General features: G+C 33.3%; 3 protein-coding genes and 1 pseudogene across 3 annotated transcripts in view; 2 read left to right on the top strand and 2 right to left on the bottom strand.

The window, feature by feature from the left end:
- Positions 1–608, top strand: part of LOC115993764 (thermospermine synthase ACAULIS5-like) — a 3,901-nt gene extending 3,293 nt beyond the window's left edge. Inside the window, exons 9-10 of the mRNA XM_031117737.1 lie at positions 1–124; positions 221–608. The exon at positions 1–124 is cut by the window's left edge and continues 13 nt beyond it. Of these exons, the coding sequence (XP_030973597.1) occupies positions 1–124; positions 221–308 (212 nt within the window). The 3' untranslated portion in view covers positions 309–608. The remainder of the gene's footprint in view (positions 125–220) is intronic.
- Positions 609–28,249: 27,641 nt separating this feature from the next.
- Positions 28,250–31,434, top strand: LOC115993534. The gene is made up of 8 exons (XM_031117475.1): positions 28,250–28,439; positions 28,540–28,605; positions 28,699–28,796; positions 28,913–28,950; positions 29,094–29,181; positions 29,281–29,490; positions 29,600–29,665; positions 31,045–31,434. The coding sequence occupies exons 1-8, from the start codon at positions 28,379–28,381 to the stop codon at positions 31,216–31,218; spliced, it is 801 nt and encodes a 266-aa protein (XP_030973335.1). The 5' UTR covers positions 28,250–28,378; the 3' UTR covers positions 31,219–31,434.
- A 4,618-nt stretch (positions 31,435–36,052) lies between these two features.
- On the bottom strand, positions 36,053–36,905 carry LOC115950593 (photosystem I reaction center subunit II, chloroplastic-like). Its single transcript, XM_031067797.1, has one exon. The coding sequence runs from the start codon at positions 36,770–36,772 to the stop codon at positions 36,179–36,181; it is 594 nt and encodes a 197-aa protein (XP_030923657.1). The 5' UTR covers positions 36,773–36,905; the 3' UTR covers positions 36,053–36,178.
- Positions 36,906–42,473: 5,568 nt separating this feature from the next.
- On the bottom strand, positions 42,474–51,600 carry LOC115993803 (annotated as a pseudogene).
- Between the last annotated feature and the right edge of the window lie 20,489 nt (positions 51,601–72,089).

The raw sequence follows: 72,089 nt of genomic DNA on the forward strand, positions 1-72,089 counted from the left end.
CCTTTGTGCTGAATGCTGATGAGTTAGACCTTAGGATGAAACACAAGATCAAGGGAGAGAACAGATATCTTGATGGGAAAACATTTTCATCGGCATCTACCTTGAGCAAAGCAGTTCGAAATTCGTAAGCCTGATTGTGTTCACCTTTGAATGCACTTATATGTAATTTCATTTTCTGATTATTTAAGCAGAAACTAATTTGAGAATATTTATTTGGCAGGCTGGATAACGAGACTCATGTGTACACAGAGGGAACAGCAAGGTTTATATATGGTCATGGTAGTGCCTATAAGAACAATCATGGATGAGAAATGGAATAGAAGGGAGCCCCTAGCAAAGAACACAGAAATATAAGACTGCAAGTACTGGAACACAATCTTGGGTGTATTATCTATATTTCCAATTTTCCTTTTTTTTTTTTTCTTTTTTTTGTATGCGTACTTACTTGAAAGGTATGATATAATGGTCATGGATGGTCTTTGTGTTTCTCTCTTCATAAGGGAGTAACTTGTATGTTAAAGCTGAAACTCAAGAGCCAACTACTTTATAAGACTATAGGAAGTCGCTTTGATAAACCAGTGCTTTGTTATAAATGAATGCTTAAATGACTTACTCTGGCCAAAAACAACCTTTGTTAACCTTCACTAGTTTGAAACTTTTATTTGACTAGTTTGCACAGATTATGAAAAAGAATAACCAGGATGGAGTATCATTTACAGAAAAAAGAGAATAAACTACATGCAACTAATAATAAGAGGGAATCATTAGCCACTGCTCCCAACTTTGTTCTAACTATCAAGAAAACAAATTCACTTGATTGAATGATTGAAAACTAATCACAATGGCATAAGCTCATTTTTGTATGACCACCAAAAACATAAAATAAGCACACTATATGTGGAATCAACATTAAAAGCGAAGGGCGGTTGACAGTTTTTGTGATATCGGGATCATGTGGATGGGATTTTTGTGATACCAGGATCATGTGGATTGGATTGGATAAATATGCAATAAGGGGTAATATAGAGTCTTGCATTGAGTGTTACTAAGGTTGAAATTGGGCCATATAGATAATAGTGATGAGCAAACTTGACTAATACTTTTGAAATATGGTTCAGATGTGACTAACCCTTTCGGGACAGGATATCTTCCATCCTCTACTTTGTCGGTAAATTACCTCGTAGGAAACTAATCTAATACCATGTATAATAGCAGAATTAGTATAATCTATCGAGAACACAGAGTTCCCTCCAACCCGTTGGCTCCTTGAATAAACAATATTTTCATTTTTTCATGGTGGATGGATTATATGCCTTTCCAAATGATTCCTACGTATTTGAAGTATTTAACCGAGTGGTTTGCTTACAATCATCAAAGCTCAGCTAGAGCAGCTGGTTTGGGACTTGGTCAAAACTGCTATCTTATATAACCAAAACCGGTGCTTGGTAGTCGGTACCAGAAATTCCTAGAAAATTCATCTTGACCCCTGGCCACATAATTAGAGTAGTCCCATGAAAGCAACTTGACCCTTGGCCACATAATTAGGACATGCCAACATACAGTCGACTAAGAAAATAATGACTAAAAGTTCAAAACCGCAATGGGCAAACCATTTTTTTCTTTTTTCAAGTAATGGACAAACGGAAGTTAGGCTTATAGGGTCTTTCATACTTTATAAATTCAAAATTTTAATAAATTATTCATTCTAATTCGCTAAAATCAAAACACTAAAGTACTTTTAAATTAAAGTTATATTCCACAAAAACTCTACTACCAAAGTTCTATAACTAAAAGTTCTATTTGCAATGGAGCAATGACAGAACAACTATCTTCGCATGTACAATGAGGGTTTTTTTTTTTTTTTTTTGGATTAGTGTTATAACTTTTCACTTATTACTTGAGTTTTGCACTTATTTTTCCACAAAAGTTTCACTTATGACTAAAAGTTTTGATAAGGCTAGTTTTAAAAAATAAACAACAAAATAACATTAAAATATGTTTAGTTTTTTTTTTTTTTTTTTTTTTGGATGTGATATGGGACAGTTTTTATTTTTATTTTTTTTTAGGAAACCGTGGGTGGGTTTTTTTTTAAGACGGTGGGGTAGGTTTTTTTTTTTTTTTTTTTAACAGAATTTGGGTGGTTTTTTTTTAAAAAAAAAAAAAGGTGGGATGGTTTTTTTAGGAAAAAGTGGGGATTGTGGAGAGTTTTTATTTTTCACTTTTTTGTTATTAATTTTTGTCAATTTATGGTTTTAACCCTATTTTTTATTTTTTGAGAATAAGGATAAGTTAATTAAATTAGAGGTATTTTTGTAAGTAAAAATAAAATAATTAATTTTCTAAATCCTCTTAATACATATAGATAGCCAGAAACCACCTATTAGAAAGGGATACTAACTACTATTGCCTCAAAGTTGAATACAAAGCCGTAGTAATCACGTAATAAGAGATTGGTTGACAAATGGGAGCTTACTTTTATTTTACTCGAGAGTTGAATCAACGTAAAAAAATTTTAGGCTGAATTACAAATTACGGCACTTTGATTTTTCTAAAATTTAATTCAATCTCTTAACTTCATAATTAATATTAAGCATATATAAAGTGTTTAATTTAAAAAAAAAAATTAAAAAAACAACTGAAGTGATCAACATTCAACATATTTTTCTACTAGCATGTTTCACCAACTTTGGCCAAGCTCATGAGTAAATATGGTTTGTCCCATATGGACCAGACCAAGTTGAATTCCAGTTCAACCACCACCGTCAAAGATATTCGCAGTACAATTTGATAATTTCAAATCACATTCACATTAATTAATCCAAAAAGAAATAAATAATGTATAATCTTTCTTCTTCTTCTTTTTCTAGAGAATCCGATCAAATACTTTTATTCAACTAATGATTAAATTGCCTTCAAGCACAAACTGAATGTCTAGAGGAACCGAACTGGCAAATGAAAATATTTGACTTAATAATAGCATTGGAAATCTAACACGTATCAAAGGATGATTGTATAATCTATCAATCTTTCCATTTTATTGTTTGGATTTGGAATCATACGGTCAAGCTCAATTTTTCATTCTTTTGCAATTCTTTGGCTTACACAGAATGGTTCAAAATTGATTTCAATGTTGTTTGCTATAAATAGAGGATGATTGTGCCTACACTGCAAGAAATAATTTCGAACAAAGCTGTCGGTAGTTAAATAATTAAAGGGTTTGGGTGCCCTAAGAAGTTAATGGACTACTTAAGGAATGTTTTGATATAACTTTTATAGGAAATATAAAAAATTGTCAGAAAAATTAATCATTTTTATCTTTTTTGATAAAAAGTTTCCAAAAATATTTTCTAAACCAATGTCCTTAGGGAATCATCCGTTAACTTTTTCCATAATTAAATGAAAATAAAATATAAAAATATAAAAATAAAAATAAAAAGAGATGATGAAATCTATGTATCGTGTCACATGATAAAAAAAAATTAAAAACAAATAAAAAGTATTAAGAAAGTGCTCTAAACAACTAAATATTTTGGACCAAGCCACCATCTCAATCTTTAGCAGTTTTTTTGTAACTAGTTTGTTAGCTTTATAGTTTCTCTAAAAATAAAAATTTGTTAGCTTTACATGAAAATAGAGCACAATTTATTCCAAGTCTGTAAAGAAGAGAGATATGTATAAACATATTATAAAAGGTCCAGTTCTCAGGGCATTTGTTGATAACTATTTAATGACAGTTTTGATACTACTTTCATGAGAAACATATAAAACTATCAAAAACTTAATTGTTTATTTTTTCCTTTTCAAATAAAAAGTCCTAAAAATATTTCCTAAAACAATTCCCTTAAGGCATCCATTAACGTTTCCTTATTATAAAACAAGATGGTTATCATTTATAAAATAAACATATGTTTATAAATTTATTTTATATTCATTACCAAATTCAAAAAAACTTCCTTCTAAAAATAAAAAAATAAAAAATAAAAAAATAAAATTAAAAAAAAAAACTCTTAAAACCCATATCTTAATCACCATAAAAATCATCTAATAAATTTTTTTTTTTTTTAGTTCAAATATCTCTTCTTTTCATGGTCAACAACCCTAACATTAGAGATTAACTCCGATTTTCAGCAACCAATAGCAGACAAAATTACAACCGCATCAACAGTAATTTTAACAATAGTGCCAATATTCCTAGCCTACCAAAACCAAACAAAACACATGAAGATCAACCTCGTCTATAAAGATATAAGAGTACAACTTTTAAGGTGTGATGTTCCGTTAAATTCATATAAACCGCTTTGGGAACTTCCCTTGGATTGGACACTACATCTTTAGTTATAGATGTCGTAAGGCAGATATATGAGTCCTTATCTTTAAAAAACAACAAATGACATGTTTTTAGGCCAAAAGTGTATTTTCGCCTTCCTTTTTCTCAAACATGCTAGTCCACCTCTTTAAGGTGGTAAAGAATTATCCGATCGTTCCCTTATTCTCTCTTTATTTTTCCCCTTATATTTAAATAGTTTATAGATTGAATAGAAATACAATTCCAATAAAAATAAAAAATAAAGATTCATAAAATGGAATTAGCTTCCATCATCTTAATTAAAATACATTCTATCAATGAAAACATCAAATGTTGCTTTTTTGTTTACGGTATATGTTTAGCAACATATTGAGCAATGACTTAAGATTGTTTAACAGTGTAACTATGTAAATAAAAAGTCGTAGATAACTGTGTAAATAAGAGATTGGTTAACAAATAGGAGCTTGATTTTATTTACTTGAGTCAACATGTAAATTCTTTTTAGGTTAAATTATAAATTGCATTCTTTGACTTTGCCTAAAATTCAATTCAATCTTTTGACTTCATAATTCATCTTAAACATAAAAGTGTTTAAATTTTCAAAAAAGAACAACTAAATTGATCAAGATTCAACATATTTTTCTTCAAGCATGTTTCACCAACTTTGCTCAAGCTCATGAGTGAATATGGCTTGCCCATATGGACCCAACCGGGATGAATTCCAGTTCATCACTTATATTAGAGAAAAAAAATACAAAACTTTAATAATATAAGAAAAATGTAATTATATAAATAAATATAAAAAAAATCTACCATTATTACGCTAAGAATGTGCCATACTTATTAATGAAGTTGCAATTTTTTCTATAAAAACCTCTTATCCTAAAGCATCACTAAAGTTTATCGAATGGGCAAAAGTGGATTGAATGGACTAAAATACCGAACAGATCGAAGTTGACTAAAACGTTAGAATAATGTGGTCTAATAGGAGTATAATAACAATAAATGCTACCTTTCAGATTTTAGATATTATTATATATATAAATATAGATTTTAGGACCAGATATATATGATGATGTACTTAAATAATTAAATGAAGATAAAAATTAAAAAAGGGATGATGAATCCCATGTAAGCATGATATTAAATAAAAAAATTAAAAAAAATCATAAAAAATATATGTATGAAGAAAGTACTCTTAACAAAAAATAGATATTATGAACTAAGCCAACTAAATATAGTTTTGCCTAACTGATTAAAACTCCTAATTTGTGAAGAAGAAACATATTATAAAACAAGATTTTAATCATTTATAAAGTAGACATATGTTTATAAATTTAATTTTTATTCATTACCCAATTCAAAAAGAACTCTTAAACCCATGTCCTAATCACCTTAAAAAAAATTGTCTAATATATATTTTTTTTAATTTAAGAAAGAAAGAGATAAATAGGAGAATTTTATATGAATTTAATGCTACATTAATCATAAACTTAAAAATATTTATAATAACTTATCACTACAAGAAAAAACCTATATTGCAACAAAAAGGAACTTTAGTGCCAATATGAACTAATTTACTTTGTGAACCTTTTTTTGTTGCAATAAGGAATAAAAGTATTAATTTATTGCATCAATATGTTATTTGTTGCAATAACTTGTAATAATTTTGTTGCAATAGACTAATCACTCCCTTATGAAAATTTTCCAAATCTGCATTACCCGCCGACTGTCGCTATTACAAAAAAACTCCCTTCCCCTTCAGTTTTTCATTACACATACACTTCAGATGGTTCATTGATTTGTCTCTCTTTTTGACTATATACCCCCAAATTATGTGGACCAAAATAGAAATTAGAGAAATACTAAAAAAGAAACTTGAAAGCAAGTTCATCCAAAACATGAGAGACAGAGAGAAGAAGAAGAAGAAGAAGAAGACATTTGTTGTTTTCAATGATAAAATATATTTTAAGACGATGGAGGCTAATTCCAGTTGTTGTATTTTTTTTTTTTTATCAAAGTTGTATTGTTATTCAATTTATTACAAAAGAAGTTTCATTTAATTTGTAAAACTCTTATACATAAATTTCTTATTTTGGTCACAAATGAATATCAATACAATTCTGATAAAAAAAAATACATCAAATGGATCCAGCTTCTATCATCTTAAAATTCATTCTATCATTGAAAACATCAAATGTCATGTTTGTGCAATATATGTTAAGAAAAGCATCAAATGTCATTCCATCATCTTCAAATTCATTCAATGTATGTTTAGAAACAACATATTCTGCAATATGTTGGAAACCTAAAATGCGACATTTGATGGTTTTTTAGTGGCTTGTGAGTCAGTTGTGGACGATTTTACTTCTTTTTTTTTTAAATTATATTTTAATTAGTAAAATGTTAAAATTTTCTTGTAGAGACTCAATTTATAACGATCCCAAACTTGTATTGGGTTCGAACGCTAAGGGCCCAAACAATAAATTTGTAGAGTGTGGATATAGAAGAACTAGATTAACTTCAGAAGAAAAACAATTAAACTTAACGTTTTTCAATGGATTAATACAAATATTACGATCAATTTCTCCTTGAAATAAGCTAAGTTCTTTATTTCATAAGATTTTCTTCTAAGCATTACTTGTTTAGAACTTCCGATCCTTTCTTTCAATGCATTCTTCCATGTTATCTACTGCCCTCTTGGTGTCATCTTCACCACACACGTGTAGGTTGGATTCGGAGGATCTTTTCCTATCCCATCCAACACTTCCTGGAACCTTCAACCAGCAGCTGTAAAGCTGCTTCATCACTGTTCAAGCATCACCTCCACATTAATGCGGCCAGAGAGTTGGTTGAGAGGCAATTAATGCGGAGGTATCAGTTGTTAAAGATATTTGTTTATCTTTTCTTTCTTACCCTTGGCCCCATGTCCCACCTTTAGTAGTAATGCGACTTCGAAGTGTGTTTGTGACAATATGGAGTTTAGGTCATCCTCGGACACACATTGCCAAGAAGGATTTCGTCCTCGGAAGAATACTCGACCCATCTCATATGATATCTACTCATCTTTTTCATTTGGTTCCCCTCATAACCTTATGTAGGCCTCCTTGGATAGTTTAACGTCCTCAGATGGGCCACAGGCCCAGTTAACACAGCTTTAATAATTATTAATTAACTGGCTCCCACATTTCTTTTGTAATAAGAGGGTTTTTAAAAAAAAAATAAATAAATAACTATAGTTTATAGACCAAAGGCTCAACTTGACAATAATTGTGAACCTTACAGGTGAAAATAATTATTATGAAAGTTTATAAATGAAAATGACAATTGACCCAAACTGAATTGGTGTTATTTGGATTTTTGTCCCTTTTTTTATATTTAAAATTAGAACAAAACTTAGGTACAATATCTTAAGTACTGTTCCTTAGGTTCCTCTCTTAAGATTCAGCCATGTGGCTACTTAATTAAAAAATACATTTTTATCTTATGAGAAAAAATCCACATGGCAAAATCTTAAGAGGGAAACCTAAGAAATAACACCTACGTATTGTACCTAAGTCTTGCCCATAAAATTATAGTGTACTTTTTATTGTGAATTGTTCTTTATCATCACTGCCAAGGAACCTATAAAGTCCTTTTTGTGTAGGTAAATTTTGATATAAGGTAATTTAATTATTTGACCATAAGAAACTTTATAAGTGGAGTCTCACATGGTATAATTAAGTCTTTACGATGTAATCTTCTCAATCAAAAAAAAAAAAAAAAAGGGTCTTTAGACTGTATAGAAGGGAGTTGGTCCCAGTGGGATTTGCTTTTCCTCTCAATAAATTCCTTTATTCCAAAAAACTAAAAAATAAAATCCCATTATTTGGGCCTATGCCTAAACGTTGTAAGGCTCAGGCCCATTAAAATAAAACCATGTCCTATGAAATTAGTGTTTCATTGGGCTGAACCATACTAAAGGGGCCCAATATAGATGCTATTCTTTCTCTCAACAAGCCAATAATCGACTAGAAAAGCTGAGTAGAATCTTTTATTCATACTGTTAATTTTAATAAACAGATGCTTCCAGCATCCCATAAATATTTATGAAAAGTAGTAGACCTTGCAAGACTTGAAATATGCACAGTGTCGGCGCTACAAGGCCCAAAACCCATCAACATATCCAGTAGTCGAATGGTGTCGTATCACAATTCTCAAACCTTATCATAATTAATTAAAGTATTCAATCTCACTATCTTTTCTCTCAAAAAAAGAAAAAAAAAAAAAATTTTGAAGTAATCAATCATGTTTAGCGTGGAACATGAGGAAATTACCTTGGTTAACCTTCACTAGTTTAAAAGTTTTATTTAACTATTTAGTCTAGTTTGCACAGATTATGAAAATAAATAAATAAATAACCAGGATGGAGGATCATTTTAAATAAAACAAAGGAAAAATACATGCAACTAATAATAAGAGTGAATCACTAACCACTGCATCCATCTTTGTTCTAACTAGCAAGAAAACAAATTCACGTGGTTGAATGATTTTGAAAACTAATTAAATACATTGCCATAAGTTGTCTTTGTGTGACCACGAACATAAAAATAAGCACTCGGTCTGTGTGAAGCAACATTTAAAAGCAAACTACGGTTTATTGTTTTCGTGACACGCAAGATTGTGTGGATTGGATTAAATAAATGTTTTATACGGGTATCAAATGTCCCACATTGAGTGTTGTTAAGTTTAATTGGGCTATAGGGTGTGTTTGGATGCCACTTATTTGTTGAAAACTAAAAACATATTACTGAAAATACTATAGCAAAATAATTTTTAAATATATGAATAGTACCGTAGGACCTAAAAATGCATTGGTATGCAATTTTTAAAGGTATGAATAGTGTCGTGGGACCTAAAATTACATTAGTATACGCATTTTTGGCTGAGTCATAAACAGTACCGTGAGACCCAGTCAAAAACGCAAACGCTGGATTGCACGCTAGAAACGTGCAATCCAAACACACACATATAGTTGATAACATTAAGTCTTAATTGTAACTTGACTAATAGTTTAGAAAGATAATTTTAATGTGATTTAATTCTTAGGGTCACCCTCCATCCTCAACTTTGTATGTGATTTATCTCACAGGAAACTAATTATAATCTATTGACTTCCTTTCAATATTTAACAACATAAATACCCTTGATTCCTTAAAGGATTTTTAAAAAAAAATTCTTTGCTGACCGATGTGGCCATTCCAATCATTTTATATACATGTACAAAAATACAAAAGAATGCAAACACTCCTAACACCCAACTCATTCAAACTTTTCCTTCCTCACACTGACAGATGAGGGAAATAGCTAGAGTGGTTGAATTCGATTCTGGAAAGAAATTTGAGCAAGAGTCGTAGCTTAGTGAGCTTCTTCTTTCCACGTCGTTGTTGATTTTTGGTACGTTAGGAAAGTTTCGGACTACCAAGCTTTGTTTGTTGGAGTTAGTAGTAGCATCATAATGATGATTTTTTTTTTTTTTTTTTAATAGAAACATGACGGTGATTTTTGTTGTCTTTTAGAATCTTCAGATGGAGAAGGACCGGAGGAGTTCTTTTCTTCTTCTTTTTTCTTTTTTTTTTTTTTGCCGAGTATGAGAGAAATAAAGGGAAGGGTTGCTTACCATTTACAAACAACAAAGCTCAGCTAGCAACAATTTAAACCGGTGTTCAGTACCATAAATTCCTAGAAAATTCATCTTTAGAAAGGAGAGTAATAACATGAAGCCTGTTAAATTACTGATTGTCCCAAAAACTTAAACTTTTTAGAAAATTGTGAATTTAATCACTTCACCATAAGTCTAACACTCCCCCTCACTTGTGACCCTAAACTTTCCCTTTATAAGTGGGAGCCTAACAAGTGAGAATTTAACATTTTAAATGGGACATAGAGTAAAATCAGGGATTGAATTCAGGATCTCATGCTTTGATACCATGTTAAATTACGGATTGTCCCAAAAGTTTAAGTTTTTTAGGAAATGTACTTAAGGAATCATCCCTTAACTTTTCCCATAATTAAATGAAAATAAAATATTAAAATATTAAAGAGAGAGAGAGAGAGGATGAAATCTATGTAATGTGTCACATGATCAAAAAACTTAAAAATAGATATAGGTATTAAGAAAATGACCAAGTTTAGCTACCCTACTCAATAAAATAAACATTACTACATATTTTGAAAATCTAACTGTTGAATTACATGTTCTTTACACTCTTAATACACATATCAAATTTTGTGTTAATCAGATATTATTTACTATATAATCAATAAGCTTATATTTTATGCATAACTTTTTTTTTAAGAAGATTATACATAACTTTAAACTACAAAAACTTGCAAATTAAACAATTTATTGATGATATAAGTATTGATCTTTAATTTCAAGAAATATTACAAGCATGAAGCATATAAGAAGAAAATGTATTCCAATGGAGGATTTATCAAAATTCAACTCCAATAAAAAGATATTGAGTAAAGTTATAGTCTTAGACTACAACCAATTTTGTAACTAAATTTTGTCTTTAAGAAAGTGCTCTAAACAACTAACTACTATGGACCAAGCCACCATTTCAATCCTTACTAGTTTTTCGTAACTAGTTTGTTAGCTTTACATGAAAATGGATCACAATTTATTAAAACTCCAAGTCTATAAAGATAATAGATATGTATAAACATATTGTAAAAGGTCCAATTCTCAAAGCATTTGTTGATAAACTATTTAATGAAAGTTTTGATACTACTTTCATAGAAAATATCTTTCTAAAAAAAAACTTTCATGGGAAATATATTAAGCTATCAGAAAATTAATTGTTTATTTTTCCTTTTCAAATAAAAAGTTCTAAAAATATTTCCTAAAACGATACTCTTAAGGCATCCATTAAAGTTTCCCTATTATAAAACAAAATGTTTATCATTTATAAAATAAACATATGTTTATAAATTAATTTTATATTCATTACCTAATTCAAAAAGAACTTCCTTCTCAAAAAAAGTATTATATTCCTTTTTCACTGGTCTTAAACATCTATTTCGCAACTTGTTACGAAAGAGTATTATATTCCTTTTTTTTTTTCAAACTTGCTACTCCAACACTTTATGGTGGTAAGGACTTATCTGATCATTCCCATTCTTCTTCTCTCTTTTTTTTCCCTCATATTTCAATAGTTACAAATTAAATAACAATACATCCACACACACACACATCAAATGGAATCAACTTCCATCATCTTAAAATTCATTCTATCATTGAAAACATCAAATGCTGCATTTTTGGTTTCCAACATATGTTGAGCAACATATTGCAATATGTCGCTAAACATATGTTGGAAACCAAAAATGTAGCATTTGACGATTTCAATGATAGAATGAATTTTAAAATGATGGAAAATTATTCCATTTGATTTTTTTTATTAGAGATATATTGTTATTCTTATAAATTAATTTATTCATTTTGTTATAGATTGAATAACATTACGTCTCCCATAAATAAATAAATACATCAAATGGAATCATCTTCCAACATCTTAGAATACATTCTATTGTTGATTTGTCTCTCCTTTCGACAGTATACCCCCAAATTACGCAGACCAAAATAAAAATTAGATAAAGACTAAAAAGGAAACTAAAAAGCAATCTAGTCCCAAACATGTATGTTTTGAAAGTAGAGTGTGTTCAAATGCTAGCTCACTTTTTCTTTATTCTTTTTCGTAGAAACAAGCCATAATATTAATTTCAAAAATATAAGTCCTTGGCACCTTAAAGTGGTGGACTATAGTAGGTTTAAGAGAAATATGTTGCTAAACATATGTTGGATACCAAAAAATGTGACATTTGATGTTTTTAATGATAGAGTATATTTTAAGAGGATGGAAGCTAATTCTTGTTGGGTTTTTTTTTTTTTTTTTTTAATTGGAGATGTATTGTTATTCAATTTGTAACAAAAGAAAGAAATTTATGTATAAAAGTTTTTTTCAATTTGTAACAAACTTAGACATAAATTTCTTTATCTTTTTTAATAATTGAACCACAATACATCTTCAATAATAAAAAATAGTAAGAAAAAACATTAAATGGAATCAGCTTCCAATGTCTTAGAATATATTTTATCATTGTTTTGTCTCTCCCATCAACTGTATACCTGGTGTGCTATCGCAAGCAACCAAAAATAATACCTATACTCTTAAAAATACATGTAGTGGTGTGAGTAAGGATCATTCCCACGAAGAGTGTCTAGTCTAGTTTTATGCTACGTGAACAAGGAAGGGGGGGGCAGTTTTGAGTATAACAGAAACAATTTTAAGAAAAACAACTAAGGAACAATTCAAATTAAAATATCGAAATCAATCAAAAGAACAAACCTTGGTCTAAGTCAACATCCACCATTAGAATATTATAACTGATCATCGACGCAAGCATATATCAATTTACACTTTGAATATTCACCGTTGGAATTATTTTCCTATTTCTCCTTAGTCACAGTTAATTAGAAAACAAGCACTCTAATTAACCCAAACTCCTAAACAACTCAAGACAAGTACTAAAGGTTTAATCTAGCAGTAGCCTTAAGAATTTGAGAAATCACCAAAACTAAACAACACAAGCACAAGTGGTTGCATTTAATTTAGTCGAATGTTCTTTCTAAGATCTAATAATTTCTAACGCAACAAATCATTAAATCTTGATTGCTTCACAAATTAGAGAGGTCAAACAATTACGGATTTGATATCTAACCTAGCAGTAGATTGCAATGAATAATAAACTAGTAGGCCCCCTAGTAATTAAACGAGACAATCATGAAAATAGGCACAAAAGAACATCCGATATTCAAAGCATAAATTGAAAAATGAAAACAAATTAGATCTCACAGTTTTATTGATTTCGAGACTTTAGTTTCCTTTGACCAAGTATAAAAGTTTAGCCAAGTAGGGCCATGATAAAAACTCAAAGGAGAAGTTAGAGCAGAGGGGAGAGAGAGGCGTGTGTGTCCAATCTGATTTCTCCTCCCCTCTTTACATTTTAATTCCCCCTTTCCCAAACCTACAAAATCTCCTAAAAATATTCTAAATAATAATATCCAAATCGGACTAATTAAGGAAAATATTAAAAATCTGGAAGCTTTTGAAAATAAACCGCATCAAGTATTAGTATTTTAGACAAAGGAACATTCTAGAACATCAGCAGTGCAAGTGTAGAAAATTCAAGCCCGCTTTTGACCTTGATGCAGCCAGTATTCCTCAAAACTCAAAACATGAAAGTTATAGAGCTTTCTCTTGGCATTCTTGAATCATCTCAATTGGAGCTCTGATGAGAGAGTTATGCCCAGATTATAAAGTGATGTCAAAACTGAAAGTTCAAAAACGTGTAAAAACACCTTTGAACGTTTAGACCCCCAAAATACAACTTAATCAATTCAAGCAATATGTCAAACAACTAGTGTGCGGAAACTTAACATATGCTATAATATGAAATTGATTAAATACTATCTAAGCCATAACAAATTAAAATCCACAGCAGATAATTAAAAGGCAAAGATAGAGAGGAAGGAAGATGCAAACACAAAGACAACACGCGATGTGTTATCGAAGAGGAAACCGAAGCCCTCGGCGTAAAACCTCTCCGCCGCCCTCCAAGCGGTAAGCAATCCACTAGAAAATACAGTTGGTATACAAGGACAGCAATAGACCCTCCAAGCCTAATCTACCCAGTGCACCTAAGCCCTCCAAGCTTCTTGCTCCAACGAGGTTGCGCCGAACCTTTTTCTTTTCTAGCTTCCCGGATTCCGCTACTAGACCATAGCATCAACCAATGAAGATTAGTTCCTTCCTAACTGCTTCCCAGAAATCCAAACAACTGTCTCACAGTGATGATGATGGTGAGAACCAGGTTTGGTATAATGCCTCTCAAGGATTTGACAATGGAGAGGAAGAGAGTTGAGGAATTTGAAGAGACTCTAAGGTATAGATTGTGGGTGAATCAATCTTGTTTTTCTTTAGGGTTTCTCTCTCAAAATTCTCTCTGGAAGCTCTCTTTCAATCGTGGGTAAAAGGGGTATTTATACTAGAGTGGGAGAGGAATGTGAAATGTCAGGTTTTACAAAACAGGGGTGGCTCGCGGCTTGACCTCGCGGCTTGACCAAGTCGCGAGATCCAGTCGCGAGATAACCGTATGGCCAGTTGTCCTGTTTTGTCCTGTAGTGCTCCAGCTAGCATGACTGTTCATCTTCCAGCATGCTTGGCACGTGTACTGCTTCTGGCGGCTTGCAGCAGCGAGTCACCCGCGAGTCCCAGCCGCGAGTCTCTGTTTTCTTGCACACTCTTTAGCAATCTTCACTCTATCTCACTCACTACCCTTACATCAAACCCACCTAAATACAGGGTTACTAAATGCTGAATTACAAGCAAATTTGGCACGGAATAAAGCCAATTAGATGGTTGAATAAATTCAACCTTACAAAAACTGTCCAAAATCGCCCAATTAGCAACGTTTTGCACTTAATGCCTCCATTTGCATCCTAAATCAAAATATAAGAATAATGAGTACATTTATGCACCAAATAAGTATAAAAGACTAAACATTAAGGGAGGAAAATATGACAATTTGCATTCTCATCAATACCTCCCCAATTATGCGAGATCAAATAGAAATTAAAGTGTGAAGATAGTGCAAATATTAATATACAAACTCTGCAACGAGTTTGTCCCTAACAATTGTGGTTTAAATACATTTTATAATTGATTTGTCTCTCTCTTTGATTCTATACTCCCAAATTATGTGGGCCAAAATAGAAACTAGAGAACAACTAAAAAAAACTCTAAAGCAAGTTCATCCTAAACATGAGAGAGAGACAGAGAGAGAGAGAGAGAGAGAGACAGAGAGAGGAGAAGAAGAAGAAGAAGAAGAAGAAGAAGAAGAAGAAGAATGATAATGATCAAATAAGTTCATGACACCTTAAAATGGTGGACTAGTAGGTCTAAGAAAAATATGTTGCAAAACATATGTTGGAAACCAAATACAAGACATTTGTTATTTTCAATGATAGAGTATATTTTCACATGATGTCGGCTGATTCTAGTTGGTGTATTTTTTTTTTTATCGAAGATGTATTTTTATTCAATTTGTTACAAAAGATTTGAATTTATAAAAATCTTATACATAAATTTCTTTTTTTTGTTACAAATGAATATCAATACATCTCTGATAATATTAAAAAAATACATCAAATGGAACGAACTTCCATCATCTTAAAATTCATTCTATCATTGAAAACATTAAATCTCATGTTTGTGCAATATATGTTTAGCAAAACATCAAATATCATTCTATCATTTTAAAATTCATTCAACATATGTTTAACAACAACATATTGTGCAATATGTTTTTTCTAAACATATATTGAAAACCAAAAACACAACATTTGATGGTTTATAGTGGCTTCTAAGTCATCCGTGGATGATTTTACTTTTTTTTTATTAAAAAAATTATATTTTATTTAGAAAAATGTTTATAGTTTTTTTTAATAAGATAGGTTTTTTGATAGATAACAGTAATTTATAGCTAGAAGGGTCAACTTTGGCAATAATTGTGAAACTTAGGGGTGAACATATTTAATATGAAAGTTTATAAATGAAAATTACAATTGACCTGAAATAAACCGGTGTTATTTGGATTTTAGTCCCCTTTTTTATTTATTTAGATATGGTAAGATATAAAGTCATGGTGTACTTTTTATTGTGAATTGTTTTTTATCATCATTGCCAAGGAACCTATAAATTTCTTTTGTGTAGGTAAGTTTTGATATAAGGTACTTTATTAATTTGACCATAAAAAACTTTATAATTGAAGTATATTAGAACTCACGTTCATAGTGTAATTAAGTCTTTAGAGTGTATTCTTCTCAATAAATTCCTTTATTCCCAAAAAAAAGAGTTAAATTAAAATCCCACTATTTGGGCCTATGCCTAAACTTTGCAAGGCTCGAGCCCATTAAAATAAAACCACATCCTATGACATTAATGTTTCATTGGGCTGAGCCAGACTAAAGGGCCCAAATATAGATGCCATTCTTTCTCTCACAGCCAATAATGAACTAGAAAAGCTGAGTAGAAATGTAGAATCTTTTTTTGATACTGTTCATTTTAATGCACAGATGCTATTAGCATCCCATATATATTTATGAAAAATTGAAAAGTAGTAGATCTTGCAAGACTTGCAATATGCACAGTGTCGGCGCTACAAGGCCCAAAACCCATCAACATATCCAGTAGCCAAATGGTGTTGTATAACAATTCTCAAATTGATGCCCAAAAAAAATAAATTCTCAAACCTTGTCATAATTAATTAAAGTAATCAACCTCACTATCTTTTCCCTCAAAAAGAAAAAAAAAAAAAAAAATGAAGTAATCAATCATGTTTGGCATGGAACAGGAGGAAATTAATTACCCTGGTTTTGGTCATATAAGGATAAGAGTGTCCAAATTACCTTATGAAGGAAAAGATCAAGAATTCAAAAGATAAAGGGTTGGTTGCTACCTGGAGTGATACTGAGAATGACTCTTCTGATGAGTATGTGGATGAATGTGGTCACCTTATGGCTTTTGCTGCCTCAACCGATAAGATGATTGTGGAGAGTGCTAGTGACAGTGAGGATTCTTCTGATGATGAAGTACCCAAGAAGATGACCCTTCAGGAAGCCTATGATAAGCTATGCACTGAATTTATAAAATCTGAAAAGACATCTCATCTTTATAGAAAAGAGCTTAATGAGGTAAAAAATGAAAAAGTTGATCTATTAGTCAAACTAGATGAGACTATAAGGTTAGTTGAGACTCTTGTTGTGGAGAACGCCTCATTAGAAGAGAATGTTAAGAATCTTGAGGTAGAGCTTAGTCAAGCTAGAACTCAAATAGAAAGGATGTTTAGTGCAAAACTTGATGAGGTATTGAGTGCTTAGAAGCCTAGTTCTGATAAGACTGGCTTAGGATATGCTGTTTCCTTCTGCCCCTCCTCTTCCACGGCTTCTAGATCAAAGACTGTCTTTGTGCTCCAATCTGAGAAAGGTAATAAAGGTATGAAATCTAAAACTGATTTGGCTAATTCTAAATTTTTTGTTAGACCTCATGTTTGTCACCATTGTGGTGTTTCTGGACACATTCGTCCTAATTGCTTTAAGTTATATCCTCAAAAGCAATTGTTCAAACGGTTACAAGTTTCCTCTCAAAGACCTACACCTTTATTTGGAAAGTTATTAAAAGCTTTGAGCTTTTTAACTCAATTTCAGGAAAATTTTAATTCTTCTATGTCCTTTAGTAGACATACTAGGACACGTGCATTTTCATCTTCATGGCCAAAGACTCATACCGTGTGGGTAAGAAAGGAGCCTAAGACTTAATTGTCTTTTCTGTTTGTCCTCTACTTTAATTCTTTCTATCTAAAGTAGGACTCTCTTTACTTAATTTCTTATCTGCTTTTGGAATCATGCTTTCATGCATCTGCATCTTTCTATCATGCCTTCATGCATCTGCATCTTTTTTTCATGCTTTCATGTTGTTTGTCTGTTTTTGTTTGGTTTTTTAATCTTTATTTTGTTTGTTTTTCAAAATAAAAAGAGAAAAATTAAAAAAATACAAAAACAGTATGTATTTGTGTACATTTGTATTTGTGTAACAAGTGAATATGAGTTAAGTGATTTATAACTTCTCTCATATCTCATTTGTTTGTTGTGGTTTTGTCACAGATTACCAAAAGGGGAGATTATTAGGACATATGTAATTCACTTGTTAAGAACATTTGCCACTATTTTATGTAATTGGCTAATCCTTTGACAAAACGCATTTTACTTGTATTTGAGTAGATCTAGGATGTATTTAATACTTCAGGAAACTGTGTTTCAAGATCAAGTGTTGAAGATATGCAAGTCTGTCCAAGAAACAAGCTGAAGAAGTGTCTGTCACTAAAACTCAACAGCTAACTATCCATCGAGCTTAAAAAGCTATTCCACCCCCGTTGCTCGACAACTACTCGACAACATCTCAACAGACAAGTATCTGTTGAGCTTTATGAAAAACAGAATTTCAATTCTGTTTTGACTCCAATCCGGTTTTATGTGTTTGAGTTTTCTTTTCTCACAACCCTATACATATAAAATGATTATTTTAAGGGTCGTCAAAGTGTTCACAAGTTGCACAAGTGTTGAGCAAAATTTGTTCAAGCAAATTGTGACCGGAGACAAAATTTGCTCTAGTTCATCGTTCTTGAAGAAGTTGTTGTGTTTATGCACCGTAAGGTTTTGTGACCAAGCATCTTCTTGATCTTCATCGTTGGGATGAACTGAAGAACTTTGCAGCCAATAACTTTCTCTAGTTGGTGATTAAGTCGCGTATTAGGATTCGTGCAATTGGTTAGTCATGTACTGGGTTCGTGCATCAAAGGGTGGCGTTCATATATTGAAGAGTTCAGAGGTTCTGAAATGGTAGAAGGTTTCTGTTGTGAGTTCATCTACGGGGATTGTAGAGTCTAGGGACAAAGGTTTTGTACTAGATCTGAAATTTCTCTTTACTATAGTGGATTACTTTTCGGGAAGGTTTCCCCTCAGGTTTTTTACTGTGAAACTAGTTTGTTTCATTGATTTTCCTAGATCATCATATCTTGTCTTATTTACTTTTCCGCTGCATTCATTATTGACATGATATTGAAGTTTGTTTGTTTTAACAAGTTTTATTCATAATAAATCTAATTAACAATTTAGATTTAAAACTTGTTAATTATATCAATCGGGGTCTAAATTTCCTAACATTTTTTTCCTTTATAAGTAATTCTAATATCACATAAAAAGTCTATCATCACGTATCTTTGGCATTATAGTCACTCCACAAAATGATGCAGATTGGTTAAGGAAGAATAAAATATTTTAATATTTTATGTTGTTTTCTTTTTCCTTGTTGAATTAGGATTTTAATTGTTTTTCTTTTCCTAGTTAAATTGTTTTTCCTTTCTCAAGTAGTAGTAGGTTTATTTTTTTTTTTTCCTAAAAGGAGTAGGAGAAATTATATTCCTATAAATACTCTTTATAGAAGGGTTGATTATTGTTGTTATGAGTTGATTAATAAAAGTTTGTTAGAGATGTTTTCTCTATTATTTTGCCTACTAGCCTAGTGTTCTTGTGGAACTTAGGTTTCGTGGAAGAGTTGTAGTAATTGTGTGTTACAGATTCTGCTTCTACACGCCTACGCTGCATCAGTTGGTATCAGAGCCAGGTTAGATTCCTACCATGGCACAAAGAGGAGCATGTGGGGGAAGACCTGTTGCCATAGATGACGTGTATGAATGCGATGAGGTTGCACGCGACGCGGAATTAAAGGCATTCTTTCAACGAATAGAGGCGTGGTTTGATGCACTTTCAAAGCAGCTCATCGCCTTAGCAGTTGGAAGTCAACCTCAAAACTACCATCCAAATCCATGTTTCGTGGTGGAGGAGGAGGATCTTGATATCGAGCAGGAGGACTGCGATATCAAAGAGGATGATGAATGTATTGAAAGAGTTTGTCTAGTAGATTGGGATTCTCCACCAATTTATGATGACTATCCTGAAGATTTTAGTCAAGGAGAAAAGATTGAGCTTGATAAAAATAAAGTAATATACATACGAGATGAGTCCATAACTCACATCGTTGATGAGACTTTCGACATTCAAAAACAAAAGCTTATTGATCCCTTTTGGGAGGATTTTATTGAACAAGAATTGATAGAGGTCAACAAGAGGCGTGAACGAGTGATTCTAAGTAATCTTTGTCAAGAAGGAAATATGAAGTTTATGGATATGTGCATGGATTCTTTTTTAGTATCTACTTCTTATATCCTACCGTGGCAAAAGAGGTCAAGAATAAAAATTCGTACATCAAGATTTATTATGAGTGAGAAAAGATTGATAAGTAGCGTATTGATTCGTCTTGTCTTGCACAGACGAATAGGATGGAGAGGATTATTCGGGGTTCCAATTGATCGTGGAAAACTGCCACAAAACTCGAGGACGAGTTTTCCCCAACCCTGAGAGAATGATGCAGATTGGTTAAGGAAGAATAAAATATTTTAATATTTTATGTTGTTTTCTTTTTCCTTGTTGAATTAGGATTTTAATTGTTTTTCTTTTCCTAGTTAAATTGTTTTTCCTTTCTCAAGTAGTAGTAGGTTTATTATTTCTTTTCCTAAAAGGAGTAGAAGAAATTTTATTCCTATAAATACTCTTTATAGAAGGGTTGATTATTGTTGTTATGAGTTGATTAATAAAAGTTTGTTAGAGATGTTTTATCTATTATTTTGCCTACTAGCCTAGTGTTCTTGTGGAACTTAGGTTTCGTGGAAGAGTTATAGTAATTGTGTGTTACAGATTCTGCTTTTACTCGCCTACGCTGCATCATAAGTGCTTGTGAGATGTGAGGAACAAAGGTTGGGATTTAAATTTCGAAAAAACTTCACACACATATACACTTTTTTTTTTTAGAATGGACACATATACACTTAAATTAGATTAGAGTAGAATTTTTATATATCTTGTATTAAAAAAATGTATCACATAAAAAATCATAATTATTACCACAACTATCTTATATAATAGATTGTTATTAGATACTTGTCACTTTTACATGAATTTATCATTTTTTTTTACTACTCATAATTTTTCACATGGATAATTATACCTAAACTTGTGGGGTTTTTATTTTTTGTCCTAAACTCCTAGAATTTTTGCATGAAAATTTAAGGGACGTTTTGTGAAAGAGTCCTGGAATCTTACATTAATTAGTTTTTTTTTATATAAATACATTAATTAGTGTTGACTGGTGACCAAGGACAACTTAGCCCTTAGCCTCTCATTTACCTTAATTATATATATGTCCGTGCTTTGGTAAATGATATATATTTTTTTTAAAACTACCACGCCTTTCACATGCCATAAAACTCTCGTTGTTTCTAAGCTACTCGGAGCTTTTGCCACGTTTTCGCATTCTGTTCTATTTTACTCAAATGTGATTCAATGCCTTTTTTTTTTTTTTAATGAGCTAACACCACCCCGCAAAAGGAAATCGATTGGCCCCCACTTGTTCATGTCCCCTTCAAGCCTCAAATTTCTTTTCAAAACACGTTAGCCAGTAGCAAATCAACACTTCTTCCTTTTTATTTTATATCTATATATATATATATATATATTTTTTTTTTTTACTACCTTCTTTTTCATTCAACTTTCTAGTAATTTCCATTTCCCAGCACTCAACTACTGAGTACTCTACATTCCAGGCATGAACTACTCAATAGTCTTGGTGCAATAGTCTCACTTTAATATATATATATATATATATATATATACTAGCCTCTAAGCACACGCTCACGCGCGTGCTTAGAGGCTCTTCTACTTTTTGGATAAGAATTAATTTAGAGCATTTATTATAATTTAGGATTATTATATTTTTCAATCACAAAATACTTAGAGGTGTGATGAAACTTAGAGGCTATTATGACTTTGTGTAGATAGATTTTTGAATTCAAAATCTAATATTTATCAATGATAAAATTTATGAAATCAAAAGCTCAAGATATAAATAAGCACCATCATAAGGTTTTTTTTTTTTTTTTTGGAGTCACTATCCTTTGGTTTAATGGTATTTGAAAAAACAAAAATAAAAAGTACAAAAATACCTTTTTCGATTATGTATTTTACTTTATTACTATCCAAATCCTCAGAATTATAGATATAAGAAAGAAAGAAAAATAATAATAATCCTCTTTCTATTATTTATTTATTTTTTTTGATTGGTTGGATGAAAATTTAAATTACAACATTTTATCCAACTAATAAAGGGCTAAGATAGCCTTCTTTTCGTGTTCCTCAACTTGAGATACAATCATACACATACACACACTACCAAAAAAAAAAAAAAAAAAAGAGTTAATAAAACAAAGACATTAAAGTTATTTTTTATGATGTTTATCTGAAGTGCAAGATAATGGGTAACGAAATCAAACTCACTCTCAATCATCACTCTCCAATAAATAGTTATCTAATTCCTTTATGCGGTTTTCCTAATTTTTCCTTGAGATCTGTAATTGTTTCATGTTTGACTCTTCCACAATTTTTACAGGCTCTCCAAGAACCATAATATCTTCAAGTGCAACCATTGCCTAACACCCCAAGTACTAAGACCTGAAAACAATTGTATTAGTTCATGGGCAGAAATATTCATCTAATCCGATTACCTGAGATTAAGTAAGCAACCATTGCCTAACACCCCAAGTACTAAGACCTGAAAACAATGGGCAGAAATATTCATCTAACCCGATTACCTGAGATTAAGTAAAATAATTAAATAAAAAAATGGTTGAGAATCACATCGATCAAGACGCAATACATCAGTAATTAACCCGGATTATTTTTGCAAAAAAACAATTGTCATTAGAAACATAAATACCCAAAAGGAAAAAAAAAAAAAAAAATGAAATTGGAGAAATAAGTAGAGTATCCCTCTTACCTAGTAGTGAAATTCCGTAGAACCACAAAAACAGATTTAAGAGTTGTAAAAGGCAAAATCATCGTGGTTTTAAGTCTGGAATATGGAGTGAAACCGCTGGTTAGTGGATAAGATTTGAGTTCAGGTAACTGCTTGGGAATGTATTTGAATTTAGAAGTGCGATGTGGTTTTTTTTTTTTTTTTTAATAGTTAGTGATCCTAACTATTATATATATATAATTTTTATTTTGAAAATCTAATTTATAAGTGGATAAAGTAATTTGAAAATGAATAGGAAAGTTGTCCTATTTTTTAGGCAATGTTTTAGTGGGAGTTAGAGTTGCATTTTTACCAGATTGTCCTGTAGTTTTATCTCTATTTAAACATATAGGTATAGAGGCATTTTTGAACTAAAAAATAAGGAATCCAAACAGGGGAAACCCCTTAAATAGTAGTATAGATATATGACTATAATATATATATATATATATAATGTCTATTTACATTGGCAGACAGCTTCATAACTTATATATGATGAAAATAAAAGTTAATTTCACCATGAAATAGTAGATTAGATAAAAGTTGATAATTTTGTATCTAATACATTTATGAAGTATGACTAACTAATTTATCTGTACCATATAACTTGGCTCCTTAAGCAAAAATTCTTAGTTCTGCCTTTGGTTCTTTGGTTTTATGTATCGTAAAAAATTAACTTTCATCAATTATCTAAACAATCTTCTCAATAAATAATTACAATTCATATAATATACTTGAGCTACATTCAAAATTTCCAAATCTGTCTAAACAATTCTCAAAATACGGCAAACTAAAACAAATAAAATAATGGTAAAATCTAAATTCATTTACATGGTGATTAGGATGGGACAGGTGGGTTGAAAAAACTACCAACCCAAACCTAACCTGACCAAAGATTCAAAATAAGATTTCAACCCAACTCAATCCACGAAAATCAATATGAGAATTAGAGTTGGATCTATTTCGATAGGTTGGTAAGTTTGATGTACACCTCTACACCTTATAATGAATCTGTTCATTCATTTAGAAAGATAAATGTGTGTGTTTTTTTTTTAAATATAATAATTTTCACAAAAACAAATCATTTTTATTGGTTTTTTAAAAGTAAAAACACAAAATAATCTAAAATAGAATTTCTACATACCATTTTTTTTTCTTTTTAGATAAACAAGGATATGATTAAGAGTATATTACAAAGTCATAGATCAAAGGTATTTACAAAAGTGGGGCAATTTCTATCAATGCCCCAGCCCATATTATCTAGCAACAACGCTTGTTGCATCATGCATGTACAAAAGAAGGGCACAAAGTATATTCTCTTATTCTTTCTATATGGGTCTTTTCCACTCTTAGAGCATTAGCATTAGTATTTGTAAAGTCTTGCAAAATAGAAAAAGTTGACCATTTTACACATTTTGAGAAATAAAAACACCAACATCAGTGGGTGTAAAATTTTGCATTTATGCACAATTGCTACAATAATTGTGCATATATGCACGGTTACTATAACTCTTCTATCTATTATTTTATATTTTTTTCTCTCTGCTCTCCCTTGCCTTGTTAGATTCTCTCTCACCCACTCTTCAATGCCAAGAAGAAGAAGAAGCTGACCATCACAACTAACCAATCACCGCCACCACCACCATAACCAACCCATTACAACATCAATTTAATCCAAACACAATCAACCTAAAATTAATGAAAATCATCACAAACCCAACTTAAAATCAACTCAAAACAAAACACAACAGAAAACCCATTTGGCAAAATACAAATCAACCCAAAACCCAAGCTTGCTACCGCCATGAGAGAGAGAGTGTGAGTGTATTAAGCCATGGAAGCTTGGTAGAGAGATTTTTTCAAATTTGAAGAGAGCACTGATTTGATAGAGAAAGAAAGGGGGAGAAAGAGAAAGAAATTTTTTTAGGAATGAAGAAGAAGAAGAAGAAGAAGAAAGAAAGAATAGCAAAAGAAAAAGAAGAAGAAGAAAGAAAGAAAGAAGATGCCAAATAAGAAAAACGTAGAAGAAGAAAGAAGTAAGTAGAAAGAAGAAGGAGAAAAAGAAAGAGCAAGAGTGTTTCAGAGAAGTGAGGTAAGATGGTGGGGCCATGTATGGGTAAGGGAAATAAAAAAAAAAAAAGTGAAAAAGTATTATTTTAATAAAAAGAGTGTATTATAGATACTTTGATGCGAATTTTTTTGCAAATTGATCGTGTAAAATAAAAAAATAAATTTTTATTGTAAAATAGAAGGAAACTTTTGCACTCACATCAACTCTTCTAAAATACAAAAAGTGCACAATTTTACACATTTTACCTTAAAAATCATCCGTATCACCTCTTCTAAAATTGTGCAAAATTTCCAAAAAGTTAAAGTAACCATATAAAGATACACGATTAATGTTCACTTGTGCATCAATATTTAATTAATTTCTCTCTCTTTCTTTCTATTCCATTTTGTTACTTGCTTCCTTCTTTTTCTTTTCTCTCCGTCTATGGCTATTCTGTTTCTCTTTTTCTTTTCTTTCTTTATTTCTTCTCCTTAATTTACAGTCCTTGCTCATCACCTATTAGCCGCCACCACCACTCCAATTGGTGGCTCTTCTTTGTTTCCTACCCATTATCTTCTCTCTCAACTGAAAACTCATAATAGATTAGCTCATTTTCCTCTTTGGTGCTCTTCTATTTTCTGCTACCATGCCCACCAAGATTCAGAACTTTGCCAAAAGTGTGAGTGACTGGGTTTGCTCGGTGGTTTGCTAATTTTGGTGGATTGATTTTGCCGATTTATTGATTTTGGTAGTGGTTTGCTTAGTGGTATCTTGGCTTGAATTTGTTGTAATTTGTGTCTGTAGAGGTTTGTCGTGCGTTTGATTTGGGTTAGATTGTGTTTGTTTGGTGAGAAAACAAAGGGAAAAAAAAGGACAGAAATAATAGTAAAAAAATAAAGGAAGAATTAATATTATATTAAAAGAAAGTGTAAAATATATAATTTGATGTTGGTATTTTTGCAATGTGACTGTGTAAAATAGAAAAAGTAGATTTTAAGGCCAAAATAGACGAAAATTTTTAGATGGACTGATGCGGTTGCTCTTAGCCAAAATTAATTAATATCAAGGCATCCATTTGCTTCATAGTATATGTGTTGTAGCCAGACCAATTTTCTCTATATGCCCCAACCCATACCAATTTTCTATTTACATCATATAAGAGAAATATGAAAGGAAATTTTATTATAAAAAATAAAAAATTCCATCTGTGTATAAAATTATACTTAAGAAGTTATTTTTTTTTTTTTATGAACATTAAGAAGTTATTTATTTGAAGTCATGACTTAACCCTTAAACACCAAGTGATTATTCAATACTTCTATAGCATTGTTCTCTCTTTTCACATTATGGGGACCTCACTAAATGAATTTATAGTGACACCTACTATTTTCATGTATTCTTTATTCCTCCCACCGAATTATTGAATAATTTTCCCTAAAACATCAATAACATTAAAGTAAGCTTTATAAAACATTAATCATGGTAAACATTATTATAATGTTATAGTTAAGATCAAGGTTTTTAAATCCGAACCGGATCGTATGGTCTGACCGGATTAATTGTGAACCTCTCACAAACACGGTTCTTTTAGTCTCAAGAACCGGTCTATGCCAAAAAAGCAGGAAACCATTCAAACCATGGTCCAACTACACGATTTCGAGAACCGTGATCAGATCGCTTCTCACGGTTCCCTACTTCCCTTTGAATCTGAACCTTTAAAAAAAAAAAAAAAAAACACAGAAAAACAAGTTTTAAATTCTACTTCCTTCAGAGTACATCACGCAGCTCCCTTTAGAGTATTTACACGCTTACAACCATTGTTGAAGGCTGAAGCTTCAACCACCGTGAGATGCTATCAGACTTGAGATCACACCGCCATCTTCCTATTCTTCTTCTCTGTTTCACTCGCACTCTCTCTCTCTCTCTCTCTCTCTCTCAGTGTTTTTCACAATGTTGTTTCTTCATTTCTCCTTCCGAAGTCTTCTTCTGTTTTTGGTAAATGAAGTCCTCTTTTTAGCTGTTGCTTTACTGCCTGTTGCTTTACTGTCAACCACCAACATTTGCTTTACTGTCAACCACTTCTTCTTTTTAACAAGTGAAACAACTGTCAAAAACTTCTAGTTCTAGGCTCTAGTTTTCGTATTTATCCTATAGTTTTTTTTTTTCTTTTTCTTAATTCATAAATGGTGGACTATTCTAATGGGCTTGGGCATAAAAAAAAAATTGTTTGGGTTGTCAAATGGGCTTAGCCATGGGCAGACATTAATTTATCTCTTTATCATTTTATTAGGTCTCATAAAATAAAAATAAAAATTATGGGGTACTCAAATGAGCTTTGTCATAACCTAAGAGTTCTAACAAAATTTTTAAATATATATATAAATATATATATATGTATATAATTATTTCTCTTTATTTTTAGATAAATTTTCAATTTTTACTAATTTAATATATTTATTTATATTTTAAATAATTATTAAATTAATTATGACATCATCACGGTTCGACCTCGGTTCAACCTCAAAAACCTTGAACATCTTCTTTTATGGTTCATTGAATGGTCCGGGTTTCAAAATCTTTGTTAAGATTAAAAATTACCCAATTGTTTTTTTTGTTATGGATAAGATAAGAATTAAATATACTAGGTTCATTTCATAATAATTATTTTTTTATTATTAAATTAAAAATATTAATTAATTACAGCGTATACAAGATTCAAATGATTTGTGAAAGAGTTTATAAAAATGAGTTATGGTAACGGACACTGTAAAATTCAAGTGGGTTGTGATAACATTATTACTATTGAACATTAGATTCAACGCTAACACACAAAAAAATAAAAAAAATAAAAAATAAATAAAAAAAAACATAAACATTAGATTCAACGCCATAATTAGCTCGGTTCCACCAAGCTTTGTTACTGTTACCCAAGTGCCAAGTGGTTCACTCATGCTCGTTTCTCACGTTGTATGATCAGTATTTTCCAAATTTTACGGTACGTGTAACAAAATTGATTCTTATGTCACTTCCTCAATCTTGTAAAATCCCAACTCCGAAGCTCCAACAAGATTGGATAAAAGTGGAACACCTGTCCCAATAATTAGACCAGGCAGGGGTATTATCGTCCAATAAAAAAAAAGGATTTCGCAATTTCGCACCTGTTTTCGTCTCTGGAGCGTGGGGCCCACATCCTACTCGGTTCCCAATCCAAACACAAACGTCTGAGTCAGCACATCTCTATCCAACCGTCCACGTGTAAACCTTTTCCTCATGTCGAAGCGTGTGCACCTATCCCTATAAATATAGTCCCACCCTTCTCAAATCAAAAGCACAAGCACCCCTCTGTTGTTGTTGTCGCTCTTTTGCTCGATATAATTTTTGCTTTGCGCTGCTCTGCTTTGCTTTTAAGCTCTCAATTTTGCTTTCATTTCCAATTCCGATTTCAGCTTAGCCATGGATTCCTGCAGCAAATCCCTTCTTGATTCTGTTTCTCCTTTTAACTGCCTTATCTTTGGTAACTTATTTCATCTCCCTCTTTACTTTTTTGTCTCTCATATTTTTTTTCCCTCTTTGAAATGGGCTCTGATTGTGTTGGCTTTGTTTGTTGAACACAGATTTGGATGACACTTTGTACTCTACCAAAGTTGGAATTTCCGAATCACTCAGGAAAAACATCGATGGTGTGTGAAAGAAACTGAAATTTTTTACCAAATTAAGTAATTAACACTATTAAAAGTCAAATTTTTATATATATCTTTGGTTGCTTCTTGCAGATTTTCTTGTTGAGAAATGTGGATTCCCAGAAAGCAGGGCCTCAACTATCCGTGTTGAGCTTTTCAAAAAATACGGCAGCTCCCTTGCTGGTTTGAGGGTATGAATTCATTCTTTATCAAACTCTCCAAAAACATGAACATTTTGTAATTAAAAATAATAATTAACATGAAGACCCAACTAATTAATTTCTGTATTTGACTAAATTTGTCACAGGCATTAGGCTATGACATCGATGCCGATGATTATCACAGGTGAGAGCAGAGCATTATCCCCCTAATTTTCCCTTTTTAAAACACACTAATACTATACCATCAAATCAAATGCTTCCCTTAATTAAAATAGAAACTTTCTAATTAAATTTTGTTCATTTTCGTTTGTTTCTTTTTCATCACAGTTTCGTACACGGAAGATTACCGTACGATTTGATCAAGCCAGATTCTCAGCTACGCAACCTCTTGCGTAGCATTACTCAAAGAAAAATCGTGAGCCCAAAACCTTGACTACAATTGTCTCGAAGTCCCAAATAAAATGTTTGACCGAATCATATTACTAGTACTAAGTTATGTTTGAATTTGCTTCAGATTTTCACGAATTCGGACAGGACCCACGCGATTAAGGTGTTGGATCGGCTTGGTTTAAAGGATTGCTTTGAGCAAATACTATGTTTCGAGACCATGAACCCGAACCTGCCAAATTCGACCCGACCCGATGAGTTCCCCGTGCTTCTCAAGCCGTCGATGGACGCCATGAAAATCGCGCTTGACGTTGCAGACGTTGATCCTCGTAGAACGGTATGCCCGCGAAACAGATTATAATTTCTCATATAGGTGTTTTCATTTTCGTTTAGAAATTGTTTATTAAAAAATGAAAACGCGTCGTTTTCTTTGTTTTTCTGTGCAGTTGTTTCTCGATGACAACGTGAAGAACGTCGCTGCTGGGAAAGCTTTGGGTCTCCGAACTGTTCTGGTAGTTTCTTATCTTTGTTGATTAGTGTTCGTTTAACATTAACTTAAAAATTCAAAATTTTTTTTTATTTAATTTATTTTTATTACTATTTATAAATCTTATTACATTTTTTTATATTATTTATAAATTCTACTATATTATTTTAATTATTTTTTAGTTTTATTTACAATAATTTCAAAACAAAGTTAAATAAGTACTTCCAAACTGACAGCAGGTTGTTAGCATGCGCTGACACACTCTAGCGTGTCTCACATATTGTCTTCTTTGTAAAGTCCAAGAAAATTGTTAAGTTGAATGACACACACATTACCTATTTTGATTAAGAATTTTCAGACAGTACTTATCAACAATAATGCGTATAATCAAAGTGATTTCATGAGCTAATACTGATGTGACTCCAATCAAATTTATTAAACTTAGATTGAAACTTGACTGGCGTAGGTTTGATAGAGCTCAATGTCATCTTATGATAAAATTTCAATGATAAAATTTGTAAGGGAGTGTTTAGTAGATGTGTTTGAAAATATATGTGGAAATACGTGTAGATGAAAAAGTATATAAAAATACGTGTAATGTTATTTAAAAACTGAAAATATGTATTTAAATAGGTATACCAAACATCTCCTAAATCATCATAGCAATATATTTATGGAGTTAATATTCTAAAATGGAGAATTATACCTACATGATGAATTATAAAAGAAAATTAAGTTTAATAAAAATAGAAGTATAAATAATTCGTTTATAGCAAAATGTTATAAAATTTTGTCGTGTTTATACTTTATAGATTTTCTCTTTACAATTTTCTTCATAATCATTTTTATAACACACACAGTTTTAAAGAAGATTTTCAAGTTAAATGGATTACAAAGAACTTATCAAATTTGATTGGATCTGATCAGGTCATATGCTTAACCAATCTCATTAAAGACTTGAACACCTATTAGTATCATGTCATTGATTCACCATACCAATTAGTCGGATTAGTTCTAATTAATTGGAAGTTATCACCTAAATAAATTGTTAAAAATTATGTGAATGAAAAGTTGTTTCCCATTATTGCTTTGCCAAACGACAAAAATTATCGTTGGCCTATCAAGAAAAAGCAAAGTTTTACACCTAAATATAGGGGTTTTTTTATAAAAGAATTTTATTTTGGGAAGAACTATATAGGGTAGTTTAAATGGTGGTGACTAGGAAGTCTACTCCTTGAAAATTTACAAATAATATAAAGATTTCGTTAATCTATGTGTATCCCACAACGTGAACACAATGATGACACGTCATAACCCATATAATCTATTACAATAATCTTTGTATACTATAGAAAATGCAATTCTCATTATTGTACATTTTTTTTTTTTTTATATTTGGTTTAGGTCGGGAAGACAGTGAAAAGCAAAGAAGCCGATTATGCATTGGAGAATGTCAACAACCTGGCTCAAGTAATTCCGGAAATATGGGTCCACGGAATGGATGGTGGTGATCAAAGGATCAGCCGTTCCAAAAGCGAAATCGAGTCCATTCTGGCGATCACAGCCGTTGTTGCTTAATTGAATCTCGATCAAGACCTCTGGCTGGGCTCCATTGTGTACAATTGTACATTGTCATCTAAATCATGTAGTACATAAATGTGCATGTGTTCGTATGTATGAAAATGGGTTTGTCCATATAATGAACTATATTAACCCAACCCAAGTATATGGTTGTAATTCTACAATAAAGCTTTCTACTTACCATTATTATTATTATTATTATTTTGTGAAAGTGCCAACAATGCTAAGTGCGTAACCGAAAGAAAAATGAACAATTTTTTATTTGAATCTCCAAAAACGAATGGCGTTTAGTTAGTTTCGTGCAGCTTTATGAACAATTACTTTTTTTTAACCAAAAATAAAAATTAATTTAATAGTTAGGAGAGAACAGATTTGAATCTCTAACGTTTTTGTTGTCCTATTTTTTTATGAAATAATTATAATGAGTTTTTTTTTTTTTTTTGGTAAACTAATTATAATGAGTTAACTCTGCAGTTTAGCTGACCAAAAAAAAAACTCTGCAGTTTAAATACTTTCTCTTCTAGACTTTTAAATATTTTTACTTTGTGCAAGAGTTAGTGCCCCTTCAGTTATCTTAAAAGTAGCAACTAGGGTACTTATCAAAAAAAAAAAAAAAAGAAGTAGCAATTAGGGTACAAAACTCTTAATATATTTTTAATTTTTATTATATTCATAAAGGCATTGGCTTAGCTTGACGTGTTAATAAACAATATTTTGGCATCCTTATCTTTGATGTTGCCCAAAAGGGTATCAGAAAAAGATGTGCACCAACAACTTTGTCATCTAATAAATTTAAAATTCAGTTTGAAGAAATGCATTATTGCCTTGATAAGATTGCTGGATGTGATACACGTTATAATTTATTCATTTTGTAATTAACGGTGGTTGTGGAACGGTGGAAACATTAATATTCCTTTCGATATCTAAATTAATATCTTAGTTTCGATTAGTTCAATTGATAAAAATTTTTATAGTTGAAGAAAAGATTTGAGATTTAATTTTCGCCTACACCAAAAATTAATTGATGTTTTAGTTTGATGATAAAGAACTATCATCAAGAGTAGACGTCATACGTTGAAACACCAAAAAAAACTAAATTAATATTATTTTAATCACTCAAAAATTACTATCTTATTCATAGTTAACTTTTGTTTGATTAATTAAGGAATTGGACAGTCACATCCTTAAGTATCATTAGTCAAAATAATTGATATGTTTAACTTTACCTTTGTATCAATATATGCAGTGATAAGGTCATGAACTTTGTCGTTTTTTAAATTATTTTAAGAGATAGTATTAGGAAGGCTTAGGTAGGATTAGTGTTTTTTTAATAGAATATTATAGAGATACTAAAATCCTATCTATTCATTATAAAATGGGTTTTACTAACGCATGCCCTTAGGGTATATGTTAGTAAGTCATTTCAAAAAAAATTATTGGAAATTAAAAAAGCTGTCAAAAAAGTTTGACAGTTTTTTCGATTTTCGATGAAAATTTTCTTAAAATAGATTGTTATTATATGCCCTAAGGACATACATTAACCGAACTCTTAAAAAATAACTTACATCATGACAATCAAATGAATCAATACTTGTTTAACTACTAATAATTTCAATTCACTTATTTCAAAATTGGTGAATAAGATTTTGGAAATTTCATGAGGTAGTTGTCGTGATTATCAAAATCATATTGGAGAATGACCCAGCTAAAAGATTAGTTCACTAATTCATTTGTTCAACAAGTGGTCTAATGGTTAGATTATAGGTTTATTAATAATTAATTAAGTATATTTAATTACAAAAATGAACTAAAATAAAGTAAAATTAGCTAATAAAAATTTTATTTTCATTGTTAAATCCAAGATTATACCAAAATAGATAAAAATATCATTGTTTAGTAGGAAATGCAGTGACAATTCACTTCTGCACAGGGAGGGACTACGTGTAAAGACTAAGCTAGTAGTTAGGTTTGAGCAATAAACCAAAAACGCCCCCAAAAAGTGGCTTTATCTGTATCAGAAGTTTGATAGTTTTTGTCACCAAGTTGATTTTCCATTTCAAGTTGAGGTCAGACAAATTATAACTTGGTCTTTATAGTTTTCTATGGGTCGATATGATGGACTATATAACTGGTAAAACACTTCATATCATTTAGTCTAATGTAAGAGAACACATTTATTTTGTGGGTTCTAATTAACTCAATTGGTAAAGTCTTTTATGGTTAAATAAAAGATCTGGAGTTCAATCCCGGCTTACATCAAAAACTAATTGGTGTCTTAGTCTGGTGATAAAAAACGACCATCAGAAGCGGATGTCATTGGTTGAAAACTCTCTAAAAAAAACACTGTTATTTTAGTTTAATCGGTGGTCTGGTACGGAATTAATAACACTGGTAGTTATTATAAGAACTTTAGAAAGATCCTAAATGGTTTGGTATAAAAATATGTATTTTCTTTTTCTTTTTCTTTTTTCATTGAAAACAATATGCTTTTTTTGCAAAGATTGTGGGATTCCAGAAAATTTGAAACCTAAATCATGGGATAAGACTCATCATAAAAGCCAAACAAAAAATGTATCTTATTTATTAATAGTCAATTTAAGTAGGATGACAATTTGTGAGTTTCAGTTAGCTCAACTGGTAAAGTCTCTGATGGTTGAATAAGAGATCTAAGGTTCAATCCTCACCTACACCAAAAATCAATTGGTGTCTTGATCGATGATAAAGAACTATCATCAGAAACATACATCATAAGTTAAAACTTTCTTAAGAAAAAGTAGAATAATAATCCAGTTAGATTCGCTTGAAAAAATAGGATGACAATCTCGAAACTCTCTCTAAAAAAAAAAACGGGTGAAATTTAGTTAGATTTGCTTGAAAAAGTAGGATGACAATCTAGTTAGATTCACTTGGGTTTTCCTTGACTTGAAGGAATGGTAGGATAGGGGCGACGAGAAACATTTTCCCCAACACCTGTTACCTTCTATTAGTTTTTTTTTTTTTTTTTCCTATATGTCTAACGGAACAATAATGTCTTTTTTTTTTTTAATGACATGGCAACTATTTTTAGTACTAAAAAATTACGTGTCAGCAAACACACCACTCACCTCATGTCAAGTTCTCTCCTCAAGACTGCCACAGCCTCAAGTCCGCCATAGTCTCCAGTGCCACTACTAGATCCGGCCAATACTTTGGTCTCCCTCATCCTTGGCTCCTCACCCCAACTTGTCCTCCTTGTCACCTACACTAGCAGCGTTTGAACCCAATCCTCACAACCGCAATTTTGCTTACAGCACATTTCTTGTTTGGCCCCAAAAATAAAAGCCACACACCCAATCATATCCTATTCCTTCTGATCTTGTTCTATAATGTCTATTAATATTGCTATTTTTCAATATGCTAAACTCACCACCATCAATTAGGAGCAAGACCAAGTCAGCCCAAAAAGAAAAAATTAGAACAAGACCCACCTCTTGGTTTTGTGGTTTCATGAGCTTAAATGTGTTCTCTAACAGTCCCACCTCTTGGTTTCCACCATCTATTTTGTTGTAGTTGGGGTTATTGAAAATGGGTTTTGTAATTCAAGCTTAGATCTTGGGCAAATTTTCGTCTAATATTGATTTGAGATTGGAATCTGGGGTACCATTTGAAGAAATGATTGAGTTTGTTTGATGAGACTTAGAGATAATCATATGAGGTTGCAAGAGGTGACCACAACGAGGAGGAGCGCATGGGGAGGTGAGCCGAGGAGGGGGACCAAGTGCTAGCTTGAGCCAGAGGTGGCGTCGGAGACAATGGCTAACCTGAGAGTGGTGTATTTGCTTACAAGTAATTTTTTAATACTAAAAACAGTTGCCATGTCATTAAAAAGAGATATATCATTGTTTCAGTATAGACAAATAGGCAAAAAAGAGACCAATAATACTCATTTTTTAAATTTTAAAGATCAATGGTACTCGATAGGTAAACTTTAGAAATTTACTATGTAGTTTTGCCTAATATCAAAATACCCTTTCCATTTTTATCTCATTTACCCACAACCGTCGCCCCCTGTCTCAATCTCTCCATCTACAGCTGACGACAACCCCACCAAGAGATCTTCCACATCCTTTTCCAGTACTTGCTCAGCCTACAGCCCCTCCTCCCCCTCAACCATCATCTTAAACATGGTTATTGACAACAAAATTGATAAAATTATAATGCCATGAAAATTAGCCACTATAATTCATGATTGTCCTAATATTTTATATTTCGTACGATATAAGTGAAAAAATGCAGGTAAAATAGAATAATGAAACGAATCAAGTAACATTACTTGATTTTGTGGCTCTGTAGAGATTATCGTTCATTTGTACTAAGCTCTAGAGTTTAAATTTTCCTCAATATTTTTGGCGCATATCAACAGAGGAGGAGGAGGAGGAGACTTGAAATCAAGATCTCTACATGAAGAAAACTCAGCAATGTCATAAATTACAAGATTCTGGGTAATTTTTTATTATTTTGTTTTATGCTTGATCTTATTAAGTTATTTGTGATAAATCCAAGACTTTGTCTAACCCCTCCCAAAAAAGAAAGAAAAAAGAAAAGTAAAGAACTTCGTTGGGACAGAGTAGTGATCCATACATAGTTCAGCCCTTATATCTTCTTCTTCTTCTTATTTTATTTTATTTCTTAAAATTTTTATTTTTGGCATTCTAAACTAAAGTGGACAATTTGAGCTTATATTAATAATATTGTTGTCAGAAAATCTCATTATGTTCTATTTACAATCATCTCCATCCTTATGTCACGTTCTTACGGTTAAAATCTAGTGTTGGTATATTAGGCTTAGACAAACAACAATTCAATATATATTTGTCTTTGATGTAGCAAACTGAAAAACAAAATAAACGTACAAACATCAACAATAGTCACATAGAAACATAAATACATCACAAAAACATCAAAATAAAGCTACACCTCACAAGTCATACACTTGCTTGCCAGTGAACTTGACCTCAATTGGGTTCACGTTCTTACCAATTGACCTTAAGTTCAGCCCAACTCCTTGGCGACCTGGGTTCACCTTTTCAGGGTAGACTCCATCCTTGGGGTGCAAATATTGGACCTCTCCATTAGGGAACACCCTGTAAAACTGGTAGTTGATCTTGTACTTAGACCTCAACCTTGACCCAAGAGCCAAGCACTGCTCTTTCCTAGCCAATTTGAGCAAGTTAGGACCTTGCCTCATTATGGCTGCACCACCTGTTGGCATCTCAAAAACTTGTTCCTTTCCAGATTCCCATGTGATCACATAGAATTCTTCGACTTGGGCTTTACGTAACAACCCTCCAGTGCTGCCTCCAAAGATTGGTGATGGGGTGCTTGGGTCCAATTGTGGTGGTGTGAACCCCACTGGTGCCTCTTTCTTTGTGGGTGCATCTGTACTTGCCTTAATTGTTGTGCGCTTTGGGGCTGAGAATTTGAGCGTCTTAGGAGTAGTGAAGGACAAGGTTGATGATTTTGAGGCAGAGAAAGGTGGGGTGAAGAGGGAAGCTTGAGTTGCCATAGCCATGGAGGGTTTAGAGATAGGAAATTTGGTTGGTCTTACTCTTAGCTTTGTAATGGCTTATGGTCTTGTGGGATATTCAATGAGGTTGAGAATGTAATAGTTTGGAGAGTTTGTAGGATTTTGGATGAGTGGTGGATATGTGAGTGTGGATAAGGGGATATGGCTTGGACCAATTAGGATGTGTGATTTTGATTCGTATTCAAAATTTCTTACTCACTCACCCCTCAGCTTCTTTTAATTTGTTTTTGCTTTGGTCAATGTCTTTTGCCTAGCAGAAGACAAAAAGGGGACCATTTCAACTGGATCCAAATTCTAGCCCATTCGGAAATTCATGGCTTAATTATTTAGCCGAGCCCGGCCCTAAAGATAATTCTCAAGCCCGGTTTAAATCATACTCAGCCCGACTTGCTCTTTGTCTTTACTTTTATGTTATCCCATATTTTTGTTAGATAGCTAAAACTTAAAAATCCTAAACTCCAAGCTGATCCTGCTATGGGTAGGCAAAAGGATTAAGAGACTCTCTAAGCTCGTTTATAACGCTAATTATAACCATATTGAGACATGTCTTTCTTAGAGTTATAAACGAGCTGAACTTTGTCAAGTAGTGAATGTTCAAATTTGTCTCAACAATGAAAATAAAATGTTCAAGCTTGGCTTGAGTTTGAACTAAGCCAACAACCAATGTTTGAACTCGAGCTTATCAAAACATTCAAAAGTAATTTGTTAGTCTAGCTAAGCTGCAACTCAATTTTAAGCTCAAACTAGAGCTCAATATCAAGCTTTTAATCAAGATCCAACAAAGGTACATTATCAAGCATATTAATCATATTATGAAGCTCATTTGGTTTACACAAGTGGTACCAAATCCTAATTAATTAAAGAATTAGTAAGACATAAGTTTATTTTTTAAGCTAATATCAAGCTTATTACCAATCCCATAAATGAGTTTATGCTTGACTTGTTTTTTATCGAGCCCTTTTTTATGAGCTTGTTCAATTTTTTTTTTTTTTGGGCCCCGGGGGGGGGGGGGGGGGGGCCTTGAATCAGTTACTAAACAAGCCTAAAACTAAGGCACAAACTCGACTTGTTCATAAACAAACAAACATGAATAAGATTTTTATCAAGTTAAGTTCGAGTCATTTATGAACAGCTTGGTTCAATTATAGGCATAATCTATTTCTAGGGAAATTAGTAATGTGTCAACAAATTAAGATTCGAACTGCATATGCATGCAGTTAAGGATGGACCCAAGTGGGGACCCAAGGGGGCCTGGGCCCCCTCTGGGTCCAAAATATATATATTTTTAGTCATTTTATATTTCATTTTTGTAGTTAGGCTTCCTTCTCCCCAATCAGTCTAGCTAGCCTAACTCAAATAGCAATTATCCAACCCAAAAATTCAATAAAAACAATAAAAATATTCACAATGGTGATTGTATTTTAGCAACAACAACAACAAAAAAAAAAAAAAAAAAAAAAAAAAAAAACTTTTTTACCACCAAAGAATAAAAATATCTTGTATTATTAAAGAAGTTAAAGCTAAAATATTTTGCAATTACAATAAACTCATACAAATACCAGTTGATTGTAGTAAGTCATTAAAAATAAAATACAATATTTTATTAAGATTATATCTCTTCCTTCAATTAGAAAACTCAAATTCTCTCTCTTCCTTATTATTTTAATGAGTTTTTTTATATATTATTTTAAATGAAGTGATTAAAAAAAAAATAGAACATTTGATATTGAGTGTATTGTAAAGTGAAGTGGTAAAATAGATAAAGTAGATTTTTGAGGTACTGCAAGTTAAAATTTTTAACATCACCACTATGAATGCTCTAACTTCAACCAAAAAAAAATCCTAATCAGCCTAGTATTAAAAAAAAAAAACATTATTTTATTTTTATTTTTGTCTTTGTTGGTAAATAATTGCATTTTAATGTATTTAGAAATAATGATTTTATATATTCATAATTTTTTAATACTATATGAATGTCTATTTGAAGTTTTTTTTTTCTTTATACTTTGGCTCCCGCTAGCTTAAAATTCTGAGTCCGTCTCTGCGTACAATTCTTTTGAAGGATCAAGATTAATCCTTGAATAATTTTCTAAAAATAAAAATAATAAAAGTAAAGTTTTTTTTTTTTTAAAAAAAGTAAGAGAGAAAGTTAAAAAATGAAAAATTAGTAGAATAAAATAAAATTGTGAGATTTCTCAAATCTCAATCCCCATAAGCGCTTTGAAGAACTGTCCTTTACAAATGTCATTGTCACATGCATCGAATGAGAAAAGCGACAGAGCCACATGCAGGGGCGAAGCTATGGCCCCCCCCCCCCCCCCCCAAATTGAAAATTTTTAAATTATATATATAATTATTTTAATATTTTCAAAGTTTAGTCTATAAAAATAAGAGTTGGCCCCCCCAAATATTTGAATTAGTCTAATGATGCTCTTAAAAAAAAAATTAGTTTAATAGTTATAGAAATATAACTTTATTTTTCACAATTCTATTTTTTATTGTAAAATATGTTTTTACATCTGTTAAATATTTGATAAAGTTTGGCATCAAACATGTTTTCACTATGAAAATGGAAAAGATGAATTTTATTTTATAAGGATCGTCATCAAACATAACTTTGATCGAAAATACTAAATTCTTTTTTTTTTTTTTTTGGTTGGGTGAGTGTATATATATAACTTATCAAATAAAAAAGCATGTATATATGTGTGTATATAATAAAAAAATGTGTCTGTATATATATATATATATATATATATGTATATGAGGGTTGTATTGATAAATATATTAATGTCGTAACTTGGCTCCCCAAACAAAAATTTCTAGCTCCGCCCCTGACCACATAGAGATGTTTATTGTTTAGAGAAGTCCTCCCACTCCCCTAATTTGTCTGAGAGAGCTTTCAACTAGTGTTCGTGATATTATGAATGTGATCGGTCGCCCTTGCCACGAGTGCTTCAACGGTTTCCATGCCTCCAAATCAAATCTCATTGCAAAAAAGGTAAAGTATTCCATTTTTGTATTGAACCTCTCTCTCTCTCTGAATATTGAATTATGAACCTACGTCTGCTTTATTCTGTTCTGTGAAAAACGTTTCAAATATTAGATCTATATTCTGTACTGTTGTTTTTTTTTTTTTTTTTTATGAACTATTCTGTACTGTTGTTAGTTTTGAATAGGTTATGCCATTACATGCAACAGAACAATACAACTCCTGTTGATAAAATAATTTAGAGAGAGAGAGAGATGTATGGGAGAATAATCTCTATATTCTTCTAACGTCTTTTTTCATACGGGCATGTATGTGTAGAGTACAAAGCAATAGGAGTGTAGGGCAAAGAATATATAGAATGAAGTAATATAGGACACTAGGCCGCCTAAGCCCGTTGGGCTAGACAACAATATACATATTAACAACTGTATTTTAGATAATAATAATATCCCAAATTATTTGAAGAAATTGTGTGATTGTTAGAGCATTCATACCAAAGGTATTAAAAATATTAAAAAGTTATTTTGACACCAAAAACACTAAAATTCCCACAACGTCAAATGTGTTAAACTTTAAAGTTTTTAACACTCAACTATAGTGAACTGCCATCTTTGGCAACTTTTTTTTTTTTGGTTAACAGGAAATATTATTAAACAACTAAGCCAAAATGGCTAAATTAGAGGTAACAAGCCTACATACAGTTTCCCCAATAGTATCAAAATACACAAAAGCTAAAATTACATCAGATGGGGGATTATCCCAAAATATAAAATGGTCTTGCATCACTCCACCTAACTTAGCCATAGCATCAGCAACTCTATTCGCTTCCCTGAATGCGTGCTGCACCCTGTAGTGCTGAAACTTGCCCAGAAATGACCTACAATCAGCCAACAAGGAGGAATAAAAAGCATTAGAGGGAGAGTAAGACTACACTAGCTCAACAACCACCTTAGCATCTAATTCAATCACAAGATTCTGCACTCCATCTGATCAGCCTGCAATAAACCGTCCCTTAAAGCCCAAAACTTTGTTGTAATGCTGGTTGTGAAGCCGATAGACCTACAAATATAATGATATTTTATTTGATTATTTTATTTGTCTCTCTCTTTCTCGTGCCCCTCTTCTCTCTTCCGCCTCCTCAATCTCTCTTCTCTCTCTCTTTTCTTTTGTGCTCCATCTCTCTCACCCTCTTCTCCATCTCTCTCTCTATTCCACCTCTCACCATCACCTCGCCCACTTAAGGGCATTTTTTTTTTCTGCTCCAGATCAGCACCAGTGTGTCATATACCTTTGATGTTTGATTCAGGAAAGGCTTCGTAAGAGGAGAATTGTTAGATTGTGAATGTAATGGAATGCCAAGAAAAAGTAAAAGTTGCATTCTTGTAGGATTGCAAGAAGCACATAGAAATATTTATTTTATCTAATTTTGGAATTCGAATGTATTTTTATTGTTTTATATATTGCATTTTATTTTAGGTTTTAGTAGTTAACTAGGTTAGCATTTTCTTAATTTCTCTCTTGCTTAGTGTTGATTTCAAGCAAGTCTAGGTGCTAACTCCTAAGTTATCTATCCATGTTCTTCAATTCTGTTGTTGCATCCGTTTTGGTTATGTACCATGCAACATAAGCAAGAAAGTAAACGAGAAGTTTGTGATAAAACTATTTTCTTGTGTGGCTTACCAAAAACAATAGTCTAGGGCTCTAGGCACTACTTTTGTACCCAAAAATCAAAAACTTGTGATACAAGTGAAGGTTCTATAGCAGAAGCATTTAGTTTTCAGCACTGTTATTTTTGAAGTTTCATGGAGGAAGTTTTGGGGTTGACACATAGGCCAGAGCCACCGAACATATCGTGCTTAATGCTGAAGTTGTTCTAACTTCTAATATGGTGTGTGTATCATAAGACTTTGATTTATAAGTGTTTTAGTATACAAAAATTGTGTTTATAACATATTGGCTGGTTATCTTTAGTTGCTTAATGACACAGATCCTAAGACAAGAAGATTTAGTCGAGCTGTGCTGCGCAATGGAGATTGTATCAAGTTTTCAATTGCAATAGTAGGTCTTTTGCATCTCCACCATCCAATCCTCTTAGGTTTTAGACTTTTGGTAGGCATCTCTATTATATAATTTGATCTCATTGGTATGGTCTCTGTAGATGGTGTATTGTCTTAACTTTTGCTTGCTTGTGTGTAATGGTTGGACCTCTCCTCGCGTTAAAACTAATCTATAATGGTGAAGCAATTTTACCCTACGAATTTAAGCGCAACAATTATTATGGTACAATATGTAGATAATTGGGGATAATTTCTGCACATTTACACAAATTTCTAACAATTTTTTATAATTAATAAATTTTATTAAAACCAAAAGACTCACCCAAGTATACAGAATGAATACAAATGGGGACAAAATTGCCAAGAAGCTAATAGATCAACAACCATTCTGCATTACCTGGTAAACTTCAAACAACCCCAACACCATGTAGTTCGGTAGCAATAGAACAATGTAGAAGATGGTCCGCTGATTTTCCATTACATCTGCACATACAACGCCACTCCAAAACACATATATTCCACTTGACTAGATTATTAGTCGTAAAATATTTCTCCAAATTTCAATACCAGATAGGATACAAAAACCACTCTCACAATCTTTTACTTCAACACAACTTTAAAATAAAAAATAAAAATAAAAAATTGCTGCTACCAAACCAAAAAATTCAGATGGAGACACTGTTGGGGATACCCTTGCCAGTGAGCTCGACCTCTCTAGAATAATCGGAGGTGATAGGATAGAGCAAGGTATAAGGCACCTTGACTGGGCCAACCCTGTTCCTCCATCTGTGGTCACTGTTCATTTCGTTAATTCTGTTTCCAATTTCTTCCAGCTTATTTCCAAATCTCTTAAATGCTGCTTCTTGTTCAGCATCTGAAGTCCACTCAGGATCTCTTTGCCCAGGATAAATCTCATCAGTTGAATGCCGGGACAAAATTTCTATCAGTGATACACCAAGGAGGGTTTGACACTGCTGTTATAGTTTTCAGGTAGGCTAATTCAGGGTTTGACTCAAGTTCAGCATACTCAGGGGTGCCTGGCTCAAGCATGAAGCGGCGGCTTACAGTTTGGCGATTAGGAAGATAGCCAGCATAAGGGTATTGCCCAAAATTCACAGCTGCATGAAGGGCAGAAGCCACCCATATGATAATGGTGCATGCTTGGATAAGCTCAGTTCGTGTCTTCATCTCAGGCCACCATGGCTCATCTTTCTTGTCACCATGCCCCTTATTGCGGATCTCCATCCACCATGATTGGAGTTCAGGATCATTTTGGACCACATCATCAGTTGGATAGTAGAAAGAACAATATTCATTAACCCATTCCTCAATTGCTGACCAGATCTCTAGCCCATCAACAGCATAGGGATAATCCTGAATCAGAAGTCTGAGGCCATGCCGGCAGGATGAGTCTTCAACTGCGATTCCTCTAAAATGAGGCAAAAAGTGGATCAAAATTCGTTCTGATAAAAATTAAAACTATAGAGATCATTATTTGACAAAGCTTTGCACACCTTTTGAGCAGATCTTTAGGTAATGCCTGTTCTGTGAATACCCAATTCTTATATACAAAAGAAGACAATTCCATGGCGTATTTTGCTGGGAAGACTGTTCTCTCAAGCACCCCACCAGCATTGATGAGGATCTGCCGAGCCAAGGCATTTATATGCATTGTGTCCCGGAAATGGGGATGCAAAAGCTTATGTACTAGGTGAAGCACACTCAGTTGTCTATTTGTTGCAATCACAAACGGCTCTATTACAGCATGGGTGTTCAACCTGCAAATAGTCAGCAGAGTTTATGTATTATTACTAGATCACAGTCAAGTTTCTTGCTTTTTCTATCACGCAGTATTTTTCTAAGGCCTCATACCAGTGGCTAATAAGCTGGTGGTAGCCAGAATCATTAATAGCAGCATAAGCTTTGGCCAGCTGCCACACCAAACCATCAACACCTTCTTCTGCTGGAGTGAAAACTTTACTGACGGCACCATGACGTTCCCCTTGTGGATGAGGCGAGCTTAACTCAATTGCCAATGGCTTCAATGTCCCATTATCTTGCAGTAAAAGGAGCGTTCTGGTGGCATAAGTCTTTGTGGTAGTCGAGTTTATTCTCTTCAGGTATGGCATTAATATATCATGATGATCTAAAATAAACAACCTGTTGTTTCTAATTGCCTAGAACAAGAAAATAGAGATTGGTTATCGTCTTATAAATGTAGAAAAAAGTATAGTAAGATATTTTGGATGTCATATTGGTTGTATAATGTAGATATTGTCAGAAACGTGAAGAATGATCAATACTTCATCCACAGGCAGCCCATTCAGATTCTTCTCTATGTGTTCTTCTGTTATTGTACTGTTTTGATTCCCATATTCTCCAGGGTCTAGATTGCTGGTTGGAGGGAATTCCTGCAGACACCATTCCAGTAAAATGTTGAAGCAAAAAAACCATTTACATTATTTATCATCACTAACAAATTATATTTTACTTGGAGGCGACGGATGACAACAGGGTTGACTCCAGCAAGCATTTCTCGTCCAAACTCTTCATCAGTCCTCCAAGCAGACTTGTCCCCTACAATTATACCATTAAAAGCTTTATATTTGTAGTTAAATAGTTTAAAAATTACAATAAAGTTTTGGATATTGAAGATTTTGAAGCATCTAATGTCAAGTGAAACACAACTTGAGGAATACCATTAAATACCTTTGATCACATCAGGCACTGGGAACTTGAGGAATCGCTCACCATCATTACGAATGAGTTCCCTCAACAGCTCACAAGGAATGTGTTCCCTAATTTTACTGGTTGTTTCTTCATTTGGTAACTTAATCCCACCTTCATAGAGCTTAAGTACGTCTTGGAAGCTGTCAAACTAGTTAAAGTTTTTGTCACATAAAGATGTAAGCTTTGGGAGCAATATTTGTACTAGGGACTTCAGAGCATAGGCAAGAAAATCTGAGAACTTCAAGAGGCCAAACTGCTCATCTCTTGGAACATAAATGTCTAGACTTAAAAGTGGCAATCTGCTCTCACTACAGGGATCTGTTACAACCAGAATATTAAGTTGCTGACTAAAAATTATCAAAATCAATTTTTCTAGGATACCCAAAAATCATTCTATGTTACTCAAAATTCTTAGTAATTGAAGGAGCTCAAACCGCCTCTGTTTACTAGTCACAGAAGTTGGAATTTGAAACTGAAAAATCGAATAGAATTTAGAATGCTGACCTTCTTTTGTTGGTTTTCGTCCAGTTCTCCCTCTTCGGGGATATGGGTACTCCTTTGTTCCACCAAGAACAGGGCGTGCATGATCTTTACCTTTATCTGGACTACCCAAATCATTGTAGTAAGCATAGTCATAGACTCTGTCCCACTCCTTAAGCTCCCCCGATTCATCTCCACGCAGCTTTTCCAGTTCTTTTTCCCTATACTTGTGTAACAGCTCAGGTGTTTGACATGGAAGGTAGGTCTAGCACATAATAAAAAGTTTGTTACTTCATTGAAAAATGATCATAGTCCTGTTCTAGAAATGAAAACTAATGTTACATCCTTCCAAAGCTGATTTCCCTATTTATTTGGTTCACCATGTCGGTCAAGCAGCCAGTAACCATTTTGTATGAAATTAACTTTCAAGTCCTGTTTATCTTTATAATTTAACATAGCTAAATTACCAAAACTCATAATGTGCACAACAGAACCTGAACCCTACGCATTAACAAGGTCTGAAGAAACCAGCGGATCTAGATGGAGAAAGTGACAACTGACAAACAGTGGAATAGTAATTTTGGCAAATCAAAGTGAAAGCAGAATGATAAGCTTCCATTTTTATAGGTAAAAACAATCATGATAGAAAGCATTTCCTAGGTTTAAGCATCATTTTTGAGAAGAATGAATGATTGTATTTGTAGTGAAAGTGATACAATTATTGACATGGTTTGTTGTGATTAAAATAATACGAATACCACTTTCACTTAGGTCTACTTTTAACATCACTTTTATTATACATCAATCATGACAAAAATGTTGCGTACCTAGACTAATTGAATTAAGAAATCAAATTCATATTACCTTGTTTGAGAAGAATACACGATTGTATCTGTAATGATGAGCAGGGTAAACCCAAGAATTACAAACGAAATGCACACGACCATGCCAAGGAACATCTTCTAAGGTGACTGTCTTAAGGTAAAACTGGCTGTGATGATGGTTTCTTACAATGAAGGCCTCAGGAACACCCATGGACTCATCCCAGACATATGAAATAGTGAATACAGTTTCTACTGCTGCTAATGGAGTGATTCTCCATTTCTCCAAATGCGCCACCTCTCCAAGCTTCCCTTGCAATACATTTTCTAAACACACATGCAACAAAATTTTTAGTTTCTTAGCTCTATTAATCTTCACAACTGTTTTATCATTGCAATCTTATATACTTATCAAGATCAAAGAGACAACGCTAGGAAGTTGTTCAAAAGTTACTTGATTGAAATTTAGCTATGCTAAACTTCGCTTTGATCCCAATTAATTGAACTGAGTTTACTTACAACTAGACTGAGCTTTGAACCCAAATGATTGTACTGGACTAAATGACTCGTTTTAATTAATAAAATGGTTTATTTTAGTTATTATTATCTTTGTTGGCCTTTAGTCCTGTGTAAAACTATATATATAACCAAAGTTCAGAGAATATTCAATTAGGTTTTATTTGAATTCTCAATTTTGCGGCGCCACATGTCCCATTGAATTTTAAATTTTGTGTCAAGTGAATTATAGAGTGTAAAAATGGAAGAGTCCAAAATCCAATTAGATTCTAAATTGAATTTCAATTGAAGTCCAATTTTTCACCATGTGTCCATTTATTTTTTTTAATTTCCGTGACAAGTAAATTATTTGATGAAAAAATCGAAGAGTCTAAATCAGATTAAATTCTACATCATATATATATATATATATATATATATATATATAATATGAGAAACCATTACATATTTTAGAAATGTATTGCTTAAAAAATGTGTAAGCTAATACTATGTATAATTTGAATCGCTTCTATAAAAAATGTATAATTGTAATTGTTTTTAATTGTACCCATGCATATGCACAAGGCTACACACTAGTGTGTGTATTCAAAGTTGAAAGAAAACCTAATTACATTTCTAAATTAGATTTCAATTGAGCTCTAATTTTGTGACATGTGTCAATTGAAAGTATTTACTACTCATTTCAAAACTCGTGAAGTTAGTTAATTTTTATATTAAATGTAATACCATGTTAAAGAGAATTTTTAAAAAAAATATAATAATTTTATAGGAATTTCTTAATTTTGGTGAAGGTATTTGGTATTTACTACTCATTGCAATAATTGAGAAGTCTTTTAACTTTTTTATTAAAATAATAGCACAACCAATGAGAATTATTTCGTAGATATTCTTACAATTTTTTTTTTTAAGAGTTATCAAAATATAAGAATGATCATCAATTATATTTAACTTATGTAGGAATCAAACTATATATCTTTAAAAAAAAAACACTATGTATCTAAGTATATATTTTTAAATGTGGCCATGCATATATATAGGATTATAAGCTAGCTAGTATATATAGTATTTAAAGTTAAAACTCAGAGAAAATTTCATTAAATTCGAAAATTGGAAGTCTAATTATATATCATGTGTCAAATCAATTTCTTAATTTTGGTGCAAGTATTTATCACTAATTGCAGTAGTTTAAGATTTTTTTAGTTTTATATTAAATGTGACACTAGTTTCAATAATAATTTTAGTTTTAGAATTTATTTATTTTAATAAAACTAGAAATTTTTCTTTTCTTTTTTAAAGAATCTTATCCTTTGGAATAGGGATTATTAATTTGAATCTAAACTGAGGAAGATAATTCAATAATAAAATATTAAAATAAAAAAACTAAATAGTAATACTAGTAAATTACTACCGCATATTATATCTAGAGCTAGAGCTATGTGATTTCAAATTTGAGATGTCAACAAGTAATTTGATTCCAAGTGTCTCTATATTTTAAATGAGCATCAATTTGTGCTAGGTGTCATTCCATCTCATTAGTAAAATTTTGAATGTATAATATTTCCAACCTATTTAAAACTATTTTAACTCCATTTAAGATTACCTAATCTAAAACTACTTCTAGCTCATTCTATTTAAGTCCCATTTGAAATTACTTCCAATCTATTTAAAACCTAGATTTTCTTACAAAAACTTATATATTATTAGTTCAAAAAATAAATTTCATTGAAAAATTATATTATGTTCTAGAAGTTAATTGTTCACTTCTTATTTAAAAAATGCACACGTGAAATAAAATTATTTCATCACGATAACAAAAATTGAGTTAAGAAGTAAAATAACATTTTTAAAAAAAAATAAAATACACAATCAAACATGAACAAATTGCATTTTCTACTAAAAAAATATTCTTCCAATCCTTTTTTAAGAGTTAACAAAATATAATAATGACCATATTTAGCTTTTGTAGGAATTATAAAATGCATCTAATTGCATATTTGAAAATGTATTAATGCACTGCATGAAGTTACAAGTTAGCATATGATAATTGAAGCGTTGCAATAAATTTTGCACAGCTCATGATTTAACATGTCATTTTAAAGGCAAAATTACAATAAAGGGGATACAAGGTGAAATTTTATTTTAAATGTTAGGAAAACTCTACTTTTCTCTTTTTCTTTCCAACTATCATGATTGAAAAAACTTAATCCCATTATATTGTATCACTGAAAAATTGGCTCATGATAAGAGTATAAAAATTTTAAAAAAAATTAAAAAAAGAAAGTAAAAAAGATATAGTAGTTTTTTATTTATAGAGAGACCAAAATTTTCATTATTTTACAAAGAAAACAATATAACATTACTTATCTTAATAAACATTTATAGATTAGAGCTATTTTAAATTAGTAGTTTAATACACCTAAAATTTTGATGTTTGATTTGAAAGTAGTTGAAAGTTCAAAAACGTGTAAAAACACCTTTGAACTAGACATGGCAAAACGGGTCAGAATTTTCTGACCCGACCCGACCCGACCCGAACCCGATTTTTTTGACCCGAAGCAAAAACGGGTTGACCCGTGACCCGACCCGTGTTTTGTGCGGGTCAACCCGACCCGACCCGCGACCCGACCCGAACCCGAACCATTTTTTTAAAACTTTTTTTTTTTGGTAAAAAAAAAGTGAAATTAAGACAATATTGGTTTAATTGTTTATTGTGAGTTTTAAGGAAACAATTGATGCATTTACATAACTGCATGCAAATTAATTGAAAAATAAATGGTTGAGCATTCTGTAATGAGTAAAGATTTTTAGATATCAAATAGCAAAGTACATGCCAAGATAATCTGGTTACAGTAAAGTTAAAAACAGATTTAAAATTGTAGATATGTGTGAGACACATTCACGAGTGTGAAAATAGTAAAGCCAAAGTATCAAATTAGCATAAATTATGAATGTTTAGATCTATTTTTTAACAATTTATGTTCAAAATAAACGGCTTTTCAAAATAAATTATGATATTTCCTAGAGTGTGTGCTTCTTAACAATGATATGATCTTCATAAAAGAGACTAGGTATAAATAAGTAAGCAATCAAACTTTAATGTATATCTCAAATTGAAATAGAGTGTCAACCACAATTGATAATAGATTATAAAATTAATTTTTAAAATTGTACTTTCTTATATGTTTTTATCTTTATCAAATGAGTTATCCAATAAGTCATTTGTAATTTTTTTTTTTTTGGAATGTTGATATTATGTAAAAATAAAACTTGTATATTTGTTTTACTTATCTTGTGTTGTTTTGTTTTAGATAGCAATGTTAGGATTTTATAATTTAAAATTATTGAATAAATATTAAAAGTTTAACTGAGTTTATTTGATATAAGTAGTGAATGCAAATAATGCATTTTACATTAAGTAATAAGTTGCATAACTATCCAAATGGCAAATACATATTGTTTTCTTTATAAAAAAAAAAAAATAAAAAAAATAAATATAAAAAATTTCATCTGAAAAATACGGGTCACCCGACCCAACCGACCCGACCCGCAACCCGATTGACCCGAACCCGATTTCAACCCGCTTAAAATGACCCGTTTTTGACCCGTGACCCGTTTGACCCGTGACCCGATTGACCCGACCCGAACCCGACCCGACCCGCCCGTTTTGCCATGTCTACTTTGAACGTTTAGGCCCCCAAATTACAACTTAACCAATTCAAGCAATATGTCAAACAACTAGTGTGCGGAAACTTAACATATGCTATAATATGAAATTGATTAAATACTATCTAAACCATAACAAATTAAAATCCACAGCAGATAATAAAAAGGCAAAGATAGAGAGGAAGGAAGATGCAAACACAAAGACAACACGCGATGTGTTATCGAAGAGGAAACCGAAGCTCTCGGCGTAAAACCTCTCCGCCGCCCTCCAAGTGGTAAACAATCCACTAGAAAATACAGTTGGGATACAAGGACAGCAATAGACCCTCCAAGCCTAATCTACCCAGTGAACCTAAGCCCTCCAAGCTTCTTGCTCCAACGAGGTTGCGCCGAACCTTTTTCTTTTCTAGCTTCCCGGATTCCGCTACTAGACCATAGCATCAACCAATGAAGACTGGTTCCTTCCTAACTGCTTCCCAGAAATCCAAACAACTGTCTCACAGTGATGATGATGGTGAGAACCAGGTTTGGTATAATGCCTCTCAAGGATTTGACAATGGAGAGGAAGAGAGTTGAGGAATTTGAAGAGACTCTAAGGTATAGATTGTGGGTGAAACAATCTTGTTTTTCTTTAGGGTTTCTCTCTCAAAATTCTCTCTGGAAGCTTCTCTTTCCAATCGTGGGGTAAAGGGGTATTTATACTGGAGTGGAGAGGAAATGTGAAACGTCGGTTTAACAAAATAGGGGTGGCTCGCGCTTGACCAAGTCGCGAGATCCAGTCGCGAGTTAACCGTATGGCCAGTTGTCCTGTTTTGTCCTGTAGTGCTCTAGCTAGCATGACTGTTCATCTTCCAGCATGCTTGGCACGTGTGCTGCGTCTGGCGGCTTGCAGCCGCGAGTCACCCGCGAGTCCCAGCCACGAGTCTCTGTTTTCTTGCACACTCTTGAGCAATCTTCACTCTATCTCACTCACTACCCTTACATCAAACCCACCTAAATACAGGGTTACTAAATGCTAAATTACAAGCAAATTTGGCACGGAATAAAGCCAATTAGATGGTTGAATAAATTCAACCTTACAGTAGTGATTTTGGCTTCATCTAAGGACTAACGAACGTTTCTCAACCAAAAAAAAAAAAAAAAAGTACTAACGTACGTACATGACAGAGTCCACTGATATAACTCAAGCAAGATATAGAAATAGTTATTAGAGAAAGAGAGTAACCTGGATCAGGATGAACAGAACTGATGAGTTGCATGGACACACGTTTGCCCAACAACTCATAAATCCGATCAATAAACGAGGCTATGATATTCTTGCAGCACAACACGTAGTTCTTCTTCATTAAAACAACACTCCCTTTTACTTTCCTGCTCTCAGTCCCTTTTACTTTCTTGCTCTCAGTCTCACCCATCTTCTCAATCTGCGAATTCTCTTCGGTCTTGCCAGTGGACATTTTCCTTTCAATATGCGAGTTCTCTTCAGTCTTGCCATTGGACATTTCCCTCTCAATCTACTAATTCCCTTCGGCCTTGCCATTGGTGTTGGGTCATGGATGCACTGCACCATGGGTCGACCAGTCCACTTGTGATACACGTGCTCATTTAATGAGCTTGCCTTTCATGTCTCTGAACTTTTCTTCGTCACGTACAAAAGTTGCATGAGTTATTAGGTTAGTTGGCTTTGGATTTATTGGGGTTGGTTGGCTTGGGCGTGTTGGACACGCTGAGGAGAAAAAAGAGAAGATGAAGGGGCTGATGCATTAAGGCTATTCGGAATTAGAGTGTGTTTATTTGAAGGTAAAATAGGGTGGGTGAAAAAGTTTGAGGTAAAAATGGGAAGAAAAACTATTTTAGAGTATATTTGGTTAGGTGAAGAGAAAGGAAAATAAATGGTAAGGTTTGGGTGTTTTTTCTCTCTGGACCCACTAAAAAGTTTTCTCTTCAAAATGAAGAGAAAACTAAAGAGAGAAAATAGAGCTGTTTAATAGATGAAAATACCCATATGCATTTGCACATTGGCTCTCCCAATTTTCTTTTCTTTTTTTTTTCTTTTCTTTTTTTCTTTTCCGCGTGTATAAAAGCTTTTTTATTTATTCTTTTTTAATATCATAAATTTCCATTTGCCAATTACTGAAATAGTTAACAGTGTGATGAGACCCAATACTCTAAAAAAAAAAAAAAAAGAGAGAACTGGAGACTAAAATATAGCGTTGAAGTCATTGCTTTGTACATGTAAGTGTGATTATTTTTTTATTAATAACACTTTAAAGATTTCAATTATACATATCCAAGGCAACACCCATGTCCAGGGCAGTTTTTGATATGTGCTTACAATTTACTGAATGATGACGAGCTACATAGTCACGACCACGATATAGGCTTTGATTTGGGGTTTATTCATTTAGGGATTTGGATAGTACGGGGGGAGAGAGAGAGAGAGAGAGAGAGAGAGAGAGAGAGAGAGAGAGAGAGAGAGATTATGAACACTAGGGTATATTTGCTAAATGGTTTTTGCTCTTATTTTCTATTTTCAAAAACAATTTTCTATTTTTTGTGACTAAAAAACTTGTTTAGCAACTCAAAATAGGTAGAAAACAAAATTTGTTTTCAAAACTCAATTTGTAAAGGAAACTAAAAACATGCAAAAGGCTGTTTTCAGTTTCTAATTTTCAAAAATCAATAAAAACACGTATTTAATTAGCTGAAACAAAGTCAAGGCAAGTATGTTGCATATTTTGTGAATTGATGTCAAGAGTGTGAAAGGAAGAAAACAAGGAAAAGATGAAGAAATAAATTAAAGGAGAGGCCATTCAGCCCATGAGCAAGTGGAGAAGTCCCAAAGAATGAGATTAAGGACAGTGTAGTCTTTTTTATAATATTGATTGTGTAACAAAAAGTAATGTACACAATCAATATCATAAAAAAGAATTACAGTTACTATTCACAAACACTTGGGGGCTATTTAGTTGTGTATTTTAAATAATATTTTTTACTGTTTAAACAATATTACACGTATTTTCACACACTTTTTCACTTACACGTATTTCAAAAAAATACAAAAAACGTTACTAGAACAACATTACCAAATGGGCCTTACTCTTTATTTTAGAGTCGAAAATACTGGTAATAAAGGTGTGCAAAATTTAAGTCGGGGTGGGTAAAAAAATATTTTTAAGAATAAATTAAAGTATTAAACTAGCAAAAAAAAATTTATATACATACTTCTTCTTCTTCTTTTTTTGAAGTCAAGGGGTTTCATTTGAACCCCCTAAATATGCTATAGCGCCGCCCCTGATTATAAGAATATAATACTAGCCGGTAGCCTCATTCCATGTGTATAAAAGCTTTTTTATTTATTCTTTTTTAATATCATAAATTTCCATTTGCCAATTGCTGAAATAATTAATAGTGTGATGGGACCCAATACTCTAAAAAAAAGAAATAAAAAGAGAGAGAGAGAGAGAGAGAGAGAGAGAGAGAGAGAGAGAGAGAGAGAGAGAGAAGTGAAGACTGAAATATAGCATTGAAGTCATTACTTTGTACATGTGAGTGTGATTATTTTTTTATTAATAGCACTTTAAAGATTTCAATTATACATATCCATGGAAACACCCATGTCCAGGGCAGTTTTTGATATGTGCTTACAATTTACTGAATGATGACGAGCTACATAGTCACGACCACGATGTAGGCTTTGATTTGGGGTTTATTCATTTAGGGATTTGGATAGTATGGAGAGAGAGAGATTATGAACACTAGGGTATATTTGGTAACTGGTTTCTGCTCTTATTTTCTGTTTTCAAAAACAATTTTCTATTTTTGTGACTAAAAAACTTGTTTGGCAACTCAAAATAGGTAGAAAACAAAAACTGTTCTCAAAACTCATTTTGTAAAGGAAACTGAAAACATGCAAAGTACTATTTTCAGTTTCTAATTTTCAAAAATCAATGAAAACACATATTTAATTAACTGAAACAAAGTTAAGGCAAGTAGGTTGCATTTATTGTGAATTGATGTCAAGAGTGTGAAAGGAATAAAACAAGGAAAAGATGAAGAAATAAATTAAAGGAGAGGCCATTCGGCCAATGAGCAAGTGGAGAAGTCCCAGAGAATGAGATTAAGGACAATGCAGTCTTTTTTTATAATATTGATTGTGTAACAAAAAGTAATGTACACAATCAATATCATAAAAAAGAGTTACAATTACAATTCACAAACACTTAGGGGTTGTTTAGTAGTATATTTTAAATAATATTTTTTTAATGTTTTAAATAACATTACACGTATTTCTACACACTTTTTCATTTACACGTGTTTCCAAAAAATACAAACACGTTACTAGAACAACATTACCAAACGGGTCTTACTCTTTATTTTAGAGTCGAAAATACTGGTAATAAGGTGTGCAAAATTTAAGTTAAGGTGGGTAAAAAAATATTTTTAAGAATAAATTAAAATATTAAACTAACAAAAGAAATATATTTTATATATATAACTCTTCTTCTCTTTTTTTTTTTTTTTTTTTTTTTTTTTTTTTTTTTTTTTTTTTTTTTTTTTTTTTTTGAAGTCAGGGGGTTCATTTGAACCCCTGAATAAGCTTTAGCACCATCCTTGATTATAAGAATATAATACTAGCCGGTAGCCTCATTCCACATGTATAAAAGCTTTTATATTTATTCTTTTTTAATATCAAAAATTTCCATTTATCAATTACTAAAATAGTTAACAGTGCGATGAGACCCAATACTCTAAAAAAATGAAAAGAAAAAAAAAAAAAAAAAAAAGAGAGAGAAGTGAAGACTGAAATATAGCGTTGAAGTCATTACTTTTGTACATGTGAGTGTGATTTTTTTTTTTTTTTTTATTAATAACACTTTAAAGATCTCAATTATACATATCCAAGGCAACACCCATGTCCAGGGCAGTTTTTGATATGTGTTTACAATTTACTGAATGATGACGAGCTACATAGTCACGACCACAATGTAGGCTTTGATTTGGGGTTTATTCATTTAGGGATTTGGATAGTATGGAGAGAGAGAGAGAGATTATGAACACTAGGGTATATTTGGTGTGGGTCCGGGAAGTTTACAATCCGGCCCAAACTCTATCTGGGCCCAGGGCCCGTGCTGAGGAGGTCTCTTGCTGAGGACGAATGATCGATGGCCGGGGTGTTAAGGGGAACGGCTGAGAAGCTACCCTGTCATCGACACTCCAGAACTTCGATGGGAAAATCAACGTCTTAGTGAAGGCTATCCCCAAACAGCCCCCTGAAGGGGATGTGAGTGGAATGGGGCCCACAGGGAAGCAGGGTGTAAAATTGGATCAAGGAAAATGCGTCCCCTCCTCAGTAAATGCACCTGCCAATGCCCAGAGCCGATTAATCAGAAAAGACGTTTGGACGGTGTAAACTTCGATCCTAGCAACTAATAGAAAGTAAGAGGGGACGGGTGATGGGATGGACACAGAAATAAGCACCTGCCTAACCAACAAGTGGAGGGCTAGGATTAACCAAGACGGACTATATAATAAAAAGGTAGGTGCACCAATCAAAGGGCTGGGAAAAATGGCCAAAAACCAGAGCCTCCCAGCCCACCTCCAGGAGTAAGATTCCAGGGGTGAAGAAAACTTAACCATGTATGAACACCACGGAAAACCCACCGCCTGGTGACCAAGGCCTAACCTTTCAAACCCACGCTCTACAAATGATATTGTTTGGGCCTTTTTATGTGCGAACCTAACACTGTTACGGTTCGTTACGAATCGTGTCCTTACAATTGGCGCTGTCTGTGGGAAAGGCTTGTGTGTTGGCATAGACGGTAGGTTGAGAGAGTTCCTTTACCATTTTTAACAACTGGTTATAGAGTTTTAGTGTAAAGATCTGCTAGGGGCTATGATTCTTAACTAGGGGCTACGTTTGTTAGCGTCAATCGCTTAGATAACTCTAGGGGCTTGGCTGAGGAAATAACTCCCCTAAAGCCAAGCTAACTCCCCTAAAGCCAAGGTCCCACGCCAAAAAACTAGGTTTTGGACAGAACCAAGGCATTGCATGGTCCTCGGACTCAAGCCTATGGAGAAACCAACTACTTGGATGAGGAAAACTAGGTTTTGGACAGAACCAAGGCATTGCATGGTCCTCGGACTCAAGCCTATGGGGAAACCAACTACTTGGATGAGGAAAACTAGGTTTTGGACAGAACCAAGGCATTGCATGGTCCTCAGACTCAAGCCTATGGGGAAACCAACTACTTGGATGAGGAAAACTAGGTTTTGGACAGAACCAAGGCATTGCATGGTCCTCGGACCCAAGCCTATGGGGAAACCAACTACTTGGATGAGGAAAACTAGGTTTTGGACAGAATCAAGGCATTGCATGGTCCTCAGACTCAAACCTATGGGGAAACCAACTACTACTTGGATGAGAAAATTGGGCACTAAGTAAGACCTAGCTACTATGCGTGACATTGAAAATGGTGCCTATACCTTCGTTAAACGAGGGTTAGAAATGAGTCTAAAGCCTCTGCGGGTGCAAGTAAATTAGGGATTGGGGAACATGATGATGAATGTATTGCATGCATAGATATTCGTACATGTTAAAATGAATCAGCGCAGAATTCATAAACAATATTGCGTATCAACGACGGCAGATAATGATGTAACCAGAAGGAAAAAGGAAAAACAAGATTTCATATATACATGTTCAAATGCTTGCAAATAACCAATAAATTAGGAAGTTTTTGAAATAAAAAGAAACGAGTTAATCGTTAAAATAGAAACGAATACAAAAGCCTAGCCAGGACCTCTACTTTTCTGCTTTTTCGTCCGTCACGTCCTAAGAGGAAGGAACGGGATCAGCTTCGATGCCCGGAAGGATGGTCCCTGCTGGGGAAGGTTGAACAGGGTCAGCACTGGTACTCTGAAGGATCACAGCAAAGGGAATGGCCTGTGGCGGCTGGGCAGGTGTGGCTGGCTCTTCTGTACTAGACACCTGAATGCTAACCACAGGCTCAGTAACCTCTTTAGGTGCCTCAGGGTCCGTATGCTGGGATATCACTATCACATCCTAAAGTGCTCCCTCTTTGGGCGCCTTGCTAGAGGAACCGCTGGCCTGTAAGTCCTCCAACGGAGTGACCTCTTCCTCGGGTTGATCATCCGTAGCCGCGGAGTTGGTAGAAGTGGCCTCGCGGATGGCCGCCAGGTAGAATATGCTCTCCACCTTCCACAAATCAGATGAAGCATCCACCCCAGCTTGCTTCAATGCTTCTTCCCAAACCTGGGAGCAATAAAACCTGCACACTCCAGGAATCTGCGCCTTAAGGGTGGCCTGGGTTTCGGCTACTCCCATGTTGTAACCGTCATCCTCGGCCGTATTCTTGGCAGCCTCTGCCTCATTCCTGGCAAACTCGGCTTCCTGCTTTGCCCTTACGGCTTCATCACGGGCATATTCTGCCACTCCTTTTTCATGCACAGCCACGGCCAGCTGCTTATTTAAATCCTCGATCAGGTTTTTGGCTATTCGCAACTAGTCCTCGGCTTCAAGTGCACGCTTGGTTTGGTCCTTGGCCTGTTTTTGGGCGCTAGCTAGGCCCGTCGAGACGTTATCCCTCTCGCGGGTAGTTATTGTTAAGTCAGCCTTGACTTTGGCAAGTTCATCCTCAGAAACTTCGAGAGTCTTCGAGGTCGTTATGCGCTTCTTGCGTTCGTTCTCGGCCGCCTTACTCCTGTCATGCACTTCTTCCTCCATCCTATAGGTTGCCTGGAGACCCTGTCAAGAAAGATGAGCGTGTAGTCAGTGACAAACCAGTGGCAAGAGTTAATAAAGTGTTAGGTTTCAAGAAATCTTACCATGCTCAAGTACCTCTTAATGCTGAGAAAAACCTCCTGCATCCTCATTCTCCTCAGTTCATCCATGTCATTAGGGAGTAACATGGTTCTCCCTAATGCATCCGCCACGTAGCCAACCTCACCGTCTCCAAGGTCCCTCAAAGAGGCCGTCTCCAGTAGTGGACCCCCGTGAAGCATTGGGGCAGGAAGCCAGGCACTCAATAGGGACTGGGACTCAATCCCCTTTCCCTTGCCTTGAGAAGGTTGGACTTCAGTTTCTTTGCCCTTGCCTTGGTGTCCAATCTTCAGTTGTTTTGTGCGCGGAGCCTCAACCTTCTCCTTAGAAGGTTGGGATTTTCCCTCGTCCATGACGTCCTTGCCCTTGGGGCTCCTCTTTCTCTTGGAATCAGCGCCTTCAGGTCGAGGAGGCCGAGCTGGTTGGGAGGAAGTGGGAACTTCAGGGCGGGTGGATTGTGGCTGAGACTTGGTGGAGGATGACCTGGTTTGGATAGTAAGGGGCCGAGGTGGTGGAGGAGGAGCATCGGGTTGTGGTGTTTCCTGTGTATCCTTCCCGGGTTGGCCCTCGAGGAGTTAGAGAAGGGGGGTCAAAGGTATTCTCTTGAGTCCCATCTCGGCTTGAGAAAAGGTGCCTACTGACGACAATTCCGCCTCGGACAAGGCTGGGTCACCTATGTCACCAGGAGGGTCCTCGGATTGGTAGGCTAGGTCAAATACCCCGAACCCTTCCTCAGGTTGATCTGGCTCACCTTCGTCCTCTGCTGCTTGATGAGACGAAGAGGAACCCACCTGCGGGATGTTCTCGGGGATAGTTGGCTCCTGGGAGATTAAAAATCCCGTCTCAACTACGGTAATTTTTGGAAGCCAAGGATGGCGGGCACTGATCACGTGCCTTGCGTCCCCAAATGACTTCTGAACAGGAGGGTACCCTAGTATTTTGTGAGCTACTCGGACTTGGCCATCTCTGTCATTCACAAAAACCGCCGCTTGTAAAACGGTCTCCAAGTCCGCCCGATTGACTAAGTAAAAATGTCGTGTGTAGGCGTGTTCATCTACAAAAAAAAAACAAACACATATGCATGGTTAGTTATCAAACAACATTAGATTAGAATGGCGTAAAGGGTTATCCCCCTTCCATTCCCAGTACCCCACCTAGTTCTCCTTCTACTACGGGGCATGGATCGCCATCGTGCCATTCCCCAGAGACGATAAGGAAATCCTTGTTCAGTCCCTTGTTGGAGTCAGGGAGGCACTGAATCAACCGAACCCTTTCGTCCCTCGACCTCATACAGTAGGTTTTCTCTTTCAATTTTTGAAGGTTATAGCACCAATTCACGTCATGATGGGTCAGTCTTAACCCCATCTTCTCATTTAAAACGTCCACGCACCCCAGAATCCTAAAAACATTGCCGGCACATTGGGTGGGGGCTAAACGGAAATGTCTGAGATAACCCCTCGTCACTGGCCCCATAGGGATTCTCATACCTCCCTCAACAAAGGCAAGGACGGGAATTACCACCGCACTCGTTCCCCTCTTATAGTGCCATTCCCCCATCTTACAGTGCTCCAGACTTACGTTAGGGGGAATCCTATAATCAACGATGAACTTATTCATCGCCTCTTCAGTATCGACTAACTTCCTTAATCTCAATTTAGTCATCTTTGTGATTTACTAAAACAAACCTGACCCGCGACGGGAAGGAAAGGGAGCCAAAGAGAAATAAACTCAGAAAAGAAAAAGCACGAGTTAATGGAGGTAGGGAACTTACATAAGAGAAGAATTACGCTTTGGATAGGCTTTATGTGCTTGAGATAGACTTGAATTTGGGCGGAAGTTCAGATGAACCCAGGATACACGCACTAAAACTCTTAAATGCAGAACTGAAGAGACGGATCCATCTCCAAAAAATCTTTTATACTTTCTAGGGTAATTGTACACCTTTTCCCGCCCAAAGAGGCCAGGAGATCACCACCGTTCGATTTCCATCACACCGTTGAACGTGGGAAGCACAAAGCCGCCCGTATTTAATGAGGCCACGTTTCGCCTTCCAGGGGCTCTAGGAACGTGCCTTGGGCAGGTGAAAAGCCTCGGGAACCGATAGGTGACAATGATTGACAGGTATTGGCGGATCTCTGATGTCATCAAAACCCTCTTATCCGTCCGAAAAGACGGATAGCAGGATTTTGAGGGGCTATTGTGGGTCCGGGAAGTTTACAATCCGGCCCAAACTCTATCTGGGCCCAGGGCCCGTGCCAAGGAGGTCTCTTGCCGAGGACGAATGATCGATGGCCGGGGTGTTAAGGGGAACGGCTGAGAAGCTACCCTGTCCTCGGCACTCCAGAACTTCGATGGGAAAATCAACGTCTTAGTGAAGGCTATCCCCAAACAGCCCCCTGAAGGGGATGTGAGTGGAATGGGGCCCACAAGGAAGCAAGGTGTAAAATTGGATCAAGGAAAATGCGTCCCCTCCTCAGTAAATGCACCTGCCAATGCCCAGAGCCGATTAATGAGAAAAGACGTTTGGACGGTGTAAACTTCGATCCTAGCAACTAATAGAAAGTAAGAGGGGACGGGTGATGGGATGGACACAGAAATAAGCACCTGCCTGACCAACAAATGGAGGGTTAGGATCAACCAAGACGGACTATATAATAAAAAAGTAGGTGCACCAATCAAGGGGCTGGGAAAAATGGCCAAAAACCAGAGCCTCCCAGCTCACCTCCAGGAGTAAGATTCCAGGGGTGAAGAAAACTTAACCATGTATGAACACCACGGAAAACCCACCGCCTGGTGACCAAGACCTAGCCTTTCAAACCCACGCTCTACAAATGATATTGTTTGGGCCTTTTTATGTGCGAACCCAACACTGTTACGGTTCGTTACGAATCGTGTCCTTACATTTGGTAATTGACTTTTGCTCTTATTTTCTGTTTTCAAAAACAATTTTCTGTTTTTGTGACTAAAAAACTTGTTTGGCAACTTAAAATAGGTAGAAAACAAAAACTGTCATCAAAACTCAATTTGTGAAGGAAACTTAAAACATACAAAAAGCTGTTTTTAGTTTCTAATTTTCAAAAATCAATAAAAATGCGTATTTAATTTAATGAATTAGTTTCATTTAATGAGTTAGCATTAAAGTTCAAATCCTAGTAACAATATATTTTTGTATTTTCTATTTTTTTTCTTCAAAAAACTATCTTTTTAATTTCAATTAACCAAACATATTTTTGATTTCAAAAATACAAGAAAATTTTTTTTTCTTTATAATCTCAAAAAAAAGTTTTTAAAAATAGAAAACAAAAATTGTTACCAAACATAACCTAATATTTTCATTGATTTTTTTTTTTTTTCAATTAGGGTATTTCTAATTTTTCATTTCACGAATGAGTAGTTTTGACACTTCTATACGTAAAAGGGCCTATTGTGTCGTTTTTTGTTAGGCTAAAAGGGCCTATTGTGTCGTTTTTTGTTAGGCTAACTAGGCGTCAGGCAATCCAAAGAAAATTGGGTTTTAAGTAGGATAATGTAAAATTGTAAAATCTTACGGTTTGATCGTACACGTGATCCTAGAACCCAAATGATCTTGCACCAATCCTGATCAGTTTGGGTAAGTGGGATTGTAAGATTGTACAAGTCTGCAATTTAAATTGTGATTTTGACAACTTTGTCACCTTCTCATGGTAAAGATCTAGTAGTGATATATTAAAAGGCTTAGTTTAATAGAAAAACAACAATTCAATATATTTATGTTTGATGTAGCATATATATATATACTATAAAGGGGGAAGGACACCAAGATGGAGCGAAAGCACAGTATAATATAGTGAAAATAATGTAAATAAATCAGTTAGAACAATAATAAGGCTGTAGAACCAGCCAAGCAGTATATAACAAAATACTTCAAAGTAAATGAAAGTAATTTAAAACCGTCCATTATGGCGGTAATCCGTCCAAGGTGGCGGTAGCAACAAGTAGAATAATGAACAGAAAACTGAAAATACTTGTTATTGAAAGTAGAATAAACACTTACAGTAATAGTGAATACAGGATCTCAACAGTACAAGTTAACAATTACAAAACTTAAACTAGTCCTAGTTACAAGGTTTTGTCAGGAAATGGTGATAGTAGGAACAACGTAATAGGAGCAAGGAACTTTCTCTCCAAGAAGGCTTCTAAGGGAAGAAATTCTAAGAGAAGAAAATTTTGTACTATGAATAGTAAAAGTGAACAATGAACAGTAAAAGTTTCGGGAAACATGGAGAATCTTCTTTTCAAACATCATCATTAGAGGTGGAAAACAATAGTGAAAGTGACCAAAAGTTTCGGGAAACATGGAGAATCTTCTTTTCAGAACATCATCATCAAAGGTGGAAAACAATAGTGGAGTTTTACCCATAAGTAAACAATGTAGCATTTTGGCCGTTGTGCAGGCTAGACAAATAGGGGAATCAACCATCAATCAATCTTTTGCTAAATCATCAGCGTCTTCTTTATCATGACCAAACCACTCCTGATTATAGGGGTAATAAGGGTCTTTTGTAACAGAGGCTGCAGAGGACCGTTCATCTTCTGAATCAGCAGCTTCTTTTTCTTTTGCAATCATCTGAATGAGGGCATATAAAGCATCAGGGTCCTTACGGATTTCATCCAAAGGAGAACTCTTCTTCCTGGGCTTAACAGGTGGTTTAACATTTTTAGCAGAGGAGGAAGCAGGTGCATCAGCCAGTTCAGCCTTTTGCACTAGGGTAGTGATTCTTGATGTTGGGGAAGCACTTGGGGACGGGAAATCTCTGGTAACATTATTAATGATGGATTGGGTGTGGGGAAACTTATCCCACCACTTAACAAACCAGCATCGAGTGAGAACATCACCTTCCTTAGCATACTGCCATTTTAGAATCCAAGGAACCTTATATTTCTTAATAAAATGGAGCAGGGGAGTGAACTTAGCTCCATGAGCATCAATTCTAAACCTTAGTGTAAAATTTTGGAAAGAATCCTTCAAGGGTGCAGGGAATATTTCAACACTTGAACCAAACTGGGACCACCAGCAGATGAACCATAGGGGGAATTCAGAATTGAAATCTTTATCAAAATTAACAAACCATGAATGAGACATATTTTCATTTTGGTGGAGCATGAATCTGAACCAGACAGTAATATAATCATGATATGAATAGGGAATAGGAGATTTTGGTAGTCTTCTTGTGGCAGCAAGGTTGGGGCCCCACATTGCTTCAGAAATAAAATGATTCAGAAAAACACTATGATAGATTATCTTAGTAGTGTTGGTCTTATCAGTTATGGCTTTAATAGTGATTGAATTTTCATGGCGTAAGATATCAGAATAATATTGCATAGTTTTCTCACCATGCTCAGGGATCCAATGAAATTGTGGGGGAAAGTAGCTAGTAGCAAGTGAAAAGGGATCAGTAATGGAAGCCCTATTAGGCTCAATGGAAAACAGGTTTTGAACAGATTGTTTTTTAAAATACTGTGAAGCATTGGAAGCTTTGGGGTAAATAGTTTTAATAGGTTGGTTAACAATGGTCATAGCATAAGGATCATAAGGTGTGGCTAAGACAGAAGAATAATTAGGTCTGGGGATAGTACCTAGAGGGGTGTATCAGTTAGCAATCTCCAAAGGAGAAACAGGTTATTTTTTAACAATTTGACCTGTAGTGGTAGGTGTCTTATCTTTCGACCTTCTACTTGCCATTATGACACTGCAGAAATTCACGGATAAGGAAATCAGGGATGGAATTTTGAGATCCTTTAATATAGTCAATATTAAAATCGAAAACACTTAAAATAGCTTGCCATCTAGCAAAAATATGTTTTGAAGCAATATTTTCAACATTTTTTTCAATAACATATTTAGCACTTTTGCAATCAATACGTAACAAAAACCTTTGATTTAACAAATCACTTTGAAATTTTGAAATACATAGTATTATAAATAAAATCTCTTTTTTAATAGTACTATAGTTTAACTGTGCATTATTCCAAATCCTAGAATAGAAACGAACAATTTGTTCAGGTGACCCAGGAGAAACTCTTTGTTTCAGAATACCACCATAACCAATGTTAGAGGTATCGGTTTCAACAATTTTGAAAGCACCAACAATAGGAATACCAAGACAAGGCAATGTCTTAACATGGGATTTGATTTGTTTAACAAGGGAAGTTTGAATATCAGACCAAGGAGGGGGATTACTTTTTAATCGGTCAAACAAGGGTTTACATTGTTTTCTCATATCCTTGTAGAAATCAGCAACATAATTTAATGACCCAAGAAATTTTTGGAGCTTAGTTTTATTAGTGATAACATCAGGAAACTTTTCAGCAAATTGAATGGCTCTATCAATGGGACGAATTTGTCCTTTAGAGATGTCATAGCCAAGGAAACGAACTTTTGTTTGAAACAATTTGATTTTCTTAGCAGAGACAACAAGACCATTTCTTTTGATAGTATCCAGAAATGAATGCAAATGTTTCCAGTGTTCATCAATAGAACTAGAGTAAATAAGAACATCATCAATATAAACAATGGTGAAATGACTAAAGGAGTTAAAAATATCATTCATGATGTTTTGAAACTCACTTGGGGCATTCTTAAGATCAAATGGCATAACATTCCACTCATAATGTCCAAAAGGAGTGGTAAAAGTTGTTTTGTATCTATCATTCTCACTAATCTAGATTTGCCAGAACCCAGATTTCATGTCAAACTTGGAAAACACTACAGCTTCACTCAACCTATAAACAAGGTCATTTTTATTGGAAATAGGATATCTAATCCACTCCAAAACCTTATTTAAGGGTTTGTAGTTAATTACCAATCGAGGGGTTCCTCTTTCAATCTCAGCATTTTTCTGGACATAAAAAGCAGAACAAGACCAAGGAGACTTACTATTCCTAATCAACTTTTTCTCTAACAGATCATGGATTTCTTTCTTGCAAAATTCAACAGTTTCAGCATTCATCTGAATAGGATGAGCTTTAGTGGGGATGTTTTTCTCATCAAAATCTTTAACATAAGGCAAGTCAACAATACGCTTCTTCCTATGCCAAAAAGCATTAGGAACATCAGAGCAAACATCATCAATCAACATTTTCTGAAAATTATCAATTTTGGATTGCAACAATTTATTAGAAATTTGTTCAGCAATTTTCTTGTATTTTACCTCTTGCTAAAGGAAATTGAGATATTTGATTTTAGCATGAATCATAGTTAAAGCATCAGCATCAATTTCAAACTTTGAAGCAAATTTGAATTTTACTTTCTGACCAAAAGGATTAGTAGCAATTCCATCATGTTCAACAAGAAAAGGATACAAAGCATTTATAAATGGCAGACTAAGAATTACTTTATCAGTCATGTTTTTAACAAGAACAGAAGGAATCTTGAAACAGGCATTATCATGACAAACATGAGCATTATTCAATTCATATTTTATCTTCATTTGGGAACCATTAGCAGAAACCAATCTTTCAATTGATTTTTCAAAATATTTTGAAGGAATAAATCCTTTTTGGATACAGTTCATATCTGCACCAGAATTAATTATAGCAATAACAGTGAAATGATAATCATGAGAAACAACAATTTTAACTTTTGTAAACCATTTTAGAGGAAGCAATTTATTAACAAGACTAAGTTGAGAATTATCAACAATACCTTTATTAGAAAGAAGAGCCTGTTGACTAGATTCATCTCCATCTTTGTGCTCATCTTGTTTATCTTGTTCATTGTCAGATTTATTAAGATTTTTATCAATTTTTAACATTATTAATTCTTGCTTGAGATTATTGTTATCACTTTTATTGCTTTTAAATTCATGTTTTAATTCATTTATCTCTTGTTTAACAATATTAATTTCATGTTAGAGATCATTAACAGTTAATTCTTTGGATTTCTTTTTATTAAATCTCTCCAAGGTTTCTTCAAAGCTTATAGTTGATTTTAGTTTTTTACCAGTTCATCTTTTATCAAATTTTTTCTTAAACTTATCCGAATATTCTTTTTGTAATTCAGGATTTTGAATTTGATTTATCAGTTGAATTATTAATTTTTCATCTTCTTCACTCTTAGTGAGAGTATTAACAGTTTTAACAACATTGCAACAAGAATCTCTACAACCAATTTTAATATTAGGAGAATCAGAAGAATCATCAGCAGATTTATAGCAAGAATCAAATGAAGAAGAAAAATCATCTTACAAAGAATCAGACGAGTTGTTTGATTCAAGAACTCTGAATAATTCTTCTTGCTCTTTATCATCAATATTTAACATTTTGAACTTGTTTTTCCACTTACCAGGTTTTTCCTTACAGTCTTTACTAAAGTGTCCAGGTTTACCATAGTTAAAACATTTACCTTTACCAAATTTTTGTTTATCATATCTTTTAGGAACATTTTTCTTCTTAGCATAGAAATCATTAGGTTTAACAAAGTTGTTCCTGTATTTTTTATATTTTTTTTATGGCTTTTATCATGTTTTTTACTTTTTTTTCCTAAAAGGAGCAATAGGAGGCAAACCATTTTGTTCACAGAAATTAACCATTTCATATTTAGCTTTTCTTTTGTTCTTTAATTGGTGTTTTATCAATTTTTCATCATTACACATATTGATACCAAGTTTTTTAATAGTACTAAAAATATCACCATAGGTTAAATTATCATAATCAATAAAATCATTTTTGCCCATTAACTCTTGTTTTACCTTATGAGCAAAGATAGGAGGCAAACCGTCAATAAACTTTTCTTTCCATTAAGGCTTATGGCAATCTTTCCGGAGCATTACTCTGGAAGTAAAAACATCTTGATACCATCTGTAATCAGACATAGTAGGACAACTCAAATTATTTAAATAATCAAAAATATGAGACGAAATATTGGATGGAGTACCAACAAAATGTTTGAGAATAGTATAGATCAGGGTATTAACACCATCAGGAATACAATGACCAATACTTTCATCAAAAATAGGCAAACCTTCATCATTCTTTTTAATAGCATGTTTAATAGACTCTCTGGATTCTTCAGTGATGTATGAATCCCACCATCCACGAAGAGTACCAGAAAAACCAGTAACAAGTAAATTAACAATTTCAGGTTGATCAAGATCATGGTTATTTTGATAAGCTATACCAACCATAGACATATGACTCATTTTATTGATGATTTCTTGTTCAGACAATCCATCAATATTCCATTCATAAAGCTTATCAGCAGAAACAGAAAACTGTGTTTGAAAAGATCTTTCTTCAAACTGCATATCAGGAGGAGTGGGTTTTGAATACCAGTTTTTTGTAAAAGACATGGGTTTGGAGTTTCCAACAAATCTTTTAATTTCTGGTAAATCATCATCAAAAATCTTTTTTGCAAAAACAGTAGATACAGTATCAGAATCTGTATCAGAAACAATTTCATTTTTTGAAATAGTCCGAGCAGCCAAAGTACTTGTAGAAGTACCCTCAGTTTTAACTTTTAAATCAGAAAGCATTTTTTCAACAATTTCAAGAGTCTTGGACTGAGAAGTTTTAAACATAACTTTTTTCTTTGACTAGGTAAATCAATCAAAGGTTTCTTAATTTTAACAGAAACAGATTTTTCAAAAGAAACAGTTTTTTCAACAATTTTTTCTTCAATACGGTCAAGCTGTTGACCAATAATATGCAAAGATTCATTAGTAAAATTGTTTTGTTCAATAAGACTAACAATGGGAGTTTAATCATCAGCAATTTTGAAAGGAGAGGCCTTGACTTCATCCTTCTTAGTAGTTATCAAAATTGTTTCAAGAGGAGGATGAGTAGACTTGACAATGGTTTTATTTGCTTTAATTTAATTTGATTTTCTTATCACATTTAAATGTTATATTGAAACTTCATCTTTTGAAACATAATGGTTTTCAAGAAAATCAAAAAACAAAATATGTTTTTTCAATTGATTCATCTTTTCTAACAATTTTCTCTTAACACGATCTTTTTCAAATTGAGCAAAATTATTTTGGAAATATTTTCTTTTGTTTCTGTTTTTTGCAAGCATAAATTCATCATACAAAGAAACCAAATCAACTTCAAAGCTTTCATCCAAAATAGTCAAAACTCTTAATTGATTTTGGTAAACAGGATTGTCACTAGGAGGAAAATCAGAATCAGATGGACAAACAGATTTAGTGTCATCTTCTTCTTCATTAGCAGTTCTACTAAATGGAAAGGAAGTTTCAGGTTTAGTAGAATAGTAAACATAGCTAATTTGAGATTTATCACTTGAAATACCTTTTAGCTTTAAATCAGAGGGTTTTTTCCAAATTCTTTTTCAAAAAATCATTAATCTCTTGATCTCTTTTTGAAATACTTTCAGATCTAGCAAAAGAATGTCTTCCTTCGTTGATCCTTAAAGGTGGATTGTTTTGAAAACTTATTTTAACAGTACCATCAAGATATTGTTGAATATGAGTGAGATCTAGCTCATCAAAAACAGGTTTAGCAGGAGGGGATTCTTGTTCCAATAACCAATCATTAGGAAGCTTAACATCTTGCCATTGAATCATTTTTGGGACTTGAACTTTAGCATCAGGGGTTGAACATTGAATTAACATGGTTTTACCCGAAGGGTCTCTAGGAATCTTAGCACCAGGATTTATTTGAATACCCAACAGTCTATAATAAATGTGATAAATTAAAGCAAAAGGCTTACTACCTTCTTCCATATGATAACCAGATGAAGCAATATTCAATGTTAAAGTTTTAACAATATTAGAATCATCCAAAGTAAGAGTAAGATCAGGATAAGAGTTAAAATAAACAGGACCATCATACATAGAAGCAGTAATCATACCAAGAATGCTATCTTTGAAGATCTTAAATCTAGTATCTCTTAAACACATAAGAACAGAAGCATTAATATCCTTTCGGGTGAGTGGTTTAATAGCAACTTGAACCATACCAATATGCAAATAGCTGAATTTTTTAGCAGTAAGGAATTCATTAATATCTCTTTTAGAAAACAAGAAGCATTTTTCATGAACTTTTGAAATAGAGTATATTTGTTCAACAGTTCTAGCTTTGTAAGCAGAATAAAAAAGCACTCTCAACAAAACTAGTTTTATAAACAGTTTTAGTATCAACTTTAGGAATATTCCAATTACGAAAATCAGGGATCAACTCATTATCATCAATAGTGTGATCTTCTTCATTTACAATATCAGGAGGACAACTAGTCATGGAGCTGACAGAAGAGTTGGATCTCCACAACCTATCCATACTATCCTAAATTCAACACTCAGTTATCATGTTTTTTCTCACAACCGTTGCATTTCGTAACACATACCCTTACCAACCTTATACCTCTCATGCCCTACACGCCCTCTCTGGCTCAAATGGGTCTTACAGTTTGGTTCTAGGAATTCCTTTACGACTAGGGTGGCGCTAACAACGGTAAGAAGGGAACACAACTATTGGTTTACGTATTCTTTACGCTCATGTAAAATAAACAATACTTCATATTTTGAAAATAAACATTGAATTACAATACTACATATTTTGAAAATCTAACCATTAAATTACATATTATTTACGTTCTTAATACATATGTCAAATTTTGTGTTAATCGAAATTTTACAAGTATTGAGGATATAAGAAAAATATGTAATCCAATAGTGGATTTGTTAAAATTCACTTCTAATAAAAAGATATTAATTAAGGTTGTAATTTTAGGCTGCAACTAATTTTGTAACTAAATATTATAAAGAGAACACACCACACCTCACTAGTCATACACTTGCTTAGCAGTGAAGTTGACCTTAAACGGGTTCGCGTGCTCTCCAGTTGACCTTGAAGTTGTATCCAACATCTTGGCATCCTTTGGGTTTAGGGTGCAAATATTGGGCAGTAATCTGGGCCCACTTGGAATGGACCCAAATTTCAGCCCATCATGAAGGTCCCGGCCGAATTAGCCAACCCTTTTTTTTTTTTTTTTTAGAGAGACTAAATTAGCCAACTTGACTTAAAAGATAAATTTACTTTTATGAATCATATTAACAGATGCTTTAAAACAAGGACAGAGATTACTTACAAAATTAATTGTAGTTTTAGACTATAAATTTACTTAATATCTTTTCATTGGACATGAATTTTGACAAATCCATCATTGAATTACATCTTCTTCTTATATCTTCTATGCTTGCAAAATTTCAAGAAAACTAAAGATCGATAGTTATGTCATCAATAAATTTTTTAAATTAAGAGTTTTTATAATTTAAAATTATGCACAAAATATAAACTTATATATCATATAGTAAATGATATTCGATCGACACAAAATTTAACATATGTATTAAGGGCGTAAAGAACATGTAATTCAACGATTAGATTTTCAAAATCTGTTGTAATATTTGTTTTATTAAGTGAGTTTGTAGTCTTAAACTACAACCAATTTTGTAGCTAAATTTTGTCCTTACAATTGTTAGTAAACTATTTTTAAAATATTTTACACCACTTTAAAAAAAAAAAAAAACTAAAAAAAATTATCAAAATATTAACTACTTTTTTCATTTAAAATTTTCCTAAAATGACTAAGGGTCTGTTTGGGATCTGCTTATTTTGCTAAAAGTGAAAATTTTTTACTGAAACTATTGTAAATAAAAATAAAAGTTAACTGGAATAGTAAAATAAGTTGGCTTTTTAAGATAAAGTCAAATGCACACTAAATGGAATTTGTTAACATTTTCTAAAAAATTTTATTGGGTGTCAGTAGCTAATGACACTGAACTATGTATGGTTACGAAAAAGATAGTGCGAAGCAACTATTCAGACATATCGTTTTATGTGAAAACCAACCATGTGTCAACAGTGCATTTTGACGGCAGTTTGGACATCTTCCTTTTAAAGGTGTGGTGTCATACATGCATCGAATAAGAGAAGAGACAATCACAGAAATAGAGTGAGAAAAAACTAGCCAAAATTGACAGATAGAAGCTTTCTTTCAGCTTATTGTTGATGATGTTGTGAACGTGATTGGTAGCCTTTGCCAAATTGCCACAAGTGATTAACCAGCTCCCATGTCTCCAAATCTCATCGCATGAAGCCATAAAGGTTAAGTCCTTCGTTTTCATATTGAACCTCTCTCTCTCTTTCTCTCTCTCTCTCTCTCTCTCTCTCTGCACTTAAATGTATGAATATTGAATTATGAGTTTAAATCTGCTTTGTTCTGTATATGGGCTGTGCTAGATGTGCCATATATTGGATCTATACTGCCTTTGCTCTTTGGTTCTGAATCGCCATTACATGCAGCATATTGATCAATACAGCTTCTTTTTTTTCTTTTTTTTTAAGATTTAATAAAGAACCATTTGATTTGAAGAAACAAAGTGAAGGTCATGTGTTATGTTGGTTGCCCATAGGTTTTGCCGGCTAAAGGAGTCCAAATGGCTCTTCTTTAGATAGATTCTCTATGCTATGATGAAAAAAAATGCAGTTTACTTAATGTTGCCAGAAGTGCAAAGAAATATTTACTTTAATTTTGGAAATTAATTATATTTTTATTGGTCATTTATAATTTATTTTAGGTCTTAGTAAATTATGTTATTACTATGTTATTAATTTCTTAGAGTCAAGGTTTTTTTTTTCTTCAAATTCATAAAATGTTCTTAGAATTTTCACAATGCTTTGGTGCTGATTTCAGCCAACCGTAGATTTTGACTCCTAAGTTTGTTCAACTTCAAGCAATTGTACATGGCAATGCCTAGGTTATCTGTCCTTTGATTTTTATGTTCTATTTTGTTGTTGCATCCATTTTGGTTTTCCCCTGCGTCACATATACAAGAAAAGTAAATGAGAAGTTTTTAATATTACTTTCTTCTTGTTTATCCCTTTTGTGACTTAACACAAAATTGTAGTCTAAGGCTCTAAGCATTAAATTTGCTTGCGATATACATCAAGGTTCTATTAGCAAAGGCATTTTCTTGTCAATACAGTTCTTTGTGAAGCTTGGTGGAGGGAGTTGTGGGATTGACAAATAGAGCTGGAGCTACCGACAATATCGCATTTAATGGTTGGGGTTATGATAGGGTGCATGGATAAAACTTTGATTTATGAAATGTTTTAGCATACAAAAGTCGTTATAACATATGTAGACACGGTGACTGGTTACCTTCAGTTTCTAAATGGCACACATCCTATGACAAGCAGA

The sequence above is a fragment of the Quercus lobata genome, chromosome 6 (genome assembly GCF_001633185.2).
Source record: "Quercus lobata isolate SW786 chromosome 6, ValleyOak3.0 Primary Assembly, whole genome shotgun sequence".
NCBI lineage: Eukaryota > Viridiplantae > Streptophyta > Magnoliopsida > Fagales > Fagaceae > Quercus > Quercus lobata.

Bases quoted from the DNA above. Each gene is read 5' to 3' on its own strand.
- LOC115993534 (XM_031117475.1), top strand. From the start codon at position 28,379: ATGGATTCCTGCAGCAAATCCCTTCTTGATTCTGTTTCTCCTTTTAAC. The intron at 28,440-28,539 runs GTAACTTATTTC...TGTTGAACACAG, and splicing joins TTTTAACTGCCTTATCTTTG to ATTTGGATGACACTTTGTAC. The intron at 29,491-29,599 runs GTATGCCCGCGA...TTTTCTGTGCAG, and splicing joins ACGTTGATCCTCGTAGAACG to TTGTTTCTCGATGACAACGT.
- LOC115950593 (XM_031067797.1), bottom strand. From the start codon at position 36,772: ATGGCTATGGCAACTCAAGCTTCCCTCTTCACCCCACCTTTCTCTGCC.